This window comes from Nannobrachium achirus (assembly GCF_963921795.1).
Source record: "Nannobrachium achirus genome assembly, chromosome: 11".
In the NCBI taxonomy this organism is placed as follows: Eukaryota; Metazoa; Chordata; class Actinopteri; order Myctophiformes; family Myctophidae; genus Nannobrachium; species Nannobrachium achirus.
In genome coordinates this window covers 58,671,592-58,743,680 of record NC_137820.1, presented here as the reverse complement: position 1 = coordinate 58,743,680, position 72,089 = coordinate 58,671,592, and the positions used below count along the sequence as shown (strand labels likewise).

General features: G+C 41.8%; 2 protein-coding genes across 3 annotated transcripts; both read right to left on the bottom strand.

Annotated features, from left to right (window-relative positions):
- Window positions 1-16,293: 16,293 nt before the first annotated feature.
- plcg2 (phospholipase C, gamma 2) lies at window positions 16,294-50,793 on the bottom strand. The gene is made up of 33 exons (XM_080736417.1): window positions 50,657-50,793; window positions 45,785-45,973; window positions 43,437-43,586; window positions 43,199-43,292; window positions 43,056-43,103; window positions 41,484-41,568; window positions 40,642-40,722; window positions 40,497-40,540; window positions 40,166-40,238; window positions 39,861-39,962; window positions 39,399-39,517; window positions 38,918-39,003; window positions 38,691-38,808; window positions 37,859-38,027; window positions 37,260-37,355; window positions 36,213-36,299; window positions 34,803-34,972; window positions 34,129-34,329; window positions 33,015-33,137; window positions 32,151-32,331; window positions 31,455-31,523; window positions 30,721-30,830; window positions 29,056-29,152; window positions 28,556-28,637; window positions 27,122-27,282; window positions 26,488-26,590; window positions 25,495-25,698; window positions 24,056-24,195; window positions 23,751-23,862; window positions 20,799-20,966; window positions 18,441-18,529; window positions 17,818-17,981; window positions 16,294-17,304 (listed from the first exon to the last, which is right to left on the bottom strand). The coding sequence occupies exons 2-33, from the start codon at window positions 45,966-45,968 to the stop codon at window positions 17,262-17,264; spliced, it is 3,753 nt and encodes a 1,250-aa protein (XP_080592543.1). The 5' UTR covers window positions 45,969-45,973; window positions 50,657-50,793; the 3' UTR covers window positions 16,294-17,261.
- A 1,975-nt stretch (window positions 50,794-52,768) lies between these two features.
- meak7 (MTOR associated protein, eak-7 homolog) lies at window positions 52,769-59,570 on the bottom strand. 2 transcript variants are annotated; one of them, XM_080736418.1, is made up of 11 exons: window positions 59,529-59,570; window positions 58,451-58,539; window positions 58,129-58,320; window positions 57,252-57,527; window positions 56,624-56,768; window positions 56,303-56,514; window positions 55,474-55,672; window positions 55,034-55,152; window positions 54,764-54,943; window positions 53,894-53,962; window positions 52,769-53,509 (listed from the first exon to the last, which is right to left on the bottom strand). In XM_080736418.1, the coding sequence occupies exons 3-11, from the start codon at window positions 58,294-58,296 to the stop codon at window positions 53,390-53,392; spliced, it is 1,488 nt and encodes a 495-aa protein (XP_080592544.1). In that variant the 5' UTR covers window positions 58,297-58,320; window positions 58,451-58,539; window positions 59,529-59,570; the 3' UTR covers window positions 52,769-53,389. The 2 variants fall into 2 exon arrangements, with proteins under 2 accessions (XP_080592544.1, XP_080592545.1); XM_080736419.1 differs by lacking the exon at window positions 53,894-53,962.
- Window positions 59,571-72,089: the final 12,519 nt, after the last annotated feature.

Genomic DNA, 72,089 nt, shown 5'->3' with positions numbered 1-72,089 from the left:
TTTCTATTTTAATGGCCATATGAAAGGGAGAGATAAATAAGCACTGGGGAAAACTCACCCACGAGCCATGCATCCCCAGCGGCCTCCTGTTCCAGGCGCATGCCGACGCTGCTGTTCTGCAGAATGAAACTGTCGTGGCTGCCACCTGGCCAACGGGTCACTGCATTTAAAATGTTCATATTGGCGTCACATATGAGCTGGATGTTTATGGAATGGTAGCCTTTTCTATTTAAATATGGATATGGTTCTGGTGATGGTGATCTGATCCGGATATGGGTACAGTCTATTGCGCCGATGGTGTTTGGGAATCCTGCCATATGGAAAAAGTCCTGTTTTATAGGGAGTTGCTCTTGTGGGGTATATGGGAATCTGATGTGATTTGGAGCCAGGCGAATGATGCCATTCAGAACGGTGGGAAGGAAGCGTGAGACTGAAGGCTGGGAAACACCGAACAGGTCTCCCAGCACCCACTGAAACGACCCCGTGGCCAAGACGCCCAGGCTGCACAGCACCTGCACATGGGCAGGGATGGGATGTGTCCTGTAATAAATAATAGGATAATGATTATAATATGCTTCACGTTTCCTATATGCAGTGCACTTCTCAAATTGCTGCATGGCATAAAATAGCTCAAAATAATATGATAAGAACATAAATTAAATTCCAAACATGTTTAAATTGAACCTGTTTGTTTGTCTGGTGAGATGTGGCTCCAGGGCCTCGCAGAGCTCCATCAAACTTTAACTCGGCAGCCGAAAACGGCTCCGAAGCCACTCGTCGTCCTCCTCAAAGACGTTGCGGTGGTCCCGAAAAACTCGGAGACCTCTCCTTCTGGCTTGTTGGGCCAATGCTTCCAGTAACAGTAAGTCTGCCATTGTTTTGCACAGGTCGGAAAGCCTTAATATAGCACCGTCAATCAGTTTGAACAAGCTGGTCATGATTAGGCTATTTTATTTTTTTATTTAAAATAAATAAGAGACTAATATATTTCAAATTTCATTTTATATTTTACTACATGGGCCATTGATATTTTTAATGGGTATATTTATAAGGGCAGTTTACACACTATTCCATGCACACTAAAGGATTTAGCATGAAGAAAAATATACTCCATGGTCTGACATGGCTTATTTCCCAACTAAAAAAGCATCCTAAATATAAGCACGATTTACACCATGGTCGGAGGTGGCGTATTTTCCGACTTATTTCCAGCACGAATCCAAGACCAAAATACAATGATGAATTTGACCCCCAACTTGAGAATCATCCTAAATGCCGGTAAGAACAAAATATGATCGTATTTTTGGTCTTAAGTGCTTGATGAATGAGGCCCAATTGTCTCTGTGCAAAACTGTAATCCCGGGTTTCCCAAAGTTTGCGTACCAGCTGGGTAATGTATTCATAGCTTCATAAGATTTTCTTGGCAGCAGCAGATTTAAAGGTGCCATGTGTTTCAAGTTAAAATCTGCTACCGAGCCAATCGAATAGCTATAGCTGGAAACTGACTCGGTTATGCACAAAGCGTATTAACCATTAACCATTGCTCAATAGTTTATTGCCTACTGTATATGCTCAAACCGTTTTTCGGCAGAACTTAAAAGAAAATTAACAACAGAATTGTATTCAATCATGCATGCCTCATTTTGCTGCAATAACTTAATAACAAAAGAATCTCTTAAGGTAAACATAACTTAAATCATTTTCCAGAACGTGTGATTGGTGTCCTAAAAGGCCGGTTCAGGATCCTTGATGGCCCCCTTTCGCTGCGCACCGTGAAGACCCTGAAAGAGGAGAAGGAGGGACAGGTCATCATGGTCGACAAAATAGTCCATGTCTGTGCGGCTTTGGTGAACATGAGTGGTAGTGTGGTGCACTCATATTCATTTAAGACATTCAGGGCAGGAACACATAAAGGTGTTTTGAGTTGAGGTTTACAATTACATAGTTGTTGAGTTGAGGTAAGCTTATTTCTGTTGCTTGCTACTACCAGGTTACTAATTGATGTAAAGACTTCTAAATACCTGTGTCCGCTTCACTGCCTGAGTGCTGTCTGTCCTATGAAGGGAAAGATGTAGCATGTATTTATTTCACACACAGCCCAACTGAAATGTTAAACATCATTCTGTTCAATAAAGATTTCCTTTGAACAAAAATGCAAAAATTTGTCATTTAGAAGTCTTTTTTTCTTTTTAATGGATTACACATTAAAGTAATTCTATTGTTCCTACTTTTCCCCTTTTCCTCCCGACATCTCGTCCTAAGTTCAGGATAGATATGCTTTCCCCAAAATGTTTCTAGTCTGCTCATCGCTAGTTGTGAGGAAGCCCTCGTCTCTCTTCACATGGAAGATTACTGCGATGTGGGGAGTCCAGGTGACAAAGTCACAGTAGTTTGTCTGACAGACAAACATCTGCATCTGGGTCTTTTTGTGAAAAGAAAACATTTCAAATGCATTATTAGTTGTCGTTCTGATGACAGCATTTACATAAATGCATACTTTATGGCCTACAGTATGCATTTATGTAAATGCTGTCATGTAGGCTACATTATGATTTATTTGTAAAGCCAATAATCACCCCTGACCATGCACACTTTAGCAGAATTTACCTGTGTATAATAAGAATGAGTGACCTTCAATGATGTTTGACCTGCCAGATGTCCCTTCTGATCTTTGAGCCAGTCACTCTGTGTCAGGTTTGTGGCCTGTCCCCAGTTATAGGGGCATTTTACCTCTAATAGACATCTTTCCCACAACAATCACAATGTACGTAGCCATCACAGGAGACCCAAAGGTAGGGTAGGTTTTTACAAATGCGAAAACCTATCAATAAAAAGTTAATCACAACAAGAAGGGGAATAGAAAGTATTAATCTGAAGAAAAAAGAAAACATGAGAAAACCTGCTCTCTCCACTCTGAGATTTGTATGACCTCTGACATCCTCAGAAACGTACACCTTCCGTGATGTTCTCTCTGTGTGGCTACCAAGTCCTTGAGCATACTTGTAAGTCTGGAGGGCATGCTGCTCATTATTTCTTCCCCATTGCAGATATACATTACGAAGCTGTGTTGATGCAGGCTTACAGATTTTTAGAATGGTTGAATTGGCTAGTTTGTCTATATTGGTTCTCAATGCAGCATGTGCTGTCGAGCCAGTGATGCGGCCTGCCCTCTGAAGATGCCAGGTGTCAGATGATCCAGAAGCCTGGTCTAGAGTCCTTTCCTCCACCAAAGCAATCTGCTCTTCAGTGATCGCAGGAACATGTGCAATAGTGATCTCAGAGCCAAAGAGTGACCAGAGTGTAGGGGGTAGAATGATTTAGGGGGTGTCTACAGGGGCCACCTCAGGCTGAGTAAAAGCAGTAGAAAACCTGGCAAAGGTACTCAGACTTACTGGTTTCTCAGTGTTTTTTTTAGCAGTTCTAAAAGGATATTCTCTTCCCCCACAGTGGCATTTGGGGGCATGATTTTATGTTTTCCTTTAAGTTTTTCTTTTGCGTTGGTGGAGTAAATGAGGATGTCTTTCATTTGGGCAGGCTCTACATTTTTTACAGACACGTTATTCCACTCACAAGCAATGCTGGTGCTTGCCACCTCTGTAATTCCCAGACGCACTGATGCCTCCATCTTAAAAATACAATATGGGAGCAGGACTCGCCAAGACTGAAATTCAAGGGAAATATTGCTTTAGGAACCAACCACAGGTTAAGAATGTAGGTTAAATGTTACCTTTGTTTAATGAACACATACCCTGCTGTGCAGTCACAATGAGCAGTAATTATACTCCCATCCATTCTGACTGCAACCCAGGCATTGTGATAAGCCTCGGTTACCTTCCAAGAAGGCTTAACCTTTTGATTGATTGAAGAATTTATTAGAAGGTTGCATTGGAAAAACTACAGTTTCATGACAGTACAAATCACTGGTACAAGGTCAACTAAAAGGAGCTCCTAGTAAGCTTTTCTGCTTATTTACACAGGAACCACTTCATGTATCTCATATAACATTGAAAGACAGACCTTGGCCTTAAAAAGTATGTCCTTCATCCCCTTTCCTTGAAAATGAAGGATTGGCTGCACCCATCCACTTGTAAAAAATATGTGAGCCTCCAGGGATTTGTGGTTTTTCATGGTGTGGGTGGTATAGACCCCTGAAACCATGCAGAAGAGGTTTGTGAACGCCACAAGTGGTGGAAAAACTATTCAAATGTTAAAGGTATAACACAGTGGAAATACTGCAAGTGGACTTATGTCAGTTTAGATTTACAATATCAAGAAGTCAGACACAATCACTTGAAGAGCACACAAAGCTACATAATTACAGGCCTACACTCAATTTATTATATTATTCTTATTAATGCAGCTCCCCATCCCCGTTAAACAAATAGGCCTGCACAGTATTAAAACGGCAATAAATGATATGTGAATAGCACTGCTAGCATTGCATATCCATGACAGTCTCAATATCGCTGGAAATCAGGCTATAAAGCTTGTACCTAGATAGATGCTTTATTTGTCCTTGCGGAAATTCTTTTTGCACCAAGCAGTCATCAGGACACAAAATCACAACACATAATACACGATACATGAATGACAAGACAAAACTCATAATTCACTGACAACATGGTACACACCACAATACATGAATAACAAGACAAACTCACAGTTCACTAACAACCTCTCAGCTCATAGTACAAATGCAAAATATAAGATGTTCACTCACTATTCGGATTCTGTATGCACAGTATTAGTCCGCATTTTTCAATAAGTATGTGTTATAATCGCATCTGGGCCAGTGTCACTGTTGTATTTCCTCTTATTGCGACCGTAGGTCGCACTTTACTATCAAAACCACCACAAAGTGTCAGTAACTCCCTCCGTCTGTCTGTCACACCTCACACGTCACACTCTTGCCCTGCTCATATCTCCGCAACCGTTGCCCCGATCCATGCCAAATTTTGCGCACACGTTCCTTGCCTGCCAAACTACAACCTCCAAGGACCCCCGGAGCTCCAGGGACCCCCAGGTCCCTGAGGGACCCCCAGATGTAAAAAATGACCAAATGTGCTAAACTGACCAAATGACCACCCCAACGGGGCTGCTCACGGGGAATTCCCGGGGACCACCGACTCCTGGTGCTCCAGAACGGATGCAAAAGTGGTGGCGCCCCCAGTGGAGGACCCCCTACACTGCAGCTCACATAAAATGCCGTAACTCCGGCTAGGAGCGACCGGGACAGCCGGGGCCGGTACCTATTCGTCCGCCTTGCCGGCGCGGAGACCCCACCCCTCATTTCTCACATGGCCCTCTTCTAGCCCCACCATGAGGCCGATTCTTGCAAAACACATTTTTGGACACTGCTCCTACAATATTTGCCCTAAAATCACGCAAATCGGTACACAGTATGTCTACACTCATCCCATCAACATGAATCTCTCCCATATAGCGCCACCTCCAGGCCGATTTTTAAAAACACATTTTTGGACACTGCTCCTACAGATTTTGCCCTAAAATCACGAAAATCACTACACAGTATGTCTACACTCATGTCATCAACATGGATCAGGAAGATTTTGGCAAAACACATTTTTGCCCTATTTGTGGAGATAAGTGACCTACAGTCGCTTATCTCCCGATTAGGGAGCCTTACTGGTATGAGTGTAATATCGGTTTTCACCTGATGCGCTCCGCCACTACACCCATTGCGGACTACAGGGAACTTCGGACACAGACGGGAAACACATATTTATTGAAAGATCTGGACTAATAGAGTGCACACAGGTTCCGAATGGTGAGTGAACATCCATGGCTACCTGGCTCTTTATCCAATAGGCTATTTAAAGTGTCTATTACTTACTAACCTGGAGAATCTACAAGCTAGTTCACGATGTCAGGGTATGTCACTCCTGGCCATTTTGGGTCCCATCCTATTTTACAGTACACTTTAAGACATAATAAGACAAAATAAAGCCATAATAAGAAATAATGTGTTGGTTGCGACCGTTAGGTCGCACTTACTATCAAAACCTCCACAAACTGTGAGTCCGTCCGTCAGTCAGTCTGTCTGTCATACCTCACACGTCACACTTTTGCCCTGCTCATATCTTTGCAACCGTTGCCCCGATCCATGCCAGATTTGGCACACACACTCCTTGCCTGCCAAACTACAACCTCCAAGGACCGCCGGAGCTCCAGGGACCCCCAGGTCCCTGGGGGACCCCCAGATGTAAAAAATGACCAAATGTGCAAAAATGACCAAATGAGCAACCCAACGGGGCTGCTCACGGGGAATTCCCGGGGACCACCGACTCCTGGTACTCCAGAACGGATGCAAAAGTGGTGGCGCCCCCACTGGAGGACCCCCTCCACTGCAGCTCACATAAAATGCCGTAACTCGGGCTAGGAGCGTCCGGGAGAGCCGGGGCCGGTACCTATTCGTCCGCCAAGGCAACGCGGAGACCCCACCCCTCATTTCTCACATGGCCCTCTTCTAGCGCCACCATGAGGCCGATTCTTGCAAAACACATTTTTGGACACTGCTCCTACAGATTTTGCCCTAAAATCACACAAATCGGTACACACTATGTCTACACTCATGTCATCAACATGGATCTGTCCCATATAGCGCCACATGCCACTTATAGCCCTCTTTGTGTATACATGTGACCTGACGGTCGCTTATCTCCCGATTAGGGAGTCTTACTGGTAATTAGAGCTAATATATTTTATTAGACAGAAACAAAGACAGAATAGTAGAAAGAGTGAATACATTCTCTGGCACCGGCACCTGCCTCAGAACTGCAGCGGCAGACACTGCCGCACGAACGGCAGTTCGACCAGCAGTCGCACTGCATCGCCGGCGATAGGACCAGCAGTCCCGCCGCACGGACCAGCAGGTCCCGTAACGGTAAACTGCCCGTCCGTGCGGTGGTGGCTGCCGCGGCCGTTACCAGCGATGCCGGTCCTACCTACCGACGGCTACCCTTCCGTGCAGCGGCTGCCGGTCCTACTGCCGGGACAGCTTTATTATCTAATAAAATAATATTAGTTCTAATTACCAACACATTATTTCTTATTATGGCTTTATTCTGTCTTATTCTGTCTTATTATGTCTTAAAGTGTACTGTAAAATAGGATGGGACCCCATTTTGTTGGGTCATTTCCCCAACTACAATTAGGCAACTGATATGGACAGCACACTAATCCAACAAGTTTTAATTTCTCTTTGTACCGTCGGAGCTCCACGGCAGGCAAAGAATTTATATACGCCGACATGTTCACATCTGACAGACTGACACGGCGCACACACAGAGAATTTGTCTCTTCAAAACCGGCGCTTTTAACGACAGCCACGTCACTGAAAAGCGACAGATTCTCGGTCTGTCATCTTCCCTCTGCTCAGGGTAACCCATTCGAGTGGCAAATTAAATGTGAAACACCTCATCTATTGAGAAAACAAGAATATATGTTGACAAAGAAATTCCAATCATTTGAAAACAGATTTTTATTTAAATCAATACAGTCTTCAGTTCGTGTAGCATTATTTTAATATTAGGCTAAGCACAGTTGAATTGCAATGACTTTCTATGGGCTGGCTTGCAGTACACCGTTCTCCCTTACCCGAAGTGGGGCCGCTGTCACAATAGGGGGCGTGAATTTGTAGGCGGTGTGTCTCTATTCATTTTGTTGGCAGCCTACCATGTGTCTTCCGAAACAGTAGGGGGCAGTGTTAGACAGTGGTTTGCCAGGACAGTGCTTGAATACAGGGGGGCTGACATTTTACCTTCATTGTTGTCAAGCACTGAATGAAACAACAACAACGTCTCTCTGTCTCATGTTATTGTTTCAGAGAGTACAGAGAGTATCCAATCGAAAATATATCTGTATACATGGTCACCGACCTCCTCTTCGTCAATCCACCACGCACCTTTCCACTGATCAGATCTTGGAGGTTGCAAGAGTCCTCCCAGCATCATCTCAAGAAGAACAAGCTAAGTGGGGTGAGCTTGATGAAGGAGATTGTTGTCTCCACCAGCCGAAGGCAGGGGGAGAGTATGTTTTCGCCCCTGTCCGTGCGTCCGTCCGTGCGTCCGTCTTCCGAGTTTGTTACCAGCTAATCTCCGGCGCCGTTGGCCCGGACGCAGCCAAAATGAGCACACACACCCCCTGGATGCCATTCAGAACCTCTGCCCCACATTTTTCAAATGGCCCTGTTCTAGCGCCACCATGAGGCCCATGTTTGCAAAACACATTTCTGGATTTCTGTACACTACTACACGCAAATCGGTAGACAGCATCTCTACAGTCATGTAATCGACACAGATCTGACTGATTGTCAATATTCCATCCTGATTGGCTGATATTGGCCTTCAAAGTTTGTAAGATTGGTCCATTTTGGACAAAATGCCTCAAATCACAAATGCAGAGTGCAATTAACATGAAATCGTGCACACAGGTTACCACTAGGCAGAGGAAGAAATGCCACTTAAAATTTTTAAAATCAGCCTCATGGTGGCGCTATAACAGGCCGATTCGTGGTTTAACCTATAACTCCACCGATCAACTTTGTAAGCGCACTCCCTATAGGTCAAGGAAAAAACCTTTCCTTGCATTTTTCACATCAGCCTTTTATAGCGCCACCTGGAGGCCGACTTATGCAAGACACATTTTTGGATATTACTCCTTCAGATTTTACCCAAAATGAACACAAATCAGTACACAGTATCTCTACAGTCATATGATCAAGACGGATCTGTCCTATATTAAATATTCCATCCTGATTGGCTAAGATTGGCCTCCAAACTTTGCAGGACACGTGGCTGGTGGAGACCTGTGCTCGGAAGAGCACTTCTTCTAGTTTTGATTATGTTTGTTCATATATGTCCTCCACACCCCTACTTAATTTAGAGGAAGAGGGGATGTCCAAATTATACATGTTGAACGATGTGATTCAGAAGATTATGAGAGGTCATTCCGACCATGTTCAAATAGTAGAGGAAGGGGCAACATGTACAATGGCTCATTCACAAACAAAACCAACTGACATACTCAACACTGGCAAAATACCCCCTGATTTTTTTGAAAGTGGCCATAGTACCTCACCCTCTTTGCCTACCGGTGACTGTGTTGATTATCAGTCCACTTACACACATACCACCAAGCCAGTCCACTCAGCCGTTGAACAGCCACCTTCTCATAGAGGTGAGAGTTTAGTGACTCTCGGAGATTTAGCACTGTTCCACCGAAAAGAGTTTAAAGTGCATGGTGGTCAGATAGGTGACACCACCACAGATATTAGCTACAGTAACATCTGCAAACAGATAAATGAGGGTTTAAAGGAACAACACACAGAGAGCGAGGTCATTCGAGCAGTCATGCGGGTCATTAAAGGAGAATTCCTCCCTAAAAGGGTTTCTTACCTTTTTTTGATATAATTTTGTAATTAAAAAACGGGTCCAGGTGTTGTTTACATCCATTACTGCATTGTTGTGATTTTCGGCCGGACCGCATAGATAGACGATTTTCACCTAAAACGGCATATCTGCGGTCATAGGCAAATCCGTTTATATAAACTTGATAAGCCCGTCTCCCCTGGTCTTACAGTGTGTTCCTGGGTAAACATTGATGACGTCATGACGCCAGCCTCCTAGAACCAGGCGTACATGAGTGTGGTTGTGAAAGTTCTACTTTCCAACACTAGGGGCGTAGTTTTTCAGTTTCTGAGGCAACTATAAACAGCGTATTGGATCGTCTCTTCATTCTCCAAGGATTTTCATCGCTTCTACATCTTCCCTTCCACCTCTATTCTTTTCTTAAACATTTGAGCAGTAATGGAGGATAATTATGAAGATTCTGTCGCCATGTCTGAGGGAATGGATTACGGTAGCGCTCCTTACATGTTTGAACCGGAGTGGACGAATGCGGAGTTGCTCGAGATGGAACAACAAGCCTTGTTATTACAAGCACAGGCTGAAGTTGCTTATGGCGTTCCCCAACCACGGCAGAGACATTTTGAAGAGCCTCATTTATGGTGTAAATACTCCAACTGCACCAAAATGAACGCAGATGAGGAATGCACGTGCTGTGCAGAGTTTTATTTGTGGCAGCCAGATTACGAGGATGAAGATGACCGACCTTGTATCACCACATCGGAAGATTTCGCACCCATGATAAACAAAGGGCTTCTTGAAACTTTTTTTCTCACAAAGAGAATAAACTGGAAAGAAAGACCTGATCCGGAGGGAGAAAATGGCCACTTATCAAATGAGTAAGTGTTGCATTATCCTTTATTCCCCTTCTGATTCGAAGCATTTGCCTACTTTTCTGTAAACATAGTTACAATCATGCCTTGCGTTGACTATCTATTTATAGTGTGTGCCAGCGGCTACGTCATTGTAGTCCTTAGCGGCCATTTCTTGGGTCAAAACACAGGTGTTTCAATTGTTTGATTGCATAGAACCAATGCTTTACTCCAATCAGAACACCTGTGTAAGGCTGTGTTTACCCAAGAAATGGCCGCTCTTAGAACTACATTTGGCACACCCTATAGAGAGAGTATTTGAAAGCTAATACCTATACATGTATTTGACAAACAGCAAAGACGCTGTTATCATTAAGTTTAGTACTTGTTCTAACACAGTATGTATGTGCGTCTTTTTCAACAGTCAGTGCAGGCTGGCTGCATACAGACACGTTCTCGAATGGCAGCTGAAAGGAGAAAGGCTCGGAGTCTGCAATAGAGTTGTGTTACCGAGCTGCGTCATATCGGCCGTGAGACGGCGATATCCACCCTAACCCTAACCCTATATATATATATATATTGTAATCATCCGGAAATTATATAGGCTACAATCCATTATATGTGCTACTACAATAATATTCATTTGGACTCTGAAGGTAATGATTATCAACAACCTTTACTTCAACTTCTGAGAATATGGTAACATCTGCTTCTATGAGGAAGAGTATTTCTGAATAACAGATAGAAGTCAGACAGAATGTCACAGTATGCCTATACAATGAACTCCCTGGTTTGGCCATGAACAGGAAATGCCTTTCTTTGATTGAAAATCACAACAATGCAGTAATGGATGTAAACAACACCTGGACCCGTTTTTTAATTACAAAATGATATCAAAAAAAGGTAAGAAACCCTTTTAGGGAGGAATTCTCCTTTAAGTAAATGTAACTTAGTTCCTTTCCAACAGTGTGGATAGGAGAGGTTGAGCACCAGAAGTATTTACTGACTCTGTAGTCGCTAATGTCAGCTGTTATGGTGGAAACACTGAGTGAAGGTTTAAGTGGGTTCCAGACGATAAGCGGTCACCACCTCTTAGTAATTCATGTTCAATGAGAGGCGGGCGGCTATTTCGGCCGCTATCTATCTATCTATCTAGGTCGTCCTCAGACGAGCCCTCCATCGTTGTTTCCAGTCATCTCGGTTCTCCATACATCTGGCCAGCTCATTGGTGTTCTGTGTCCCTACGTCTTCCTTGAGTACGTCCACGTATGTTTTTGTGGGACGTCCTCGCGACCGGTGCCCATGTGTTGGCTCCCACAGTACCAATTTGCTGGCTGGAAGCTCCTGGTGTCTTTGGCAGTGTCCTGCTAGTCTCATTCTTCTGGTGGCAATTTTCTCGCTTACCTTTGGTATTCCCTCATACAGGCTCCTGTTGGTAACATGTGCACTCCTGTTGATGTTGAGTACTGCACGCAACATTCTAGTGTAGCACCCGTCTAGAGACTTCTGCAGGGTTGGCTTCAGGGTCCAGCATTCACTGCCATAGAGGAGAACAGACTCCACCGTTGCAAAGAAGAAGCTAAGTTTGATTTGGCGGGGGAGGTTAGAGTTCCATACACTGTTCATGCCGTTCAGGGCCCTCCACGCGAGTGCCTTCCTTACTTTAAGGTCTTTCTCAGTTGAGTCGACCCATGCGCCCAGGTACTTGAAGTCCTTGACTTCCTTCAACACAGCTCCTTCTGTTGTTGTCAGAGGTGAGTGATCAGGTAGGTTATAGGTGATAACCTCAGTTTTCTTAGCATTTAGCCTGAGACCAACTTTGGCACACTCTATCTCCACCCTGTTCAGGAGTTCTTGTGCTTGTTCCATGCTGTCGGAGAGCAGGCTGATGTCGTCCGCATAGTCCAGGTCTGTCAGAACTACTGCGGGATGCCGCCTTGACCTCCTTGGTGTTAGCGTGAAGCCAAGCTCTTGTTCTCGTCCCCCTATGGCTTTCCTGAGCGCATAATCTAGAACTATGATGAAGAGGTAGGAGGCTAGGGTGTCTCCTTGCATTACACCAGCTCGGATGTCAAACACCTCACTGCTGCCATCCGGGGTCACCACTTTGGCCCTTGTTTTTGCGTACATGGTCTCGATAGCCCGGAGAATGTTGGGAGGGACATTGTAGGCCTCAAGGATCTTCACCATCTTGCTTCTGTGGATAGAATCAAAAGCTTTTTTGAAGTCAATGAAGCACAGTACAGCTGCTAGGTTGTCCTTTTTCACCTCCTCTATTAATCTCCTTAATGCCAGGATCTGTGCTACGGTTGTTCTCTCCTCTCGAAAACCATTTTGGTTCTCTCTCAGGTGAGGGTCGATGGCATGCCGTATCCTGTTCAGTATCATTCGGTTGAAGACCTTAGCAGTGATACATGTCAGGCTGATGCAGGTTTCGGCCGCGCAGCGAAGTTTAGAGGCGGCGAGGCGAGCGGGCGCAGTCCCGTGAAAATCCCAGTGAGCGTGCTTGTTTGTGCATGCGCACGCGGGCGGTGAGAGATGGATTGTGTTCATCTTTGTGAAATACCGGGCAGCGTTTACTCGCAGAGTGAGGGTGTTTGTGTATCACCGCGGCGCGGCCCCCGCAGATCTAAGCGGGAGCCCCCATGGCAACCGCTGCCCGTCTGTAGAGCGCCCTACAGGGAGAGTGAAGTGTTACAGGCTGAGGCTGAGTCTGGAGTCTTCAGATTACGATGGAAAGGAGTGATTCTGCAGTTCGAACTGCAATGGGGAGTTACTGTAGTTCCACAGTTTGTGAGCCAGGACAGGGAGAAGAGTCTGGGACGTGTGGAGCATTGTCCTGGACCTGGATGTTGTCCCGGAGTGAAAACCTTGGCTGGTTGAAGACCAGGCATGCTGCATTTGCTGGGGTTTCAGTGCACAAACATGCTGGGATGGCCAGTGAGGAGAGAGTTACTCTAGCAGTAGTTTTGATAAGACTGAGGTCTGGATAAGGTGCTGGTCAGCTGGGCTGACTCCTGGGTGAGGAAGGGTCTGAACCTTACAATGTTACCGAGCTGTGGTTCCCAAACTGGGTGTCGGGACCGCCAGGCGGGCCCCCAAATGTTGTTTTCTCACTCAACAGTAAACAAACCAACATAAAAAGTGTATACAGTGGTATCTGCACATTACTTAATTTAAAATGTAATTACTTTTAAGGCCTTTTAAATACCAAATTGCCCAAATATTACACATGAAAGAGGCAACCATCCACCACCACGGAGGTTGTGGGTTTGAATCCACAGCGGTGCATCTTCATTTGCAGAGCGTCTGCATGAACACACCTGTCAGCATGGAGTATTAGGCGGGAGGAGTAGGACGAAAGCTCTGCCTCTAGTTATCAACTGGCATAATACAAGTGAGCTTGTAGATCGGCTATTTTCACAATATTTATCTGTGGAACCGAGTCAAACTAAATGTAATGCCTGCAATTCCAAGTGCTTGTCATGGTGGTGGGGCCCTGGTTGATTATTTGAGGTTTCCAGCCTGAAAAGTTAGGGAACCCTTGATTTCGAGTCTGCGATGTGTGCCTTGAATGTTGTTGGAACGAAGTCAGAGATGGAAACAGAGAGATCCTGTATGGGGCAGGACTTACCTGGGAAGAAGAGAAGCTCAGTCTTGTCTGGGTTCAGCTTGAGGTGGCGAGAAGAAAACATCCACTGTGAGATGTCAGCCAGACATGCAGCCCTCTTCAACCTGAGTGGTAGAGGAGCGAAAACTTTAATATTAAGTCCATATATGTATAAAGTATATATATTAATAAAGGATAACATAAATAAAATGTCCATATACAGTATGGGCATTCCCAGATGATGCCCTGTTAGGGTATCCCCTTATGCCAATATGGAGATCTCCAGGCATCAAACCCAGACCCTGCTTGGCTTTACTAATTAACATACATTTTATGCCCATATATGGAGATCCCTGTCCCAATGTCGTCAATATTAAGGAAATATCTGGGAATGCCCATATTTGGTAATGCCCATATATGGGCATTTTTGACATAACATTGTTGACTATCATGCAGGGGTCTCCATGTATGGGTAACGGGTCCGATATACATCACTGGCCAGATGGCCAAGAATTGGCGTGACCTTGAGGTTGCATATCGGCCTGAGGCGTCTTACTAGTATGAAAACCTGCAGATCATGTGAGTGCGTGCATGACAGTCCCTTTTATGCCCATATATGGAGGTCCCTGATGTCATCAAAATTAAGCCCATATCTGGGAATGCCCATATATGGACATATTGTGTCAGTCTCTGTTGTTTCAGCACAACTTCACTTCTCGCCCTTAGGGCTTCTTACTGGTAATAAGGAGTATAATAAATATCAGATCCTAGATCAGTGTCACCATCATGACACTTCACTTGATGATTGATTGTCATACAAATAATTACACAATTTAATTTAATTTGTCCTTTGAACATTGGAAGGAATATATCAATTATAGGCCATAATTAATAATGTTATAGTCAAAGTCCAAGTAGTGGAAATAGCTGATCTACAAGCTCACAACGTGTCGCATTGCGATGCATTGTGAGTCAACCAACCAATAGAATAGTAACAAAACAATAACATCTAACTGACTGATTTACCTATCATTAAAGCAGCATCATACATGTAAGAAAGAAGTAGTGGATCACTCTGCTTTCATTTCAAAAAATGATTCTAACATGGACACATCCAGTCCAAAGGAACATTTATTTGGATTTAGTTGGATTTTTAATCCTCAATGAAAGTATTGTCTGTGCTCATAGTTCCTCTGAACTGAAAACTTTAGACAGACTGCCTGCAAGCAGTACCCCAACAAGATGAGTTTGGGTGAGCTGGAGAACACGATACTGACTGACTGACTGACTGTCTGTCTGTCTGTCTGTCTGTCTGTCTGTCTGTCTGTCTGTCTGTCTGTCTGTCTGTCTGTCTGTCTGTCTGTCTGTTTAAGCAAAATGTTGGGGTATTTGTACTTTACTAGTTACTTTGCAGATAATCTACAATGCAGTATTGCTACTTTTAGTAAAGAATGTGAGTACTTTTTCCACCACTGCTGGTGTGCAGTAACCACTGATCACCTCTACTGCACAGCTTTGGTGGCAGGTCCTATAAGCACACTATTCAAATCACCACAACACTGTTAAAGGTCCCACTGTAGTCCTAGATTGGCTGTGATATTCCTTTAATGTATGTATTTCATATACAGTATAAAGCCATAGATTACTCATTATGCCCTCCTGTGTCGGTGACATTGTGAAATGTAAGTAATATCACAGCCATTCTATAGCTGAAGTTGTCTGATAGCGTCCATACTCACTCAGAAACCTGTTGAAATGTCTCCCACACTCTCTTCTCCTCCAGGCTAGTGTGTTAGTTGACCCAGCCACAGTCCATCTGGTAGTTCTTAATGTCAGCTGGTTATGGTAGAAATACTGAGTGAAAACCCAGCTCCAAACACACAGACATGCTGATACATCCACGTCCACACTGATATATCCCGGACTCTTCATTTGATGACAACATTTATCAGATTATTTAATTCATAAACATCTCTGTTTTCACTTGTTTCTCTCACTCACACTGTTTTCCTTCCTGGTTCTTTCAGCCCCACCCCCTCTTGTACCTGCTAGGTTGTCTCTAGAGTTGATTGACACCTGGATACCCAATGACATTGCTACCATGATCTTGGTATAAATGTAACATAAACGATATCTGACCAAGTAGCTGCATGTCTGCCCCCTAGTGGACATGGTGCTTTAGACAACTGGTTAGTGCAGCTGTCAGTGAAATGACAAACCTCTTGTCTTTGATGTTTGATGATCTCAAGGTTAAGAGATCAAACACTCTGACAACATTTAAAGTGTCATTAATATGAAAATAATAATACTAGTAGATTGGAATGTAACAGGGAGGCTAAAATATCCTGCACTCCATATGCTAGCACTTTTGACTCACTGATGAAGTATATTAAAGTATAGTGTAAACACAATTAGATAATGAAACAATGCAACACAAACGTTATCACAAGCATACAGTACTTTATTGACTCAATTCATAAAATAAAAAGATAATAAAGAAAACATGGCAGGTTAAACATCATAACAACAATCATTATTATCACTGCAGATTCAATGAAATAACTTACAAACTCTGACATTGTTGTATAGCCTACAGCTGATAAACATAATTGATAAAAACTTCATTTGATGAAATGCAATAACAGTTTGATAACTTTTCTTCCCTTTCACTGTGTACTTTGCAGCCATGTTTCAATCAATATTTGCATGTTTCCGTCTGTACCTCCAAATACCAATTTTTATATTCTCTGTAGACAAGAATCAAACATTGATTGACAGTCAGCAAGTGACAGTGGCTTACTTGAAATGTGCTCAGCAAAACCATGAGTGTTAGCCTACTGTATAGCTACACTACACTATATGACCTTTTCTTGCGAATAACCTTTTATATTGACCAATCTTGTACAGTATGTTAGATTATGTTAATTACAATATAGCCTAATAACTTACACACTTCATTCATTAATTCATTCATCCATCCATTCATTCATTCATTCATTCATTCATTCATTCATACACAATTGGGGTGATGGTATTTGGTCTCTGCATACTTTTCTTTTGATAAATGTATCCTGTGGTCTAGTTTCACCATTACTGGTTGACATTACATTTGTCCTCTGAGCAAGCAGTCACGCTCTATTAGCACAGTGGTAAAAATGTCAGCACTTGTGTGGGAGTCCTGGGGTTCCAAATCTGGCGTTGTACATGAAAGTCACATGATGTAGCTTTAACTCTGAGAGTGTAATGCTGTTGTCTTTTAATACTCTGAGTTAAATGAATACTCTGGGATTCTGCAAAGTGGTTCTCCTACAGTACGTCAAATGTTTTGATGAGGAGCAATACAGTAACCAGAGCGTTTCCCCATCATGCACGCGAGGAGGGCCTCAGATGGTGTCGGACGTGGGTAGGTGATTCTCATGGATAGAATTTACTGTTGTTTATTTTCTTCTCTTTCATTCTAAAACACAAGTGGAGGAGAACACATTATTATGTTGAAAGACTCAAACATACTCAGAGATAGGATGCTTATTATTTCTTTGTTTCGTTGGTGCGCCAGAAGATTCAGGTTTTCTGCATCGACCCCTTTACTTTTTCATAGATTCCATATAGACAGCACAATCATCATTGTATTTTGGATTCATGTCAATTTGTGTTTTCAGATACGTATTTAACCACTTGAACCGTACTTAGTCTGCTCTTTTTCCCCTCAACGTCAAACGTCTTTGCCGAAAATAGCCGATCTACAAGCTCACAACGCCTCGCGTAGATCTGCTATTTTTGGCTAAAGTTCTCAGAATATGGACACTAGGGTTCAAGTGGTTAGTATAAAAAAGGAGACAAAAGTTTCTATCAATCAAAGATTTGGAGGACCCCCTGTAGTAACTCTGAGGACCCCCTGTTGAAGACCCCTGATCTACAATGTGCTAAGAACTGTTGAAGACCCCTGATCTACAATGTGCTAAGAACTTACCTCTGCTTCTCACTGGTGCTGGGCTCTCTAGTGAGGTCATTGCGCTGGTGAGGAGGGACAGAGCGCTGGGTCTTGGTGTTGGTGCCGTACAGGAAAGGTTCGTTAGGCTCCGTTTGCCTTTTCCGCAGTTGGCTAGAAGACGAGTACAGTTCCTCCTCCTCTTTCTGAGTGAATTGATTGATTGATTGAAGAATGTATTAGAAGTTTGCAATAGAAAAAAGTACAGTTTCATGACAGTACAAATCACTGGTACAAGGTCAACTAAAATGAGATCCTAGAAAGCCGAGGCTTATTTCCACAGGAACCACACTTTAAGTATCTCATATAACATTGAAAGACAGACGGATAGAACATAGTACTTTATCTAGGATAATAAAGCAGCGAAAGCAGCGAGCTAGTTTATTTAGTTAGAAAGTTAGAATTTTTTTTTAACGTTTTTTCCCACATTCAAACTCCCATCAACCTTTTTAAAGATCACATAATAAAACAAACAAATCGGATCCAGCGTTTCCTACTCATATGATTATGAAGCATCAACCGACAATGAAAAATAACTATCCAAAGAGTACGACAATAAAAGGCAGCTTAAAAAAATTTCAGGCTTGACACATGTTGTTCCTCACCTGCACTTGCTCAATGCTGATGTAGACCAAGAGAGAGGCGAGCTCTAAGTTCTCACTGTAGCCATTCTTCAGCGGTACTGAACGATAACCTGTCAAAACATGCAAAACACTAAACAACCTGTACACTGTGTAACTATGCACACATGCAAACACCAAAGTGAATATCATCACTGCTGGGCAGAAACCTTGTATCCGCTTCATATTTTTACTTTTATACTATTATACAATGATGCGACGCGTTGTGAACTTTTAGATGATTTCTGAAAGTGAAAGTTAAAGTGGTTGAATGTGTCTGCGGTTTTAAAAAACATTGAACCAATAAAAAGTATTATTACCCGGCCTGTTTGGATTCTTGATTCTGATTGGTCGAGCGCTGAAATCAGAGGTCTGTTATCACCCGATAACAGACCGCTCCGCTCTATAACAGACCGCTGCCTAATCAAAGACTCAGAGCACCTGCTGCAGTAAAGTTGCACTGCGTGAACCTTGTGCTGTAGCCAACATGTCAGCCATGTAAACAACCACACAGCGACATTTACAACTAAACGTTGATCTCAAGAATGTTTTTAAAAATATTTTAAGCGAGAAATAGAGGACGTAGTATCAGAAAATGGATTCTATCTAATCAGCACTTCCTTGTTTTCCAAGGCGACCGTGTCGCGCTGGGAGGACGCCCAGCGCAACACTTGTGGAACAATTCCAGCCGTCTGTAAACAAGGAAATACTTTGTTTTGTTTTTAGTTTTGAGTCAAATTATTACTTTTATTTAGTAGCCGGGTAATAAGCGGGATAATGAATGGCTCCTTGGTGAATGACGACAGATAACTTCCCTTCGGACTGATAACTCCCCTCGGCTAGCGCCTCGGGGAGTTATCAGTCCGTCGGTCAGTTATCTGTCGTCATTCACCGCGGAGCCATTCATTATCCCTTACTTAACAAGAGCTTGTGACAAAATAATAACTACAGTACATTTGATTCATGTTCATTTCCTGAAAGGTTAGGTTGTTGGACATACAGGGTTTCCCACCTGACAGAAACCATATACATATTGGCGATCGGGTGGAAACCTTGCATACATGCAAATGGTTGAAAAAGTACTCAAATCTTTTACTTGCCCTCACACCAAAGTACCTATGAGAGTGGAATCCGTGTTCCGCCAATGCATTTCAATGATAAGGGAGTGTTTTTTGCAGAAATCCTCTGCTGGCATGAAACCGCTTCACTCTCATTGAAATGTATTGGCGGAACGCGGATTCCACTCTCATAGGTATTTTGGTGTGAGGGCACCCTAACAAGTAAAAGTCTGGAATTCAAAAGAGTCTAGAATTCAAAATATACTTGAGTAAAAGTACAAAAGTATTCGCATCAAAATGTTATGTCGCATTAAAGTACCAAAAGTAAAAGTACTTGTTATACAGAACGTGCCATTTCAAGCTTTCAAATGTATGAGAATCTTTTGAAAATAGCCGGCTATTTTGAAATAGCTGGCATGTATATAGGATTGAAGTGGTTAATGTATGTTTTATAATAATTATCAATCTACAAAGTAACTAGTGGAGTAAAAGTACAATATTTGGATCCGAGATGTAAAAGTATTGGAAATGGGAAATACTCGAGTAAGGCACAAATACCTCAAAATTGTGCTTGAGTACAGTACTAAAGTAAATGTACTTAGCTACAGTACTTTCCACCACTGTATACCTGCACTGCCTATACATTTAAGTCTAGTGTGTGCGTGCGTGCCATAGACTGTAAAAAAAATATGGATGGTGGTTTCTATACTGCGCAAATTAAGCTTTTTTGGACATTGTATGGGTTTGTATGGGTTTGTTTAAATGGTACCAAAGGAATGCTATTGGCTGCCAACGGTCACGTACAACCGCAGGGATACATGGGACATTGTCTTGAGCTCCCGAAAATAAAGCACACGAAGATGAACCATCACAAGCCCCTCCTACAGCATACCCTGCTATAACATCAAATATAACATAAATTGGACCATATTTCCACAAAACGCATATCATGGTGATTGAAACGAGGCTTTAAACTAGCGACAGGAACCATAAAGTATTTATGACAATGTTTATTAAGGTAAGAAAATCAAATGTAAAAGTTTGGGGGAAATGAATGGAATCCTATGGAGAACATGTTGCTTCTGGTGCCAGAACAGCGCAACTAGCGGCCAATCATAGGGACTTTCAGTTCCGTGTTTGTTTCATTTTAAATTGGGACAACTACCGGTACACCCCTGGTGTGTGCATGTGCGTGTGTGTGTGTGTGTGTGTGTGTGTGTGTGTGTGTGTGTGTGTGTGTGTGTGTGTGTGTGCGCGCGCGCGCGCGCGCGTGTGTGTTTTCTACCTTTGCGGATGCCTTTAAAAGGAAACGTGGCCTGAGCCAGGAAGTTGGGGTCTGAGAACATGTCCTCTTCACTGACCACAAAGCGTAGGTAGGTCAGCTCTGGTTCATACACTGGAAAGGTTACTGGTGCTGTGGGGGCCCTCCACAGTGGGTTCAGACCGTTGTCACCTGGGGAAACACCATCAGTCAAACATCTGGTTGTCACTTTTGTGGCGGAGGACAGTATGAAGATGCTGTGCAGCAAGTGAGGTTTAACCCATTCAGAACGGGTACACATTTTGTGTATCGTTATTTTATGCTTTAACTATTGAAAAATAGCAGATATACAAGCTCACAGCGCGGCACCGAGTGCCGCGCTGCGAGCTTGTAGATCTGCTATTTTTAGAAAGATCATGACAATTTGAATTTTGACCTGATTCTATAAGTGTCTTTTGAATCCTTCTTAAGGTTTTTGGAAAAACCTATGTTTCTATGTCAGCAATCTGGCCAGCCATCGTCAAAGAAAAGGTCCTTTTCACTTAAATGGAGCTCAGTTAGTCTGTTCTTGAGAGACTACAATGTCAGTGGTTCTCAAACTTTTTCATGCGAAGGACCCCCAAAATGATATGTATTTGGCTACGGACCCCCATCTCAAAATATCTAGTTCCAGGGACCACCCAGAAGCAAACTTTGAGTTACAAACGTTGGCTTTGAAAATACATATAATTCAAAGATTTGCACACATTTTCACGACTTTTTCCAAAAATAGCAGATCTACAAGCTCGCATATATATGTGAGCTTGTATATCTGCTATTTTTCACTGGTTAAAGCATTCAATAATCCTAGGCCTAAATGGGTTAATTAGTTCTACAGCAGGGTTGGGCAACTTTGATGATAGCGGGGGCCACTGTATTTCCACACTCACTCCAGGGGGCCACATTGCATACTGTTGCTGTCAACAGAAACCTCTTATCTCCATATTTGAACGTAACTTATTTCGTAAATTGAAGTCCCACTCCGCCATTCTGCTGTCACGAATAAGTAGCTAAAAATAGCTAGTCTACAAGCGCTAAACGTCTCACAATGTGGCGTGTTCTTTATTTAGTTATACTTACAATATGTTGTTACAAATAAGTTGTACATAAAAAAGGAGTAAAATGTTAATACTAGTCATCAAATACTACTAATATGGACTGAAGTAATTAAAGGAGGTCCTGTTTTTCATGATTGGAATTAATATATATAAATAATGTATCAGTATTACGATATTAACCTGTGGGCCGCATTAAGTGAAGGTGGGGGCTGCATGTGGCCCCCGGGCCGCCAGTTGCCCAATGTATGTTCTACAGTATGTGGGACTTGTTACAGAGTGATAGCATGTACACAGGGGCGTCACAAGGGGGAAAAAGTGGGACTGAGTTACCAGGGCCCAAAGTGGAGGGGGCCTTAATTATTTTATACTTTAGTTATTGAACAATAGCAGATATACAAGCTCACAGTGCGACAAATTATGAGTGGTCCAAATAAAGAAATAAAAAGGTTTTGAGAACCACTGGTCAACTGTATTGCTATCCCACGGTTAGCTTTATTCCATTCTCTTACTTAGTGCAACATTCCATTAAACTCCTGTATACTGATTTGACGTTATTGTAACCTATAGATTATGTATGAGTGAGCAGACACATGACAATCAGGCAATCCGGTACACTTCCCCAAGTCCAGATTCTCACTATGGGGCTGTTAAGTATGACATCATTTTGTAGGCAGAGGAGAATTTCTGCCCCCAGTTTCCGTGAATCTTTTTACTATTTTTACTATTTACACATTTTTCTTCTCTTTGTTGTTGAAAGGAAAGTGTTAGAATTATACTTTAGTCGTTATTTTTTAGTCGTTGTTTTTTGAAATAGCGAGGGACAGAAAATGCTCTGGGGGCAGATTCTCCTCTGCCTACAAAATGATGTCACGGCTTAAAAGCCCCATACCTTTTCTGTGGAATTTCATGACCTATGACTTCACAGTATCTTGCAATATGTACATGTCAGTTATGTAATATATCCAGTAAGTTGTCTATTTTTTATGTAAGATTGAGCAGACACATGACTCAATCAGGCAATCCCCTTCTTCAGATTTTAACTACCCTTTCTGTGGAGGTTCTTGACTTGACTCCAACTTCACAGTAACTGGCAATAGGCCTACGTACGTATTGTACATGTATGTCAGTTATGTCATCATATATCCAGTAAATTGAGTACCTGAGACGAAAAACAGTCTAAGTCCACATTTAAACATTTTGAATATATGCTTTCCCCCAGAAAGCATGGTGAGGCAAGGTTATCAGTCCACACAATGCCAGTTTAGGACGCTTGGCAAACGACTGGACCAGAGTTAATTTTGTCCATTTCCATTACTGGGAACGCAGATTCATAATAATAATAATAACAATAATAAGGAGAAGAAGAATCATAGAAATACAAGGGTGACTATTGGTGGTGCAGTAGATTAGAGTTTATCATGATTGATTATGTATGACGTTATAGAGTAGATCATGTATTCATTGATTATATTAATATCGAGGTCTGTACAGTATGATGATACTAATACTTGATAGTTAGGAGTCGAGAGGTCTTCAGAAGGCCTCAGTAACTATTGTTTAGATAAAGCCTATCTTGTTATGGTACAGCTTGTTCCAGAGGCCTTGAAGCCACAGTATAATTCTAGTGTTTGACCATTCTTCTGGGCAGAACTCTTTTACCACTGCCCAGAGTGTTAATTGTACTTCTGTCCATGATATCATGTTTACATAAACTTGACCACCACCACCTAATATAATTGTCTTGTCTCCTCATTCTCTCATGATTATTGATTGATCTGAATTCCACCACAGTGGCAACAGAGCTGCCACCAATAGCCCAAATATGCCTCTCTTTTCTTCCCCATTAATACCCCATTCATCCAACATCCCTTCAACTCACGGAAGACAACAGTCTTGAACTTGCACTCCTCGGTGTGTCCACACAATTCAATCTCTACAAAAGGGCTGGCGATGTTGCGGCCTGGCTTAGGAAGGTGCCTGGCTCCTATCACCTGCAGGGGGCAGCAGAGAGCAAACACAATGGCTGTCACAGAATATTCACCAAGGTAATCATGACCATGACATTCCCAACCAGAAAAATACACTGCAAAAGGTAACTCTGATGTTACTGAGTTCAGTCACTTAACTTGTACAAGGACAAATGGATGAAAGAAGAGGAGGAAATGTGTTTCTGTGGGTACCTACCCTGACACTAATGTTGTACTTGATCTTCTTCTTGTCCAGCTGAGGGTCGTAGCCGTCCGTACGCAACAATTCCGGCTGCAGAACGTATCCTGTACGTCCATTCAAACTGAAGAGGGCGCTGTTCAGCTGGGTGTACTTGTCTATGCAAACAATAAATCATCCAGTATTAGGAATCTATTACGCACATTTAAACTTAACGCAGTCAATTCACACACTGGAGACAAATTCTGCAATTATTGGAGGCTAATGAATTGGTGAAATTGTAGTATTTGTATTCAGCTTTGAATGTCCTGGCCAAGTCATAATAAAGACTATAAATGTGACCCTGCTTGGCACTTAGCATCAAGGGTTGAAGGGTTGTTGTGACATACTAGTGTCATGTCCAGGGTATGTACTTGTACCGCCTCACGCTACAGAAACCAGAGATATGCTCCTGCCCTATGGCCGGGCAACATGGCTTGGCAAGGCTTTGAATTGAGTTGGGTGCAGCTTTTCACCTCCTGATCCTACTTACTAAATAAGAAAACAAGTCAAATAGAGGTAAATAAAAGTTTGTATGGACCTGTTGGTTCATATTTTGTAACCATGTTGTCCATCCACCCCTCCAATGTAAAGTGGGCCTGTGTGCTTGATCTGTGTGCTATTAGGCTGCGGCTGTACCCATGGCTAAACTCAAATTGGTTTGTCTCTTGCATAGCAAACATTGTTTTGGTCGCTACACAGTACACCACGGCGTTCCCACAGTATTCTTTTTTTCTCGCTACAGGTTTACCAGTTTAGTGTCCTCAAGGATGCAGCACGGTAACTGCAGCCATTATTGATATATCAAAGCGACCAGTCAACCTGAGGTATTATGACAGTATTATGACCAGTGTGGTCATCCGTGTTTGTAATAAGTAAACATAGATAACTTGGAACATGCGGAACAAGGAAGTGAAGTGTTTTATGACTTCCTTGTGAGCCTTGTTTTACTGCTCGCTAGCTTTACTTTCTGCCGCTGAAGTTCATAGTCTGCGTGTTCAGCTCAGCCCATGGACCAGTCCAGAGCAGAGGCCCAATTCAGAAATAAATAAACATAGTAGATCTACGAGCTCTCAACCTGTCGCTTGGTGACGTGTTGAGAGCTTGTAGATCCAATATTTTCACTATTTTTTGGGGGGGAGAAAAGAGAAAATGTTTGCCAATAATGACATTCCCAAAATTGGGATGCCATGTTGAAAGTGGTTAATACATGAATGGTTGCATACAATGTACAAGTTTATCTAAATGATATGTATGTAGGAGCGGGCAATGATGCAATGAAATCAGATTAATCTGCCAAAACAATGCAGAGTTGGGGACAATATGCATGAAATAACTATATTTAAGGTTAAATATGAACACTAGGGGGTGGCAATTGCCATCACCCTGATGACCCAAATGACGCCCTTGCCACTGACCTGGAGTCTGGAAGTTCAGTGCCGCCATGTGACAGCCAACGGCCCACAGAGGGTAAGGGTCATAGTTGGAGGATTCCACGCGTTGGCCTTTAGGGTAGATCCGACTCAGAGCCTTGCGGTTGTACTCTAAGAACTCTGGGGTCCGGCTCTTCTCTGGGATCTTGTTCTCCACGAAGGAGCGGACCTCCTTGTACGTGACGTTGTCTGTGTGTACAGGGATGAGACATTCACAAGAAGGCAGGCAGATGTTAGGGCTGTATGCGTACACAGGGGCGTCACAAGGGAAGGGAAAGTGGGCCCAAGGTGGAGGGGCCTTAATTATTGTATACTTTAGCTATTGAAAAATAGCAGATATTCAAGCTCACAGCGCGGCACCGAGTGCCACACTGCGAGCTTGTAGATCTGCTATTTTGGAAAAGTCGTGAAAATGTGTGCAAATCTTTCAATATATGTACTTTTTAAGCAAACATTTGTAACTCAAATTGAGCTTCTGGGGGGTCCCTGGAACTAAATATTTTGAGATGGGGATCCGTGGCCAAATATGTATTATTTTGGGGGTCCTTCACATGAAAAGGTTTGAGCATCACTGACATGGAAACGTAGGTTTTTAAAAAAATATTCAAAGACTTTTTCATGATTTTTCAAAAATAGCAGATCTACAAGCTCGCAGCGCGGCACTTGTGCCTGCGCTGTTAGCTTGTATATCTGCAATAGTTAAAGCACAAAATGTGAGTGAATCCTTGTACCCAGGGCCCAGAATGTGGTGTGACACCCCTGGAGGGCTATATGCATACAGTGTACATGTGAATATGTGAATAGTGTTTGTATGAAACCCTTCGATGATTTGGATGACGCCATTTGTGAGTATATTTCCGTCGTTCCGTAGTTAGGCTTTGTGTATTTTGTGCATGCATGTTTCTTTTCTGGTGGCAGTGGTGTACGTGTTTGTATGTGTATACTGTATGTGTCTGTGCGTGCATGCATGAGCTATACCAAAGTTCTCTTTGTCCTTGCTGCGAGGCTGACAATAGACCACCAGGTCCGACATCTCCATGGCAACCTCAGGCCGCTTCTTCACTTCTTCTTGCAACTTGGCCTGAAATTAGACAGTATAAAAGTTTAACACCTCAGTGTTTTTCTGGTTGACGTTCTTATAACGTTTTTCATGAATTTATACATTATTCAAGTTTTAGGGGAACTTGAATCCTAGATCGATAAATATTTTGACACATGGGAAAATAAAAAGCCTGCATTTAAATAAGAATATGAGAACATTACAATTTTTTTTTTTAAAGAAATCGACTAAATTACAGATTACAAATAATTGCAGAGACGGCCAAGACAGTGATGTGTCAGGGGAACCACAGTGTCAGGCCTTATCCTTCCAGGCACGGGCAAGCTATGCCGGTTCTGACAGTAAACTGCGACCTACAGTCGCAATAACTAGAGATAAATGGCAGATTAGTGTTCATCGTTAATCTATTTCACCAGCTCAAATCCCTGCATCTGTTGGTATGAAAGTAAAGAAGAAAAAGAAGAAAAAAAAAACATTCGGCCCCCCCATTACTTAAAAGAAGTTTGACAAACGTAGGTGAATTGTTATTGTTGCACACCATTAGATACTAGCCTCATTTTCACGTATCTGTGTGGTGTAGGAATGGGACCAGGCCACCTGGTACCATTCATAAAGTTCCTCCACAGATTCTGCTGCCAAGTCAAACTGCAGACTCTCGTTATCCACGTCCTGCAGAGTCATCACGTGGGGTTTCCCGTTCTTACCGTTCTTCACTGGAGAGAAAGAAAGATAGGGGGAGCGAGAGAGACAGAGAGAGAGAGACAGAGAGGTCAGGCAGGAAGGAAGCAGTAAAGAGGGAAACAGGATAAGTTAGGGAGTTATGGGGGGGGGGGACGACGACAATACTGCATAAGGTGGCAACCATAATCTAACATTTCAAGGGCAGCAGGTTCAAAGTGCTTCATAGAGCTTCCATATGCAGTGATCAGACACCTGACCTGGTAGCTTTTACCACATTCAGGAATCTAAGTTGGGGGTGGCAGTGTGGCTCAGGGGTAGAGTGGCTGATAGAGTGGCAACCGGGAGGTTCTGAGTTTGATCCCAGGCTCCCCCGATAAGCAGGTTGGTGGTTTTCTCCGACCATCGGTGTATGAATGTGTGTGTGTGTCTATGTAAAACGCTTTGGATAAAAAGCGCTAAATGAATACACCATTTATTTGACCATTTAAGAGACAAACCCAGAGTAAAGTTCAAACTTCTATACTGTACCTGGCCAAGCTATGAGCTAAGCTGATGCAAAACAGAACCGAAATGTCCCTTACTGATAGGCCTCTATTCACAGAGTCCCTCTGCAGACAGAGAGGGAACTGGCTGTTTTCCCACAAAGACACATTCACACGCTATTGTGTGCGCCCTCAGACAAATACACACATAAGCACAGCATACATCACACACGTCGGGTTACACATCCGAGTATGGATTCGACTGACACTTTGCTATCTGTTTTGGTGTTACATATATTTCTAATGGTTTGATTTCTTGATTCTTGTATTTTTCTTTTGTTGGTGATTGTATGTTCTTTTTGAGCGGTGGTCAACCGCTCCTCAGAATGGCTTTGTCCGTGTCTATGTGGCTTTGTTGGTCCCTAGCATGAAATGCAATACCGCTGGGGACCAAGGGGTGGTGTCACACACACAGAGACACACATGCACGCGCACGCACACAGCTAACACCACCGCTCAGTTCACACGTGTGTGATTTTTCATTTATTTTCAAGAAAATTTAAGAAAAAACAGAATCATGTGATATGAAAGTCCTTCAGGGGGAAAAACACCCATTTTCACCACCCCAAAATCAATCCTCAAGTTCTAGGCAACACAGAAGGAGGGGGGGATTGTTTTGTACAATATTTCCACACAACTCCTCTAAGGTATATTAATGACATAGTTCAATATTGAAAATGGGTGGTTTTCCCCTTAACAATGTTTCTGTGATGCTTCACAATAAACCTATTTAAAATAGAATTGAATTAATCAATATACTCACAGCTGGGTGTCACATGTTGGATGGTACACTTAGGGATGTCCACCACACCTTTACACAGCTCACCCAAGGGGTTGTCTTCTTCCTGTTTCACAGCACAAACACAGGGTTGCAGTGATCGATGCTATTCCACTAAACTTCTATATTAGTCTTAATCAGGGGTCTTCAACAGGGGTAAAAAGGGGAAAAAAGGGAAAAAGAGCAGACTAAGTACTAAGGTCTAAGTGAAAGGTCAACTTTATTAAGTATTGACGGTTCAAGTGGTTAAATATCTGAAAACACAAATTGACATGCATCCAAAATACACTGATGATTGTGCTGTCAAACAACGCTATATGGAATCTATGAAAATGTTGTGGGGGTCCCTGCTTCATCTCTCTCTCAGCTAAGGGGTCCTTGGCCTGAAAACGTTGAAGACCCCTGGTCTTAATGATTGTGTGGAAGCTAACTTCTATCAATATATCAATGAAGCTCTTTTAACTTTGAACTAAAATACTGCATACCTTCTGTTTTGTCTCAGGACTGGCACTGTTGGACAGTTCCTCAACATAATTCGACGGGAAAAACAGCTGCTGCTTTCCACCATAGTCCCCTTTCCACCTGCAGTCAGAGAATAGAGAGCAATGTGATGAATCCAGTGTTGAGCAGTGGATTTCAAGTGGCTAAGAAATGTTTCAAAAGACCCAGACAAGTATTTTGCTGATGATGTATTGCACACACAAAATGGAAAACAAAGGCCCAGTCCCGCAAACGATGGAAGCCAATCGGAAGGGAAAATGAAAAATCTACAGATATGTCTTGAGATTCACTAAGCAATTTACACCCATATTTTTTACGTACCAGCATTTCCTTCCCATTTAGGCCTAAAACTATTAAACGCTTTAACCAGTGAAAAATAGCAGATATACAAGCTCACAGCGTGTGCCGCGCTGCGAGCTTGTAGATCTGCTATTTTTGAAAGTCGTGAAAATGTGTGCAAATCTTTGAATATACGTATTTTCAAAGCGAACGTTTGTAACTCAAAATATAAATATTTTCAGATGGGGGTCCGTGGCCAAATAAATATCATTTTGGGGGTCCTTCACATGAAAAAGTTTGAGAACCACTGACATAGTAGTCTCTCAAGAACAGATTAACTGAGATCCATTTAAGTGAAAAGGACCTTTTCTTTGACGATGGCTGGCCAGATTGCTGACATAGAAACATTGTTTTTTCAAAAAACCTTAGAAGGATTCAAAAGACACTTATAGAATCGGGTCAAAATTCAAATTTTCACGATTAGAGCTTGTATATCTGCTATTTTTCAATTGTTAAAGCATAAAATAATGATACACAATAATGTGTACCCGTTCTTAAAATAAGTGTCTGATTAACTAATGTTTGTCTGGGAATGTTGCGGGAGGTCCACTCTTTGTCACGTCTGCTCGGAGGCTGATGGGATGCTTGGATGCATATTATAGACATGGTGCAAATTTCGATCAATTTTTAATTATTTCCAGTTGACGCATTTAGAGCTGAATTATTAGGCGTGTTTGCCGTTTTTGCAAGTGTGGCCACAGTTTTGCCTATTGGACTTACATGCCAACTCCATATGTCACTCTATTCATTTATAATATTGACTACATCGCAAGAACGCAGTCTTCCCTTAAGAGGATACAGTAAACAGTATAGATGAAAGCTGCTGTGTCCATAACTCCATTTTTAATTCCGATATGAGTCGGACAGTGGAGGATATATTCATCTTAAGGACAGATTCCCCTCAGTAGGCCAATCAATAAATTCTGATAAAAATTGGTGTTTAGCGACGCGTTGTCAGCTTGTAGATCTCCATCGCGATAAGTGTGATGACGTTACGCGTTACTAACGTGAGACCATAAACATCATCACGTTAAGAGTTTCCGGTTTCCTATTACGGAAGCGCACGTGTGACTGTCAGTCAAACATTTGCTCCACCGCGATTGTGCTTATCGAAAATATGCTCCCCTTTAGCAACTTTATTTACACGTTATTTACGGCCAGCTTAGTGAATCGGGCCCAATGTGTATCAAGAGTTGTGGACCAAATCCGTAGGAGTAGTAGCAACAAAATATTATAATCTGCCTGCTTTAGTGTATAAGGGCGTGTGTGTGTGTGTGTGTGTGTGTGTGTGTGTGTGTGTGCGGCCTCACCATCCGTCAATCTCTTTAACCACATTGTGTATCAGTGCTCCTTTACAGAAGCTGAGCTCATCCGGCCTCATGGCCTGGTAGACATACAGGGCTCTGACTGTACTCTGAGGCTAGAACACACACACGCGCGCGCACACACACGCGCGCGCACACACACACACACACACACACACACACACACACACACACACACACACACACACACACACACACACACACACACACACACACACACACACACACGCACAAAACATTAGGGAAAGCATAGAGTAGAACCTACATTATAATTTTCACTCCCAGCACCTTATATTTATAGCATATCATCGTTGTCGGGTGGAAACCTTGTATTCCAAAACCGTTTGTTTTGTATTTATCATCTATAAAATGTACAAAACTAGTGAAAACAGCCGATCTACAAGCACACAACGCCTCGCGACAGAGGTTTCTGCCTGACAGCGACGATATTTTAGTGATATGTTGCGAGAAAAACGTTGAGATAATAGCCATGTTGGTTAGAACTTTGTACTTCAAGTTTAAAATGATACTAAACATTTCTTCAAGTGTCCAAATAAATTCCAAAAATTATCAAATGATCTCGCGGCACCTCTGGACTGCCGTCGCGGCACCCCAGGGTGCCCCGTCACCCACTTTGAAAACCCCTGGAGCAGAATACACATGCATGGCTGAGTGAACGGTACAGTACAATCAGTCTAGCTACAGTGCTGTATACATACCATTGTTGGCTCAATCTCGTTGGGTTCCACGTACGTTTTGATGTCATAGTGGGAACCAGTGTCTTTCTCCTGCAGAAACAGAGGTAAGCCAAAAAAGGGTCAGTCTTTACACTCCCAGTAATATTAAACACATATTGTGTAACGTTCCTTTTAGTAGTCTTTTTGGTGACACCTCCGGTTGTCATTGCAGTCTGTCTATGGTCTGTCAGAACTGCGATTCCCAGAATTCATTACAAAACAAAACCATGTATTGCTCCAAAACCACCATGCCCTAGCACTAGCACTGAGGATACTTTGGAAAGTAACAACAACTTTGTATTCACTTTATACATTAATACATTAACAGGTATTAACTTTGCACCTAAAATATATTTTACAAAAAAATAAACACATTTAGGGGACGTGCCTGATAAAATGAATATCAAATATCTAAATACTAAACAAAGCAACTGTTTGGGGTAAACTCGTTTATGGCACTTCCGTGACCGTGGAGAACACGGAAGAACCATAAACAAAATATCCCTTCATGGATTTTACTGTGGGGCTCGAGCGGCCACACAGAGATCCACAGCACCAACAAATTGAAGGCTTTCTCACATTTGCTCAGTGTCTCTCTCTCTCTCTCTCCCTCTCTCTCTTCCTCTCTCTCCCTGGTACATGCACCCTCGTTCCCTGCAGACCCGCGTCGTCACTCACCATGCTGAAGCGGTCCACCAACTCCGGGGTGACTGGGTAACGTAGTTTGATTTTGCGGTACAGCGGCTTTTTCCTGAAGTAGTTTACGAGCTCCACCAGACTTTCGAACTCTGTGGTGGTGCCCAGGAGGAACATGCTGCCCTCCTTCTGGATGCGACAGTGCTTCACCTTGCCGTCTCCTCTGAGGGACAACAATCAAGAAGGAAAAGAATCAGAGGTGGAAAAATGTACTGTTTTACTTTAAGTAAAAGTGATCAATAGCGCAAAGTAGAAATAGTCTGTTACAAGTAAAAGGCCGGAATTCAAAATGTACTTGAGTAAAAGTATTGGCATCAAAATGTACTTAAAGTACCAAAGGTAAAAGTACCTATTATGCAGAATGTCCCATTTCAAGTTTTAAAATGAATAAAATCTTTTGAAAATAGCAGATCTACAAGCTCACAATGCATCGCATCACGACGCATTGTGAGCTTTGAAATGTAGGGTTGAAGTGGTTTAGTTATGTCTTGTAATAATAATCAATCTACAAAGTAACTAGTAACTAAAGTTTTCAAATACATGTAGTGGAGTAAAAGTACAATATTTGGATCCAAGATGTAGTCGAGTAGAAATAAAGTACAAATACCTCAAAATTAGTACAGTACAGTATTGGATGGATGGATACTTAGTTACTGTACACCATTGGTAAAAATACAACAAAACTTGTGGTCTAAATCTAATGGCCATATTTAAAAAAGATTAAAAGAGTTCGGCTTTGCAGGCAGTGGGAAGTAGTTGAGTTACACATGTGTGTTGTCTAATGCCAAACTCAAATGATGAATGGATTGTGTCATTCTACTGTGTGTAAAGTTAATGTCACTGTACCTGAACGTGATAGCGAAGGAGTCTGGCTCTCCCTCCCTCTGTCTGATGAGGAAAGCTCCATCTCTGGGGATTCTCATTAAGTAGTCCTCTGCCTGTCCTCGGCTCAGGTTACTGTAGAACCAACTAACAAACAACACACGCAAGTCTGATTTTAGGGTTTGTGGGTGTGTATACTATGTGCGTAAACTATATGTGTGTTTCTGATGACTAAGAGTGCATGTGTTGGTGTCATTGGTGGGCACTTTGTGCGGGCAAATGTCTATTCTCTCTTTTGGGTCTTGACCTGAAAGGTTTGGGAACCACTGGTGTAGAGGTTGTGTATTAGAGAGAGTCGTGCCACTCCCGTTCACTTCATGGGGCCAGGTCTACATACACATCTATTGGCGAATAGTGACAAAGCGCGAACCGAAGGTTTACAGAATGCATTTGAGTCTATGAGGGAAAAGTGACATTTCGAGTTGCATGAACCATGTGACCGGCGCTGTTTCTGACTCCGCACTGGTGGGAACTCTCTATTCAAAGCTCTGGTGCATCTGCAAAGACAATAATACAGGGTTCCCACACATCTTTACCAATTAATTTCCAAAACTTTTCCAGAATATTTAACCCCATTTCCAGGACTATATAACAATAATTCAGCTCAATAACGAGTCGCTTACTCCTATGCGCAATGCCCAAAGACAGGTAGTGTATGGCAGTGGTTCTCAACCTTTTCTGGCCGTGACCCACAAAATAATCATATTTGAACTGCACCCTGACGAGCACTAAGAGTAGAGGAATTTTGTATAACACGGTTTTATTGTGAAAATAGCCGATCTACATGCTCACATGTGAGCATGTAGATCTGCTATTTTCACAATTTCTGCCTCTAATTTTGACAATTTGGCCAATGTTTAATTTGTCATTTCAGAGGTACTGTATCAACAAAATCAATAACCAAAGACAATGCATAGCTATTTTCCATGACCTTCCAGGACCCTTGATCAATTCCAAAACTTTTCCAGTACTGGAAAAATATTTTTCTAATTTAAAATATTTCCAGGAATTTCATTGTGGGACTGTGGGAACCCTGTATTGAGTCCATGTGCATGATGTGGGACAACATAAGACGTACCCCTGCTGGAGGTGTGGATCGGGCTGCGGCACGGCGTCCGTGAGACGTAGTTCAAACTCTTGGCAGCGTAGAGGGCTGTCTCGATAGTGCTGGATCAGAGTGTAGACGTTGGGGAAGTGGAGTTGAGGCGTCAGGTAGTAGTAATTGTGTCCTCCCTCTGTACCGGAGCGAACGCGACAGTGTTGGACTCGTCCACTGCGCCTGTAGGTACACATATAAGAGTTATAATTCAAAGCTGTAATAATAATAATATCTCAAATGTATATAGCGCTTTTCTAAGTACCCGAAGACGCTTTACATGGGGGAGGAGATATTTTCTGTTAATTCTAAGCCACAGGTTTTCAAAGTGGGGGTTGTACGGGGGGAGCCAGAGTGGCCGATTGGAAAGCAGAAGAGAAAAATATATATAAAATGAAATTAATTTACATGTACATTTTCATGAAGATTTTCAAAAATGGCAGATCTACAAGCTGATATCACGTATTATGAAGTACAGACGTTGTTTTAGCCATTTCCTTTCTTCAGGCAACGGCTATATATCCTTGGCATTGAAAGGTTTGGCAAACCCAAAGCAGTTTCATGCTATGGATTCGTCATTTTTATAAACATTTTGCTCATATCGATCACTCAAATGTTCATGTGGAGTTGTAGCATGAATCAACTGGACATAGTACCAGAAGGAGAGAGTGTAGTCTGTGACAAACGTGTCACTCTCCCGGACCAAGAAGGTACCATCTCTGCCCCCAGACTCGGCACAGAACTCCTGAAGCAGCCTCTCCGCCATCTGCCTGCCCTCTGGCATGCGACCGTGGAACCACGGCTCCGAACTGTGGAGCTCCGGGCACTGAAATTATTAAAAGACACAAAGGATGGAGGGAGGGAGGCAGAGAGGAGGGAGAAAGAGGGAGACAAGTTAGAGTGTGTGACTGTGAGTGACAGATATTGAGTCAAATTGGAGGGCGGGAGGGAGAATGGTAGGGTGAGTGAACAGCAGAGGGTGTGAAGAGAAGGAAAGTGTGAGGAAGAGAAGCAGTGAAACGTAATGAGAAGTGAAACAGGTTTGGGAAAGAGATATGGAACAGATGCGTGGACAGAAGAGTTTAGTAAAGTACAGATCATTTGTGACTGGAGAGAAAGTGGAACACAAAGAGTTACTTAAAAGGTCTTATGACATCAAATAAAATAAAATAAAAATATATATATATATTATTAGGCTTTTTTTTCATGTTTCCTGACCTCAATTACACCAAAAAAACTGACCTTTCAACATAAAGTGTTTTTTCTGTAATCTGTAGTTTTTTTTTATAATTAGGCACAGAAAGGTGAGTTCATTTGTCTCTGGACATACGCATCATCATCCAGGGGAGGGTGTGGTTGTATCATCTTTGCTGTTACTTTACATTGTGTTTGCATCGGTCCAATGCACCATTTACCATTCATCACTTTGGTGACCTTGTACCAGTGAACTGTACCGTCATCAAACTGTACCTTTTCCTATGCAAACTTCTAATAAAGTCTTCAATCAATAAAAGAGTTCACCCTCCTCTACAACCACATTCTCCTCTGGATTATGATGCATAAATCCAGAGGCAAATGAACTCACTTTTCTGAGCTTAGTAATTGAAAAAACTACAGATAACAGAAGAACCACTAAATGTTGAAGGTTATTTTTTGTTTCTTTTGTTTTCTCGTGTAATTAAGGTCAGGAAACATGACAAAAACCCTCAAAATAAAAATAAAAATATTACATTTGATGTCATAAGACCTTTAAATCAAAGTATAGGCCCATTCCCACTGGGCCAGATAACAGATAAAAAAATCTCTTTCTCCAGATATTTTTCCATTCAAAGTGGATGGTAGATACAGATAAAAATAAATATCGGTCATAGATAAAGCAAATATTTGTGACAGATTTTTTTTATTATCTGTATCTACCATCCACTTTGAATGGAAAAATATCTGGAGAAAGAGATTTTTTTTATCTGTTATCTGGCTAAACGAATACTTATGATTATTTCTGTGAGCAAAAAAAATCACAGATAACTGATCCCATGTGATGCATGCACTTCTCGTCACTGATTTACCTCTCCGGGGTCTTCCTCTTCGTCCTCATATTCCTCTGCATAATACAGTTTTCCATTTGAGATTACACAGTAGTGCTTATTCCACCGCTGGGGAGAAGATCCACCAGAGATTAAAATACAGAAAATCCACTTGTTTCATTCCTCTAGTCTAAAGCAATGATTGTACAATCAACATTTTCAACAAATTGACCCTTTCAATAAGGTGCTACAATTGTTTCGGCTCCTGACACTACTCCTAGAAAAGACTTTGTGTTTCTAAAACATTGGGAAAAAACTAACATCCTGGTTCAAATGTGTGAGTTTAGAGCATACATGGGCAACTGGCGGCCCCCATCTTCACTTAATGCGGCCCTCAGGTTAATATTGGAATACTGACATAATATTGATTTCAGCTGTTACAATTCCAAACATGCAAACACTTTAATTACTTCAGTCTAAATTAGTAGCTTAATGACTAGTACAAGTATTTTTTTTAATGTCCAATGTATTTCATATATAAGTTTATAGAGTTAACATAAGAATATATAAAAAACAAATTGAAATTGCATAAAGATTTTACTTTTCAGGATTCCAATTCAAAAATAGCTAAAAAATAATTCAGGATTCCAATTCAAAAATATCAAAAATATCAGATCTACAAGCTCAAAACGTGTCTTATAGATCTATAGATATTATTATTTTTAGCTTATAGATCTATAGACTTTTGACTGCATATGCATTGTGGTCCTCTGGAGTGAGTGTGACAACCCCTCTCCATCATCACAGTTGCCCACCCCTGGTTTAGAGGGATCCATACAGTGCTAAAACAAGACGCTAAAAACAGAAAAATCTTCATTTGGATAAGGACAAATTATATAGTTTGATAAACTGTCATTTGAGAGTCTTGCGCCAAATGCAGAATATATCTAGGAATCCAACTGTAAAACATGTAGACCCCCCTTTTCTACAGGAGTCTATTCCCGTTTCACAATGCCTTGCTACTCAAGGACTTTATTAGGAGTAGGACTTGGGGTTCAGAGGTTGTTAAAGATCACTATTTTACAGTACCTGGTCTACGGGATCCCAGATCTGCAAGTCTCCCATTTTGTCTCCCTTCTTGAATTCCTTCCGTACTAGCCCAGTCTCCATGGATAGTGTCTTGTGCTGCAAGAGGACAACAGGTCAGTGTCTCCCTTGACCGCCCTGCAGTTTGCTTTATCTAGGCAAATATTGGTGAGGATGATGCCTTGATCTACCTGCTCCACAGAGCCCACACACACACGAGATACTCAGTCAATCCCAAGACCACTTTTGCACATTGACTACTGGGATGTACAGGTCTACCAATATACCAAAGAACCAAACCCTGTTTAGAATTTGTTTCACTGTTGATATATTGAATTAATATTCAATAATAGTTCAGCAAATGCTCATTAGTAATATACAGTACTATTGTACTACTGTTGTAGGCTGACCGAGACAGCATAATCTAACTGCATAATCGTCCTCATACAGTATTCAGTGTTGATAACCTCCATTATGGACATACAGTATATATCCAGTTTATCCATGTACATGTATATTTCCGGTGACAGATTGAATAGTGAAGTAAAGACAGTGAGAGACTGAGTAAGAGAGAGATAGAAAAAGAGAGAGAGACTTAATACCTTGAGTATAATCTTGCCCTTGAGTTGTGCTGGAGAGGGCAGTTGTTCAGCCATTTCTTCCACAGGTTCAGTCAGCAGTTTGTCTCCAAACACCTCCTTGAAGACACGAGCCATGTGACGCTGCTGCTCCAGTTTGCAGTGCTCCTCTATGGACAGGATCAGTGGGTAACTGGAATAACATGAGAATAGCAGCAATATGTTGTTAGTGTATTGTGTGTGTATGAGCGTGTGCATGTGTGCGTGTAGTAGGGCATTCACCAAATATTCGAATATTCGAATATCAAAGTCACTATTCGACGTTATTCACCGAAGTCGACTATTCGCTTATTCTTTTTTTTCTTTAAAAAATATATTATATAAAGCTATATATATATATTTATAAAGCTTATCGAGATAGGAAGTCATAAGAATGAGTTGTCAATGCCCTGGTGGATGAATTTGTTAATGCTCTATACCAGGGGTTCTCAAACCTTTTTAGGCCATGACCCCCAAAATAAACATATTTGATCTGGGGACCCCCACCCTGACAAGCACTTGGAATTGTAGTAATTACATTTAATGGGACTCGGTTCCGCAGATAAATATTGTGAAAATAGCAGATCTACATGTAGATCGGCTATCTTCACAATGTTCGCCTCTTGCTACCTTAAAATTTGACAGTTGGGCCAGTACTGTCGAATATTCGACTATTCGAATACTTTGAGGTCGAATAATTCAAATACTAAAAATCACTATTCGTGAATGCCCTAGCGTGTGCGTGTGTGTGTTTCCGAGGGTGATGATGGGTTGCTGCCAATAATGTGGATTTAGAGATGATGATTCTGACACTAACTCTGAGGTGACGAAGGCATGATCGTTGATGGCTTTGACCACATCGTCAAACTTGATTTTAGTTGTCCTGGTCCATCCATGGTAGATGATTGGCTCCCCGGGGCCATCCCAGCAATCCACTGGAAGTATACAACAGGTACTTGGTTAAATCATGCAATCTGACTGGTTGATAGCTGTTGTATAACCAACATTTGATATAAGGTAGTATATGTTAACCATTCCACTTACATTCAACACAGCGACATCCAAGACGCAGGCAGCGTATGTAGGCTTCTGGGGAAGACTCGCTACGAAGCTGGTCACCTGTCAGGTACCTTGAGGACAACATCCACAACCCAACACAGGGAACATGTGAAAATAAGATAGATTTCATAATAGGCATAATATATATATAGAATAGATATATCGTCACTCTCGGGCAGAAACCTTGTATGTTCAAGTTTCAAATGTGTATGTTTTTTTCATAGTAAAGCCCTACATCATCATACAAGACTATGCACAAAAGTAGTGAAAATAGCAGATCTACAAGCACACTACGTATCGCGGTGCAAGGTGTTGTGTGCTCGCAGATCGGCTATTTTCAATATTTTAAATCGTTTTTAAAGTGATAAATACAAAACGAACGGTTGTGGACATACAAGGTTTCCACCCTACAACGGCGATATATATATAGTGTGTGTGTGCATGCGTGCATGTGTGTGTTACTGACGTGTTGTGCGAAGAGTTGATCCAGTAATGAGACAGGGGGTTGTTCATGTCCAGGTTGGACACCTCTGAGAACTTCTCATCCCAGATTGAGTTCTCTTTAGAAAACAGGAAACCTAAAAACTGTGAATGATACAGAGAAGAGAAGACTGGTTTCAAACCTAAAAACTGTGAATGATACAGAGAAGAGAGAGAGAGAGAGAGAGAGAGAGAGAGAGAGAGGGACAGAGATGGAAACCCATTCACACGCATACATTGCTCAACTGCTCAATGACTCACTATGATTGACCTCTTGACTCTCCCTGAATGTGATACCGTCCCTTTCACACAGACCCATGAACACACACACACACACACACACACACACACACACACGCACACAAGCACACGCGCACACGCACACACGCGCACGCACACACCCACACATAAACTCTTTGACTTCGAGACAGAAAGAAAAAAGCAGCACCTCGCTGACAGTGAACTTGGGGTCATTGGTTTTCCTCATGGTGTCATCAATGAAGGTCGTCATCAGCTCTCTGACCTGGTTCTGATCAGTGGCCCACGACTCCTGAAGGATGGGAGAGGAAGGGAGACAGACAGAGAGAAAGAAAGAGACATTGAGACAGTGGGATGAAGAGATAAAGGACCGTAGTAAGTGAGTGACTGTTGTGATGGACATATAGACGAAAAGAACAATGGCAATCCAGACAGAAACGGAGAAAGATAAGCAGGCACCTACGAAAAATAATAATATTATAACCATGCATGTACCTGCTGCTGGTGCTGGAGGAATTGTTGGAAGTCATGGAGCAGAACCTCGGAGGAATCAGCCTTATCTGTGCAACTACAACACAGAAAAGAACCAATACACTGTCACACCACACTATTCTCACATTAACCTGTTTCGTTTGTCCTCCAATGCTAACAACCACGCAATGATACAGTGAAGGTCAATCACTTATCACTTACTAGCACTGTTTTACTTTTATTTTATGTTTTGCTTCTACATTTAGCATGCAGACAGACATGAAGCTGAGAGGACGGGGTCAATTCAAAGCCACAGGAGAAAACTGCAAATATCACACAAAAATAGGATGCTTACCCCATGATGAAAGCACAACTTTCTGTTTTAAACTCCTCGAGGATCTAATATTGAAGAACGATAGCATGAATTATACGATAACAATCACTAGAATGAATGTTCAGTGCTCTCTTAAAACAACAACATTAGGTAATTTCAGACTCACTTCTTTCTGTTCAAACATTATGAAGTTGTACAATTTATGAAACTGCTCGAAGTCCAACTTGTCTTTCTTTGCTCCCACTTCCTGTGAAAGCAACAGGAGGAAACAAAATGCGGTCATAAATCACAGCACATTCAGAGGCTAAATTCAGACAAGTTTACAATACACCTATACTTATACATTTATTTCACCGTATTATAATAAAGTGAGAAATCTGAAAGTCTTGCTATCTTTTAATTCACAGGTGCCTTCATTTTAATTGTTGTTCCTTCCACATGCAGACATAGTGTAATAGCTTGCCTCCTGTGCATGTAGGTAGTAGTGGCATTATAAAGGGCAGAATCTAACTGCATAACAAGGTGAGTAATGCTGGAAGTGAACGTGGGTGTCTGCACTATCGTTTTCAAAAGGTCTTCATACTTTGGTGCTGTGCTGGAGTTTTCACAACGAAACGTCTCCAGTTTAGGGAGCCAAATGTAGCCTTAGTTCAACAATAAGGTGAATGACAATACAGCACATGAATATTCTGAAGAGCTTTGATATTTGAATGCATCTCAACAACATTTCCCATTCACTGTATAGTAGTCTGGAAAGTCTCTCATCTCAATTTAAAGAAACATAAACATAATCAACGGGACATAATCATGATACATGACCACAGAATTTACCTAAAAATTGTCCAAGGACAGTCTATGACCCATTTCTAGCTTAATAGTTTTTCAAATATAATTATATTTTACAACCAGGAAATAAAGATAAAAATACACAGCTTCCCTGAATCCAAACTGCAATATTGTGCCATACATTCAGTGAGGACAATGTAAAGATAAAGGGAGACACTGTACCAAGAGTTTTTCTTTGAGGATTCGTGTGTTAGGGGCCTTGTAGTTAAGCTGAGGTAAGAGGGACTTCAGCTCCTTCAAGCTGATGCTGTGGACAGGAGAGAGAAAATCTTAAATTATAACTTGCAGCTCTAGTATGAATTAAAGGAAATTTAAACTAGGATAGGCTGAAGACTTGACTGACAAATGGCATAAGGTCTGATTCATGCTTGATCTGTATGGACGGTGTCTCTGGTTTCAGGTTTTCCAAATGTTCCAGTCCGTTTTCGACCGCAGCGCACAACTTTAGCTTAATTTCTGTTGTTGCTTTGTGTGCATTTAAAGCTGGATCATATGGCAATGATCAGTAAAGAGAACATCGTGGTTAAAATGTTTAAGTGACGCACAGAGTTTCCATAGAACTCCAGCAGAGCAGACCCTCTGCCAGCACTGGAGTCTCCAAAACTGCTGTCCCCTTCCTTGCTGGATCAAGCATGAATCACAGTGAGCCTTAAATAACCGTATCGGTCATCTGGCGTGTTTAGCACTGACTGGCATTGACTGCAACTCACAGTATACTGGACATCAGTGTCGACCATTTTCCAAAGCATATTGTGGTTTGTTTGATTTTCAAGGAAGGCACTGAATTCCAATCATTTCAGTCTGGTATTATGAAGATAAACTTACAGAGGGTTATTCCAACACACTAAATATTCTTTGTGTGTCCTGAAACTAACGCTAAAGCTTCAGATGTAATTTGTCCATGTGTGGTCCAGCCCTATGGAATTTATGGAATGCATGTGCTAATAAAAACAACTTTTTCTAAAACAAATACAATATTTAAGCAGTTTTCCATTTTAAATGGTAGTTATAGAGGGCAATTATTATGTATTAAACATGGGTTGATTGATACTACTCTCAGAGGCACTTAAACACAGGTAATGTTTTACTTGCTCAAACTAAAGGTCATGCCCACTTGGCCGAAAAGTAAATACAGCACATTATAGGTAAACAGTGCTTTTATTTTACATTCCACAGACCACAAGACAGAGCGCTTTGGCCACATTCAGGTATTTAGACAGATATCTCGTACGGTACTGTGCTTATAGACGATTGTGTCCCCTTTCAAACGACCACTTGCCCGGTCGGGCAACCTGAAGCATACTCCACCTGCCCCAAAGTTTTATTTACCTCCCAGGGGCAGGTGTGCAACCCTTAGTGTCAAGGCCTGATTAAGGCATATACTGAGGCTTACTAGCCGGAGATCCTTTTAAAGCTCTATATTATGTCATTTTGTTTAGTGAATAAAATGTTTTATCCAATCTGTTATGTAAAGTATGTTAACACAATACAAGTAACAGTAACAGGTACAATTATCCAGTTACAGAAACACAGTAGTTTCTTTTAGCTTGGAAGCCCCATTGATGATGTCATTGGTAATGGTACTGTAGGCATGTTTCTGAACTGTTCATAGCCTACCAATGAGACTTAAAGTAATTGTGCATTATTGAGGACCAATTATATGAAGATGTGGTTGAAAATGGGTGACGTGATGAGACTTTAAGTCAGAGACAAACAAGAGGACTAATACTTTACCTGTTCTTTTTGGTCTGATTGATAGAATACATCTGTTTCCTCAACCAACTAGAAGTACAGAAATAACAAGTGTTTTCGTAAGATAACCATGACATTCACTGTATGTTCATATATCATTAGTATTAGCATGTGTATATGAGTACCTCTCTATGATGTCTGGAGTGGGGGCTACCAGTGTCTCTTGTCTCAGCAACTCCAGTCCTATCAGCCATTTTTCTGCATCCTCCACTGAATCAGCTGGGAAATCCACAGACATTTAACCAGCATTTCATCTCAAATTAATTTAGGAAAACTGTAATTTCTTTGCCAGGTAATAGAAGCCATTATTGTGAAGTGTCAAACAACATATTGTAACTGCGTCTGCACACATAACATACCCACCTCCAAGACTCAGTGTGCTCAGTACAAACTGGGAGCCGTAGAAGATTGTGAAACAGGTATTTTCATCATGTTTGTCCTTGCCGTCTTTGAAGCGCTCAAAATCCTTTGAGTTTCTACCTCGACGAATCTCTCTGATCTCAAACAGGTCCACTGAAAAAGATACATTTGTGATTGCATTTTTTTAAATGGAAGAAATACCCTAAAATTCAAGCACGCTGTTTGGGAAGTTATCTGAACAACTGAACAACTGTATGTGACAGTATCACACGACTCGACAGTACTTATCATTCTGTTTAAGTTAAAGGTTTAAATGTGTAGATGACAACACTGTGATGGGTCTGTTCTCCTGTGTTGCCTCACTAGTTGAGTGGTGTGTTCATAACACCTTAACTAAGCCTAAACATCTAAAACCAAGGAGACTGTCTGGACTTCTGCAAAATAAAAAAATTAGCTTCTGCCATTAGTCATCAGTTACCAGGCTGTCAACAGCTTCTAGAAGACCATCATTTCTTCTTGTCTTAATGGATTGTCAACCGTTACGAAACCTGCCCTACCAGTGACATCATCGGTAGGCAGGTTTGGTCATTTCAAAAATGTCTTCAATTACCAGGCTGTCAACAGCATAACACTTCTGGAAGACCATTTCTTCTTGTCTTAAATGGAATGTCAAGGTAGGGTAGAGGTATTGTGCAGAAATATCAACATGTTTTTCTTTCTGCAACAATCTAAGACGTTTAATGTGTCGAAGCAAGGCAGGGTTTACTAACTTTTACAGAGTGTTCTCACATTCTGTATCACAAGTGGCGAAGTATAATAATACTCTACAGTATACTGTATTACAGTATCACCTGGTTAGTGGCTTGTGCTTGAGGCTGGGAGGTCGGAGTTCAATCTGGCCGAGGCGAGTACAACATTTCCTGTAAAGGTTGTGTCTCTAAAGTGCTATCAAAATATTTGTAATGGCTTCATGTGAAATCTAGATGGATTAACTTGCTTTATACACACGTTCACACACTCAGCAATACATCAACAGAATTAAGTGTTTTCCTGTTCTTGCATAATGTATTATCTAGGTCTTTAAAAGACCCTCGCTTGTTTGCATTGTTTGTGGTTTGCAGTAACTGTTTTGTTGCAGTGATGACTGTGTGGTTTAGGTAGTGCAAGAGGTGAAATGCAATCTGAAATGTGAAATGTTGTGTTAAGTGCATCTGCAGTAGGTGTATGGGTATTTAAATAAATACACCTTTAGGTTAGTAAGATATGTGCTCCTGTATGCAATATAATTGTTTTGTAAACAATTATTTTTTGAAAATGCCGGTGCATGAACCTATGAGGAAGAGTCAGTGGGCTGAAGCTGTAAAGTTTCATCCCAGGGCACTTATGACAGGCTTCAAGCAACTGGTTGTATTTAAATCTGCAGCCTGAAGCTGAAACCACTGGTTTTGAGGGCGTTCAATATGAGTTCAGTGGCCATGAGCCTTGATGTTTTCTGGGACGCATGGTCTGACTCACCCGAGGGAGTCAGTTTGGGGGTTTAACAGTTATTTTCATTTTCACTTTGCATCTCACAGAGAGTAGATTTCAGTGGTTTCGTTTATCTTCAGCGCCTCGCTGAGCACATTTGAACTTTAGGGCCCCATTGATACATTTTTGTGTCTTTATGTGGTTTCTCGCAAGTTTATACCTGCAATTAGGACAATGCGATAATCCAACTAATAGTGAGTGAGTGAGTGAGTGAGTGAGTGAGTGAGTGAGTGAGTGTGTGTGTGTGTGTGTGTGTGTGTGTGTGTGTGTGTGTGTGTGTGTGTGTGTGTGTGTGTGTGTGTGTGTGTGTGAGAGAGCGGTTGACTTCTTCAAGTACATGATATGCATCGCACATCATTTAACCAGCACCAATTTAACACCAACCCAATGATTTTTTTACATTTTAAGAGAGAGTTAAATTGGACCTGGTATTAAATGAGAATGTGCTCATTTAGAGCTGTTTCTTTTCACTAGAGGTGTGGGCCGCACCGGTACGTCACACTGCCGATCCAACTGATATGCCCATATATGGAGATCTCTGCATCTGTCAGTTCTTGTCCCTTTTATACCCTTATGGAGATCAATGTATCTGTTCGTCCATGTCCCTTCCATACATGGAGATTCTGACTGATTTGTTTGCTCCTAATGCCATGAGACACACTGAAGTTTCAACACACTCCATAATTGGCCCTAGCTGCATTGGGAACTCCTTATATGGTTATTGGCTGAGTCATGGTGACATAAGCCTGATGACCGGGGTCAGCCCATCCGCTGGTCCTCCCTTAAGCCAATTTTAATATAGGATGTGTGAGCGTTTTACTCACTGACTCCATCGGTCTTGTCCGCGGTGCGTGTCCATGCCACCTGTCGTGTCTCCATGATGACCTGCACAGTGAGCCGCTCCACCTTCTGGAGGAACACAGTCATGACGATACCCATCTCCAGGTCCCGCTTGATCAGGCTCTTCTTGTACTCCGTCATCTCCCCTTGCTGGCCCCGACACGCCATCTCTGCTGCAGGAGGGAGGGACAGTATGAGAAGGAGGGAGACAAAAAAAAAGACAGTGTTGATGTTTTTTCAGTTCACATTCAGGCGGGAATCATTTAAATTTCATGTCAAGATTATCCTGGCCAAAATAAATGTGGCTCAAGGGTAGAGTGGCTGGTAGAGCGTCCGGATGGGAACTGCGAGGTTCCCAGTTCGATCCCGGGCTCCCCCACAGTTAGTGTCAAAGTGTCCTTGAGCAAGACTCTGAACCCCTAATTGCTCCTGATGTGCAGGTTGGTGCCTTGCATGGTTTCCTATGCCATCGGTGTATGAATGTGTGTGAATGGGTGAATGTAAAGCACAATCTATGTAAAGCCCTATGGCTAAAAAGCGATATATAAATGCACCATTTGCCATTCACATTATTATCCCAATGCCCATTACAATTTATAATTTAGGCAGACACTCTTAATCCAGAGCGACTTACAATAAGCAAGGTAATACATCAATACATCAACATCAATACATCAAATGCATAGAAATAGTCATCTAAGAAAAAAGAACGTAGGTAGAGCAAGCACCTATTCAGTAAAAAGCTTTATATAAAACCTAAAATATGTTATCTAACTTTCATGTATGGTCATTGAGGGTGGGCAAGTGCTAGGGTAAGTGCTATGGGCTAAGGTGGAGTCTGAAGAGGTGAGTCTTCAGACCACGGCGGAAGCTAGGGAGTGAATCTGTTGTTCTAAGTGCGACACAGCTTGGGGGCCAGGAGGGCGAATTGTCTAGGACGAGTGGATTTTCAGGTTCTGTCAGCATCCCTGTGTTGGTTGATCTGAGTGAAAGGGTGGGGTTGTAGGGGTCGATCACGCGGTGGCGGTACTGTATGGAGGCGCCATACCTTTGGCTGCTTTGAAGGCCAGCATCAGTGTTTTTTGTATTCTGTGCGGCCAGTGAGGAGAGAGTTACAGTAGTCAAGTTTTGATATGACTGATGTCTGGATGAGGAGCTGGGCTGACACCTGGGTGAGGAATGGTCTGATTCTACGGATGTTATAGAGTGTGAACCTACAGGACCAGGTGACCGATGCAATGTGTGCCTTGAATGATAGCTGGCTGTCCAGGACCACACCAACTTTCTTAGCAGTTGGAACCGAAGTCACCAATGTGTTGTCTATGTTAACCCTTGCATGGGGCAAGACTTGCATGGGGGAAGCTTGAGATGGTGCCCATTCTAGGCATGGCCGCTATTCGGAAAGTGTGGTCAGAGTTCTGGAGAACAGTTAACGTATCAAGTTCACACATGGCGGGTGTATTCAAGGGTTTCATTTGTAGTCCTACATGGCCATGTTGAGGACCAACACAGGTGTTTCAATTTGTCTGATTGGCATAGAAATAATGTTCTACGCCAATCAGAACACCTGTTTTGTTCCTCAACATGGCCGGTATAGGACTACAAATGAAACCCATGAATTGCTGAAGAGTCGAGTGTGAAGTCAATCGGATGAGCAGTTTGATCGGTCAGTTGAGTGGTTCACGGAATACATTTGTCCGCTTGGAACGAACCGGGCCGGTTCTGGAGAATCGCTAATTTGATCTACTTTACACTCAAAACGTCACTCTATTGGGTCCTCTGCAGTACACCAAGGCATGCAGGAAACAACACTGTGGTATTTTTCGGCAAAAAGTACTTATAGTCTTGTGGCTTAGAAAGTGAAACGTGTCAAATCACTGTCCGACGTGCAAAAAACGTCTGCATGTTTACTTCTGGCTTTAGTTGTGCTCCTAGAGGTGTGATAATGTGCCCTGGCACTGAACTTTTCAAGACACTGATTCACACACGTGGGTATTCACGATTATACAGTTGTGTTATCTTGAGTGTTTTCTATAGCGATAAAAGAAGTTACATCCTCCCATCCCTTGTAGTTCACATATCTATGCAAAAACAGGAAAATATGATGCTATTTATCATTCATCTGAATGTGAGACAAGGCAACCCGGCCTACAGTACATGACTCAAAAACACCATGATTTGCAAATGACTATTAAGACTGTCACGATCATGTAACCTTTTCTTTTTTGTTGTTGTTTAGTTATGTTTTGTCTTTTTCCTTTGTTTCGTCTTGTGGCATATTTTGTATCTGTTAATACTGTGCTGTTTTGATATAAACCACGAGCATGACACTTTACTTGACAATTGATTGTCATACAAATAATTGTGATTAATGTTTTAATTATGTTTTTGGCAATGAACATTGGAACATATTAACAACTCAAAGTTTAAGTTATATGTTCCAATGTTTTTTTGTTTTTGTTTTGACACAGTTCAATATTGAAAATGGGTGGTCTTCCCCTTTAAGGCTTAAACCCTCTATTTTTAGTTAAGAAAAATGTACCTGAGTTACAACTGGCAATCCAAAAGGCAATCTACAATCTCCCAACTGATCTGCTAGTTTTGGAGAATGTTCCCCCCAATATATGGATGCTGGGGTTCAAGTGGTTAAAAGAAATATATATTTAGGCTGAGTAAACAAAATACCTAATCATAATCTAATACAAATTATAATATGGCCAAAACAGGCCATATTTAATTGTATAGGCCTACACCACTCTACCCTCAAGCCACATTTATTTTGCCCCAGGATAGGCTAATCGTGAATGACATTTTTAAGATTCTCGCCTGAATGTTGATGAATTGAAAACATAGGACCACAATGGAAGCAAGTCCCTATGACCTTTTTGTGTTATCCTTTTAGCCCAAGTGTTACTGTACTTCCATGCGGTTACATCTTATATTAAGTATGCAATCAATCGAAAAGGATGTGACATTGTTATTGGCTGGGAAATTGTAAATGACCAGCAATGTTGAAACAGAGCAGTCTTATAAACCATAAACGGTGCATGCATGCTGTTGATGTTTTGGCCTGAGGTGGGGCTATGCATGATAGAAATATACCAGACTTATACTTACAGGTACATGCGTGTCAAACAGCAGTTCTACAAGCTGTCGCAGCAGTGCAAACATGCTTGTCTGTCTAGCTCTCTACATAGGCAGGAGGCACCTAGGGGTTAGGGGTTAGGGCCCAGGGCCCATTCCACCCCACGCTCCCCAGAATGGGCACAAACACATTACTAGAGTTACAAAGAGAAGTCTGTCCAACGTGCTTCAGACAAGTTGTGGGTAGAAGGGCTTGGTGCCCAACAGTGGGACAAAATGAAGATTACCTGGGCACTTTAAAAGAGACCCCCAAAGAAATACAGGAGTCTCTGAAGGAGACGCTGGTCGAAATCATCCCTGAAAATAAACATACAGACCCAGTTGAGAGTGCTCCAGAAGTCTTTTTTGAAGTGCTCAGGTAATTTTATTTTTATAATTGTATTCACTACTAGAGTTGTAAGGCATGTAGGAGTCAAGAGAGGACCTGCACAGAATTTACATTCTTTGATTTTCATGATAGTTAATGCATGTACAAAATTAAAATAAAGGTAAAAAGTGGATAGATAACAACAGGTAAAAAATATATATAATAATAGTAACAATATAGTTGGGGCCTGGTGCTGTAAAGGCTAAGCGACCCACATTTTTAGAAATTGTAGATGGGCCTTGTGGCTGAGGGACCCTGGGCACTGGACCCTTTGGCTCATTCAGTAATTCATCCCAAGCATGGAGGAGATAACAGCGGGGTGAATTGTTGTAGTTCAGTAACTACAGAAACTTGATGCTGTCAACAACACCGTATTGACTTAATTTACAGATGTTTTATTAGAAAAGAAATGTATTGTTCACAATTGTACATTTAAAAAAAGCCTTGTGTCTAAAGATTGAGAGATGAAATGGGTTGCCATCACTCTGAAGGTATTAAGTATAACTTACTTAGGCCTATATTATCACCAATCCAGTGTTTCTTGTGTGACCTGTACACTATACAGCTAGGCTAGCATGTAATTTATGCGGCTTCCTCATATACTGAGTGACAACTGAACTGACGCCCTGGGCACATGCACTTAGGAATGCAAGCAAACAAGTGCAAGACACACACGCGTTATGATATCCATTGTTTATATTAAACAAACAAAAAAATATCAAGCATTCTAATGCTTCCTATAAGATGCCCTGTTGTAGCCTATTTTTGGCATCAATAATCAAACCCTGTGCCTACCCTACCAGCATGTCCTATGACTTATTTCTTTTCTATGTAGTTTGTGGTACAGGTAGGTGGAACAGACTTTCTGCCCCCCTTCTTAAAGTCGTATAGATGACAAAAATATGTTGGGTAACTATGATCATTCTGTCACACAAACTATGCAAATGATGGCTTAGTCAATGTCAAATGGAAGATTACTGGAACTTATTAGATACACATAAAATCATCTCATTTCAAAGATTATTGCTGCAAGTGCAAATAGGTAACTTAACTGGAACTAAATAAGTCTATTTCCTACCATCTTGTGCAGGTTGATGTAGCCATCTGTCAATTATAACACATGGGTAAACATACAGCTGCATTGGACTACATAAACAATGGGATATTCAACACCATACTACTACTGACTCTCATCTGCTCTCTGCTGTAGCTCAACAGATAGCCTGCCAGCAAAAAGCGGATTTCCCCCGTTGTCACTTACATTGTCATGTGTAACAGACAGTAGTCATTACACATTTAAGACAATCAAACACAACTGACAGCCAAATATAAATAGGCTACTTACCCTGTTAAACGTAGCCTATATGTCAGCTGCTCAGGCTCCTCACAGGATGGCGTCAATGCATGATTGAAGAGTTTTCAAATAACACTAGTTCCAGTGTAGTTGGAGCAGCTATAGAGGCCAGCAGCAGCAGCCGCACAACGGTCAGTTCCTCTATTGGCGTGTACAAGGAAGTAAAAGTTCACTTGCATTATAGACTATAGAGGCATGGCAGTAATAAAAACACATCCGGAAGCGCGGATGTTATCTATGCAAAGTCCGCAAGAAGAGAGTTTGCCGGCTGAGCGCAGTTGCGTGCACTTACTTTATTGTCATTTGTCACCCCAATAGTTGCTTTATGATAAAACACACTTTATATATAGGCCTATCTCTGGTATTACTCTATGCCACGTACGGTCGGTATCGGTATTGCTTGCCGAAAATAACGGATATTTTAGCAAACGCATTGTGTCGTGAGCTTGTAAATCTGTTACAACATTGTTACAACACTGTTTCCCAAACAGTGGGGCACTGACACGTTTTTATGGGTCACGACTCATGACTCGACACTCGAGTAAAACATGTTTTTATTTTCCTACATTAATATTTAGGCCTATAACCTCCCCATATAGGCTACCGGTCTATATAGTCCTATATCCAAAATAAAGTAAAATAATAATAATAATTGTATATTTTCAGACATTTTTTAAAACAAACACATCTAAGAAATTACATAAATAAATAAAAAAAGATTACAAATTAAGAAGTGAAAATAGCCGATCAACAAGCTCTCAAGTTAAAATAGCCGATCAACAAGCTCTCAAGTTAACGCTAGACTCTAGACTGTCTAGACATAGATCAAAACTAGTGCACATAGATTCTATGTGCACTAGTTTGGGCCCCGAGGTGGCCAAACGTTTAATCCGCTTTTGGGTCTCTCAATCGAGCTGAAAGGTTTGGGAATCACTGAGGTCAAGTAGTAGGTCTAATTTAGTTACAGTATATGGCTTTAAGCAGAGGAGTCAGTCTTCCTGCCACAGTAAATTGTAATATGTAGGCCAGGATCAGTGGTTCCGCGTGCCGCAGCACCTGCTGCATGTGCTCAACTCGGAGGTGACGTGCGTGAGGAGTGGAGCAGAAAGATGTCTAAACAAGGAAATCCATTGTCGGCTGCTGCCTATTGTTACATTATGTAAAGCTTCTGATAGTCATTGTTTCAATGAACGGTATATTTATTCATATTTTGGGTAGGGGAACCGACACGGTTGGAAAATATAAGGACCCAAAATGTTTTACTATCCAAAAAAGGATAGTAGGTAGGCTATCCAGTAAAGTAACTACTTAAGTAGGCTACATTGTTGAGGTAGCCTATTTGTACTTTACTTGAGTATTTCCCATAAGTATTTCCCATTTCCAACACTTTACTCCACTACATCTCAGAGGCAAATATTATACTTTTACTCCAATACAATTATTTGAAAACTTGAATTAGTTACTTTGTAGCTAGATTATGATTACAAATATATACATTTATGCGAAGCATTGTGAGCTTGTGGATCTGCTATTTTCCAAAAATGTATACAAGTATACATTTTGAATTCTCGACTTTTACTAGCAACAGAGCATTTCTATATTGCAGTATTGATACTTTTACTTAAGTAAAAATATGTGAGTACTTTTTCCACCACTGGTAGCTAAGGTATAGGCCTATCTGCAATCAACTGAGGTCCTCATGGTGTTCGATATTTTCCCTACGCAAATATAAGACTGGGTAGCAGTGTTAGAAGAGTGCTGCCGTTGCTCTCTTCTTTTCCCTTTTCTATATGAAACAAGGTCCATGTTGATGGGAATCGCTGTAGGCCGACATACCATATTTGCATGTAACTTCACGTGCCCATGTAATTTACATAATGGAGAACAGAGGAGAAGTCTACACATCAGCTTGGCTTGATTCTAGGGGGGGGTGTTTTGATTAACTAAGTTCTAAATGTTGAGGTATATTGACATCGGTATTGACACTGACAACATCGGAAATTAATTACCGTACCGGAGTAGCCTACAACAGAATTGAAACCGTAATGAGTGGACACTCAGGTGCCCTCTTATTTTAAATACAACAAACGTCACACGTTCATATAGGCCTACAGGGCAGGCAAAGCTCTTTAATTGCTACCATACAGCAGATACAGAACATATTATGCAGATAAATCTGTGTGCGCACACAATCACGTTCTCCCTTTGAACTTTACTGTCCTGTACCTTTTCCAATGCAAACTTCTAATAAAGTATTGAAGCAATCAATTTAAATACTGGGGGGCGCTCTCCATTCCGACATGTCGCCACTCCGACAGTGACTTCTTATTGTCGGAGTGGCAACACGTCCATAGAGGTTAAGGTTTGGGTTAGGGTAAGAGGTAGGGTTAGTGTCGGAATGGAGACATGTTAGAAAGGAGACATGTCGGAATGGAGAGATGCACTCTTAAATACCATATGATAATTTAAAACACAACACATACATGTGTACATCAATAATACACATCTGAGAACAACTGTAAACAAGGCTGTCAACCCTCCTGGATCCAGCAGGAGTCTCCTGGATTTCGACCACATCTCTTGCTGGACTCCTGGATTGTCATTTCTCCTGGATTTCCCCTGGATTTGGTATCAAACTCCCAAAATTCCAGAACACAGGAAATTACACCTACTCCGTTAAAAGGTTTCTTGGGGAACAGATAATGCTTTGAGATGTGTACCCCCTCACTCCTGGTCTTCCTCTGGTTCCCTGAGCCCCTGGCTGTGGAGAGTCTTCCCTGCCATCTCCATCATGGACTGGAGCTCTTTATCATCCAAGACACTCCTCTTGTTCTCATCCTCGTCCTGTAAAAAAAGATAGACAAAAAGAGACAACTCAAATGAATGGGCTATAAACAGAAACAATAAATATGGTGCCATTTGTATTCTCAGACCCTGCTCAAAACAAGGCTAATAAGAGTCTAAAAAGCCCCATGAGACAGTGCTGCTCCTAACACCCAAATGGAAATGTTGGCTGAAACTGTAGCACTGGGGAAAGTGCTACATCCTGCAAACTGCCTAATATATTATGAGACAAATTGTGTGCAAGTGGAAGGTTTGGCATAAGGGTGATGCTACAGGAAAAGGCCACAAATCACCAAAATGTAGGGGAAAATAAGTTTTTATTATTCCCAAGAATTAAAAAATATCAAAGATACAAGCTCACAATTGCAGACTAGTCTAGAGTACCTTTCTACTTAGTCTCGCGTGGCCAGACTGTTGCCTCCGCGATTTGGTCAAATGCTCCCGACATACAGTCTGGTAAAGGGAAATAGAAACGATGAGTGCGAGGTGAAGCGGAAGTGAAGCCCCCTCGTCACTTCCGTTTCAGTCTCACATCGCACACATTTATCATTATATAAATAAAAATCATATAAGCATGTTTAGCTTGCTGCTTAGCAGAAATTACATTTTAAAATATATATTCTTTAACGGTAATGCCCGTTTCCATTACTCGCCGTTAGGGAGCTGCTGTTCCAGACTCTATATAGCATTCAGAGATTGTGGAATAGTTGTCTGGCTATGCCAGACTACTTTCTACTCAATGTGTTGTCTATGGCTTGGCTGCCACCTAGAGGCCAATAAGCTCATCCCTCTACACTGGAATGCAATGTATTTATTGATTCAAAAGAAATCATGTTGGCAAATAATGGTAAGTTATATGGAGGTTTGTTAAAAAGGGTCCTTTTGCACAACTGGGCAGCAGTCAATGCATGAGACCGGAAAAGGGGTGATCCTTCACTTAAAACAAGAAAGGTGTTTTATTGCAAATACAACGTTTCAGTAACTGACGTTCATCAGGTATCTCCTGTCACCAGATACCCAATGAAGTCATATGGAGGAAAAACAATCAAAACAAACTACACGAACTTTACAAAATCATTCCCTCAGCATCCTGCTGGCTCAGTTAAACTAAAATTCAAGCAATTTCAACTTCATTTTCCTGTAACATTTCATAACTTCTCTATCTTTCTAGGCATTGCCACCTCCCTATATTTCATATTAACTAATATATGAAAAAATAAAAATAAAACAAAAGAACAAAATATTTACACTGACCTCTTCTTTTTCTGGGGGTTTGCCAACCCCCCACACCTCCATAGAGTCTATAGTGAAGTCCTCATCTCCAGAGAGCTGGGGACTGCCATAAGTGGTGCATTTGGGTCGTGCTCGACTGTGGCCACGGCCAAAGTCACTATCCAGCCACAGGCCGAAGTAGCCGTGCTGTCCACCCATACCCTGATCCAGAGAATTGAAAAGTTAAGTCAACAAAAAGTTTGACAGTCGGCGTAGCAAGCAGCAGAGTCCTACATTGTCTAATAGTCTCACCAGTCCGTTGGGCATGGATCGCTGGTTGTGGTTGAGATACATGAAGTGTTGGTTGTATCCTGTACAGGTGTACACTCGCAGCCTGGGGAACACAGTGAATAGGAAGCATCTGTCGTCTCCTGTGTAGACACAGACATGCATCAGCATACAGACATAAATAAATGGCACTGCACAGTGCACACCCCTGGGTCATATGGGACACGCACGCCAAGTTTGAGTTTGAGGCTGCTCGGTCATGACTTGGGCGCCCCAAGTCATGTCCAAGACAGACAACAGGCAGACACAGCTTTCATGAATTAATAGATAGATGACATGCCTAAATTAGGGACACCAAGTTGAATGTGATTGTTAATCTGTATTAATCTCAGTCTTATGTCTACATATTACTCAGTCTTATGTCTACATATTACTCACTCTCCTGTGTTTTTTTTTGCTCTGACCTTGGAACTGTGGTTTGACCTCCCAGGCTCGGGAGGCGAAGCCGCCAAAGATGCTCCCCTTGGTGTCTTTGACCAGAAGAATGGTGGGCCCATGGCTGTGCCCGTGCTTCGTAAGCCCAGTCAACATCCTGCTGAAGCTCTCCCCGTGCAGTTTCGTGGAAAATAAAAGATTCCATGGGGCGCTGTAACGGTCTGGCAACTGGAGTGCCGGGGGAGAGAAGTAGAAGACAAGTAACTGAGTGTCAATAATTCACCTGAAATATCACCATGGGCATGAACTTTTAACAAGAGACTATACATGAGTGATAAACAGATTTGACATACTATTTATTCATAACCAAATGAATGCTGCAAAGTTTCACAGAACAAGCAGCCACAAATTATTATGACTTGCGCAAGCAGAACGTGCAAGTACTGTAATCGGTTTGGTATGTACTGTATGTAGGTGACTGGGATTTTTGAAGACCGTGGTCCTGAAACTGCTGGGATTCTGGGAATGTATGTATGTATGTAGGTGTCCCCCTACAGCCAATGAGGGACCAGCATTCCTGGTGATGATGTCAGCAGAGTTTGGTATTTAAGAGCACTCTTGGTAATGTCTTCATTAACGAGCGAAGACATTAGGGACATGAGGCCAGCAGCGCACACCTCGTGGCGTTCTCTGCTTGCGCTCAAGTAGGCAATGTGTGGCCTGCTTGAGCGTAAGGCGCTAGTTGGCACCTCGACAGAGAGCAGTTTGATTTTATTTCTGGTTTTAACAGTGAGTTTTAGTATGTTTCCTTGCTCCTTTCCATCCCTCCTTCAGATATTTACAGAGGAAACCCCTGACCTGTGGTGCCAAGAACATGAGGGTGGGCAGGTCCAGCAGACAGCTCAGCTCATTCCAGGGTTGCACCCAGCACGGGGGCAGCAGGGTAGGAGGTGGCCTGGAACTCAGGCCCACATTCAGGCCCTCGGCTCCCAGCATCTCCAGGTACACTCCTACCTGGGACGCCCGGAAGATCCAGTGCTCCAGACAGGGAACATCACAGCTTCCCTGGTCTATGATAGGAGAGCGGAGGAGACAAAGGAACAGAAAGGAAAGGTACAAAATGGCATACCGGTAGTCTCTAAATGTGCTCACAAACTTTCAAATAACCTCTCCTCTTACCTGAAGATTTAAGTTCAGAGCACATCTGCTCTGCCAGGAGTTTTACACCAAGGGACTGATCCCCCATTCTCTCTGGCTTCCAACCCTGCAGGCGCCCACTATGGGTCAGAATCTGAACTACAGCCGAGACCAGATCTTGTAAAAACTATGGTAAAAGAGAGGGAGAGAAAAGGAGAAAGGGAGGAAGGGTTACGGAGATTTTAAACATACGTTTCCAGTTCAAATCTGCTGCTGAGCCAATCAAATTAAGCTATGGGAAAGGGAAACTGCCACCTTCTCAAAAAAGAGAACTACAAATATGCACTCTTGTGCCATCTTATAATGAGCAATAGTGAGGACCAATTATATGAAGATAAGGTTGAAAATGGGTGACTGCTCCTTTAAGAAGTAAGGTGGATAAAATCTCTTCCCTCAAAATGCCTCTACTTAAAAATAGAAAATAAAAAAAATAGATTTTTGCAACTGTCACCACTGGGTACCTTGCTCTCTCTCCCTCCACTGTCTCTCTCCTTGGCCTGAAAAACGTTTATTGCGGATTTCGGTTTCCAAAGCGCAAAGAAAAAACACAGCAGTGTGCAACCAGCTTAACAGTGTGCAACCAGCTTAACAGTGTCTGCTCAGTGCTCACCTCAGCTACCTGGTCACGTGTAACACACTGTGACCCTCCTGCCCCCCGCTGGGCCATGGCCATGACAAGGGGTGCCCGTTCTTCTGCTGTACCCCGCAGGACATCTGCTAGGAAGATGATGAGTTGCTCACGACTCACGCCAGAACCGGCGGTGGTACCAGCTCTGACGCCGGTCTTCCCTGAGGGCGCAGGTGTTTCCACAGCAGGGTCAATGCTACACATGCCCTGGTAGAGCCTCCTTATCATAGAGTCTGACACCATGCTCCCCATAGAGACCTGAGAGAGACAAAGAGAGGGTGGCCTAGTAGTGTGACCTGAGCACATAGTACACATTCATAATTTTGTCCTGAAGAGAAGTATCTTTGAGTAATAATAATAATAATAATAAAACTTTATTTGTATAGCACCTTTCATGACATGAAATACAGCTCAAAGCGCTTTACAGAGCTTCTTTCTTAACAGAAAAAAATACACAATAAAGCAGAACATTTTAAACATAAAACGCTGAAGAACATTTAAAAAAAGTAAGGACTCTACCATAAAAAACATTTTCAGAACAGTACGGACTTCAATAGCAGCACATGGATTCAAAAATTCAGTTAAAAGCAAGAGTAAAGAAATAGGTCTTGAGCTGTGCTTTAAAGCTATCCACAGAGGCTGCCTGTTTTAGGTGTAGTGGGAGTTCATTCCAAGCTGTCGATCCGTAGAAGCAGAAAGCTGCTTCACCATATTTTGTATATGTAATTTTAGGCACATCAAGCAGGTCTGCACTAGAAGACCTGCGAGTATCTGTGTTGGGAATCCCAACAGAAACTCACTTTTCAATTTTTTTTTATTGGACATATTCATATCCTTTGGGGTTACTTGACTAAAGTACCTTCAACATCTCTAGAGTTAGAATCTTTCCGGAGGACCCTTTATCCGGGACACCTGCAGAGGCCCCGCCACCTTGGAGGCGGTCGAACACTGCCTCGATGGTGGGTCGTTCCTCCGGGCGGAACCGGGACAGCCGCTTCTGCGCAACGACGCTCTCTGTGTTGCCCATGTTTTATACACTGCACTGTTAGTACTGGGAGATAAATGTACAGTCAGTGGATAACACAACACATCATCACTCATCAGTATGTCGACATGTAGTATGTCGATAGTGTTAGGCTCTGATGCCCCCATACGAAAACTTACATTAATACGTTGCTAACCTGTATAGGAATAGTTGGCTAAGGCTTCCATTCCATGACCAGAGAGTGCAGTCCAGGGACAAGATGAAAACAGACTTCTTCCTGACTTCCTATAACAAATAATCGTAAACAGCTGTAACCCTAGCTTTCAGGTGACCAGCAGCCCCAGCAAGGTATCTGCATTGTTACTAATATATACCAGGGCAGGAAATACAGACAGTCCAATGGTGGTTGAGAGGCCAAGCAAACCCTAATTTCTTCTCATCTCCTTTGGAAACAATGGAAAGTTAGTTTCAAAGGCACTTGACCAAGTGTATTCAATAACTTCAGCTGCCTCTTTACATACATTAACCACTATAACCAGTAACTGGTTAGCCACTCACTTTGTTACACTATGCAGACTGTCATCCTGTGCAACAAGAGTCATGTGACATGAGTGCTGCAAGGAGTTCTCTGGACCACTTCACCTCTGGGACAACCAGATCTTATTTTATTGTTGTTTGGGACACGATCAACACAATCCTGAGTTATTTTTTTTTGTGTTCAATCTGTGTTTTTAGATATTTTAGTATTTCAGCATGCTACACAGCTTTGTAGCATGATATTACATCATCTAATGCATCACATGATGCAAACCCCATTCCCACTGGGCCAGATAAACAGATAAAAAAATATCTTTCTCCATTCAAGTGGATGGTAAGATACATTTAAAAATATCTGTCACAGATATGTTTTCATCAGTATCGTTATTTTCTTTTCAGTATCTTACCATCCCCTTGAATGGAGAAATATATTTTTATATCTGTTTATCTGGCCCAGTGGCAATGGGCCTTAAGGGTTAAGTTTTAGTGGTCGGTCGGAAAATTGGTGCTGTGAGCTCAAGTGCATGGAGCAGAGCTAGATGTGTACTGTATTAGCTCAGTTAACCATTAGCATGAACAATGATGAACATCAAAACAACAATCAAATGTACAGAGAAACAGTAAGCAAACAGGAAAGTCCTTAACACAACACACGACTCTTATAACAAACATGCTGTGCAATGTTTTAATATAAACTCAAGACTTTGATATTAATATTTTAATATCCTTATCCTTACCTTTTGGAAGCAAAGGAAAGACTATAAGCCCATGGTGGCTGCGGAGGGACAAAACGGCAAAACACAGCAGCATACACAATACAGCAAATGTGCGCCATCTGCTGGCAAACATATGTCACTCCCTTACACAGATAAACACCAATCAGATTAACAAGATCAGTACATGTTCTCTTCAATTTCGGTGATTGGTCCCTGTTGTCAAGGAAGGCGGGAGTTGCATTAGGGGTATGTTCAAGGTTATTCCATTTCCCAATTCAAGATGATAAAATATACCGAATATACCTATATTCTATTCTATTGCATTATTAATTATTATATTACGGACGGAAGATACAGGCTTCAGCAACCCATGTTCATTATACTTGAGACTGATGTGGAGGAGCAGAGACCAGAGGTATCATCAACAGACTGGTAATGACCTCAGCATTGATAAAAAAAAAAAAAAAAAGATAGATATTGTTAAACCTTTCACTCACATTATATGCACTCTATCATTAAACACCGGCACCATCCCAAATGCCATCCCAAATGAAAGTTCAAAATCAAATCCAGAAATAAACACCAATTCACCAACTACAGACCAATGTCCCTGCTAGCACAACTCTCAAAAATATTAGAAAAAATATTCATGGTCACAAAACACAAACTGTTGTAACTGTTCAAAAGTTCTGGAAAATAAATCGAACTGAACGGAACGGAACTGAAGTGAAAAGATATTCAGCATGGACAAACAATAGATTCACATCATTGCCCCACCACGTAAAAGCTCAAACTCAAAGCACAACTTCTATGCTATTACAACTTTCACCAGTAGAGTGTGCACAGGAGCAAACTGAGGGACCACTATGCAGCATGCTGTTTCTTTACCGAAACAGTAGGCGATGAAAAACGCCTTTTAAGGGCATGAGATGTTCTATGTGGGTGCGCTGGTGGGTGTGTTGCATTGTAATGGCCGTGGCACAAACACACAGACACACACAGCACCACCTGAAGGTGACGTCGGACCTGCTGGCCAGGTGGTGGCTGTTGCTGCACCAATCAATCCACTGAAAGTAAACAGGCGTCATGGCCATAACTGCAATAACCCAGGTTGTATCATTACGTCATCATGCTCATCTTTTATGGGCCTGTTATTTATTTATTTATAAAAGTAATTGTGGATTATTAGCCTATTTCATTCTCTGTGGTCATGAATGAACGAATGAATGGATGAAGGAATGAACTGTGAAGGTTATGAAAATAAGCACATAATTAAGCATGTATTCTTGTAAACCATATAGGCCTGGATATTTTAAGACAGCTCAGAGCAAGCTCTGAAACATTTAAATATCTCATGTCAAATACAGACAGCTATAACAAACCCACATTGATACTCATGACACATATGTCATAGTATTGCATCAAATCTAATAATATGCCTTGTTTGTGAGTGTTAATTTAACTGTGACAGAGTTAAATTAACAATCAGGAATTGACGTGTATAATTAATTACGTGTGTTTAGTGTGTGTGTGTGTGTGTGTGTGTGTGTGTGTGTGTCTTTTGTCCCTCTGTGTGTGTGTGTGTGTGTGTGTGTGTGTGTGTGTGTGTTTGTGTGTGTGTGTGTGTGTGTCTTTTGTCCCTGTGTGTGTGTGTGTGTGTGTGTGTGTGTGTGTGTGTGTGTGTGTGTGTGTGTGTGTGTGCGCGTGTGTGTGTGTGCGTGCGTGCGTGCGTGCGTGTGTGGATGCTCATGCATGCGTTCGTGACGATGTTGCTACATAATATTTTACAAAACAATAGTATTACTTCCTTGACTTAATTCTCTTTATTCCCTTTGGGGGCAAAGGGCATCCACCAGAGCTTACCATACCATCTCACTCTCTTTTGCTGCCAATTTGCTTCTATTTTTTCCAAGGCTTGAAGCATTAATGTCACCTGCTACTCATGCCTCTCTTGTTTCCCACTTTCCCGGTGTATTGCTGTGATGTTGTTTATGTCCTTCCCAAGGGTGTGACCAGTTCACTTCCACTTTATTATTATTATTTATTTATTTTAAAATGTGTTTTTTTGGGGGGGCTTTTATGCCTTTATTCGATAGGACATTTGGCTGACAGGAAATGGGGAGAGATGGGGAATGACATGCGGCAAAGGTCATCCAGATCGGGAATCGAACCGTCGACGCCGTCAGGCATCAATGCCTATGTGGCAATTCCTTACTGTGTGTGGTATGCACCTGGACCAGTAGGCCAGCGGGTGCCTGTTCCACATTATTATTTTGATTGTGGTAGCTATGTCTTCCTGTTTGGTATTAGAATACTCAAAAATTCCTGATTTGTGCTTTTATTTATGGGCCACCATCGCTTTAGGCTGTAATGTAGGGATGGGATTTGTTGACAAACACGTCTCTTCACGTTGGTACTGAAGATGCGTAGCTTTGTGTTGTGTGATGACCCTCTCTCACCCTGCCGGCTAATTGGCAGGGCACGATACCACTGTCTTTCTTCATTCATGCTGTCTCTCTTATCTTTTCCCCAGGTTGTTCTGTTTTTATGCCTTCCTGGTTTACACGTTAAAACAGTCATGTTGCACTCCCACCCACACAATTCTTTTACACTGTTCCTCACCTACAGAGATTGATGTTGGTTCTTTTTATTTACTTTTATACTTGAATAAATGTACATTTTATTACACCTTCCAATGTGTTTTTGCTATGAACTTGAGCCAGTTGTAACAGTGGAGATCTACTTTGTGATTGAATGCACACTTTACCAGTGCGTAATGCTCTGTGTCCTTGACAGGTTCCTCCATCCCTGCCGATGTTACTCCCTGGGTAGGTGAAAGTGTGATGAGATAGTATTTTTGGGTTTACTCTCATGGCCTTTTGATCATTAGTCTGAGCTACTCGCTGGTGTGCTGTCCTCCGCTGCATGTGGCAACTTGCAATGGGCCTGGTGAGAAGATACACTACACCACTATGATACCCAAGTACCTGTCAAAATACTTTATAAACGTTAAGGATGTCCATAATTACAACACCAGAGGCAGTGCCACAGATCACTTTCAACCCAGAGAGTCAAAACCAACAAAGGGTCAAACTCGTTCTTCTGCTATACCACCAAAATGTGGAAAGCCTTACCGAAGGCCATAAAGGAGTGTGGATCCCTAGCATCCTTTAAAATTGCCCTGAAAAACCACTTACAGGCAGCAGCCGTTCGCAACTGGTAAAAAAACAAACCTAGCCCAGCCCTACTCTCCCCAGCCCCTTACCGGTACTGTTTGTTTAGACTTACCGTTTTCTTTTTTTTTGGTTCTTTCATTTTATTTTATTTACATATCTAGTACTGTGTTCTATTCGTCTGTCATTCAATGTTATATGAGATACTTAAATGGTTTCCTGTGGAAATAAGCTTAGTCTTTTCTAGGATCTCCTTTTAGTAGACCTTGTACCAGTGAACTGTACCGTCATGAAACTGTACCTTTTCCTATGCAAACTTCTAATAAAGTCTTCAATCAATCAATCAATGTGTATGTGGTCTATGGAGACTAGTGCTTGGTCGCCTGCAAAATTGATCCTAAAATTATTATACAGGAAACTTCGCTGGAGATGGGCAGTATAGCACTATGCCTCTCCGGTTGCTTCATTGACAGAAAGAGTTCCCTGTTTTAGAAATAGTGACCAGCAACAATATTATATTACACAACAATGATTATTCACTGAAGCCCCATTGACTCTTTTGTCAGACAAGAAGACACACAAAGGCTTTTTTAAGCATGCATGGTCAGACATTTAACCACTTGAGCCCTATTTAAACATTAGAGGAAAAAGCTGGATGTATTGCATGGGGAAACCTCGATATTTCTACGTTTCATTATTTCAACTAAGGGCTAGGGTTAGTTTTTAGGGTTAGGTTTAGGCATAGTTTTACTGAGGTTAGGGTTTGGGTTAGGTTTAGGTATAGTGGTTAACATTCACCAGGTTAGCATTCACCAGCGTCGGCAGGTTAGCATTTCATCAGGTTAACATTCATCCGGGTTGAACGAATGGAACGTCGAACAAATGTTATGTCGCAATATCGACACGCATCATGACATTTTCTTAATTGAAATTTGTTGAAAAAATTACAATGACATGCCCAAAATAGGGGTGGCAGGTTGAAAGGGCTTAAGGCACAAATACAGTGACCTTCATCAAACAAATGATGCTTAGCTCCTAGAAAGGCCAGACATGTTCGCATGCATAATGCTTTTATGCTGTCATTGCTTCCTGTTTCGAATGTTTCAAATGCCAAAGTCCTTTGTGAAACAATAGCCCTACACATTACATGTAAATACAATTTTACTGTTCAAGAGACTTAAAGACACAGAGAACGTACAGCATCCAGAATCATTCTTAAATGATGACGAAACGGTTACGGAAGATTGTGTAATCTGTGATTACGGTAGTGAGGAACAGGGATGTTGAAGCATGAAAGAGTAAAACATTGAAAGTGTTGAAAGTAAAACTAAATCATACAGCACAGACAAAGAAGTTGTCCCATGTCTGAACCAGCTGGATGAATTTGGTTCCCAAGATTTGTGTCTGTATCTAGTTCTATTATGGTGCCAAAACCATTTCAACCGAATGTAGGTTTAAAAAAATAAAAATAATAATAGTATCTTTTTTTTTAAGTTAAAAATGTATTTCTGATTCTAGGATAATTTACAAAAGAATATCTTTTGCAATGTGGGTATTTCTGGGAAAAGTTGCGAAATGCACTAGTTTTTCAATCAGATTAATTAAATATGTCAACCATTTTCAACCTATCTTACGATCTACTCTCATAAACGTTCCTTCTTGTGGATGTTTCATGCAGGTAGAGACAGAACCTTGTGTTACACATGGTTCAATACCACAGTGTGTACATGTACTGTACACGTCCCAATAAAAAGAGATTCTTGGCTTGATTTTTATCTCTGGCAATCTCCACACTGTTACTCTCCTGCGGATCAGCTAACTACAAGTTGAGACAAGACACATTACTTGACTTTCTCCACCTCTCTCTCTCTCTCTCTCTCTCTCTCTCTCTCTCTCTCTCTCTCTCTCTCATTACTTCTTCTTTTCTCTTCCCTCACCCACCACCCCTCCTTACAATCACATCCTTATAAGGTAAACGTCTCACTGCTGACTGAGTGACTAAACAGGAAATGCATCACTTTGACGCCATGTGCAAAAACACACAGTCACAAACATACCGGTACATATCCTTGTTGTCGGGTGGAAACCCTGTATGTCCAAAACCGTTTGTTTTGTATGTATCATTTTAAAAATGATTTAATTTTTTTTTAAATAGCTGATCTACAAGCACACAACGCCTTGCACTGCTAGGCATTGTGTGCTTGTAGATCTGCTATTTTCACTAGTTTTGTGCAACATTCTTGTATGATGAAGCGGCTAGGGCTTTACTTTACGAAAAAACATTAAAATGATAAACTTGGAGGTACAAGGTTTCTGCCCGACATTGACGATATAAATGTATATACTGATAACGAGGTCGCCATTGCTTAACAATTCATAAAAGAAATACAAACATCATATACATACAGCATGCCGTTACTATAACCACATCTTTTGTCTATCTATGAACAGAAGCATTTCTTTTTCTCTTTAACCGCTTAGGATAGTCTTGAGAAATACATACAGCACATACAGAAAGAGAGTGTGACCTGCAGCAGAGGTAAAGACCCTGCTCTCTCTTTCCCATGTATTACGGTAAAACAAATCTAAAGACCAAGACGACACCCAGCACTTGAGAACCCATGGCAGATTGCCCCCATTTGCCTGAGCGCCTTTGCATTTTCATACTCAAGGATTTGAATCACAAAGAGGCGCACATTTGAATCTGTGTAGAGTACATGCCATGGTTTCTAAGACTGAAGAAAGTCACGCAGAAAGACTCTTCCTCTAGCTGTATGTGGTTGCTCCTGGACTTTGTTGAATGAGTCACGGATTCACAGCCACTGAAATTACAATAGAATACTTCCACAGCATTCAAAGAGAACTTCCTCATTTTGTGCAGTCACATCATAATGTTGGTGCCTCTGGCTGCTGATTTTGGACTCCTTTTTGTGGTCAAAATCATTGCTAACTCAGCTTGTGTTTCCTTCAGAAAAGGATATCTTGAATCCAGCTCTCTGTGGAAAAATCACACCCGTGTGAAGTGGAGCTGTGTGTGTGTGTGTGTGTGTGTGTGTGTGTGTGTGTGTGTGTGTGTGTGTGTGTGTGTGTGTGTGTGTGTGTGTGTGTGTGTGTGGATCATGTGTACCGATTTTTGTGACATTTGAAGAAAATATGTTTGAAAAGGAGCAAAAAGTGTGTTTTGGAGAAAATTCAAGATGGCGGAAAATCTATCATGGCGCAAATGGGCGTGGCCTATATGGGGAGATGCGTCATGACCCAAGGAATCCAGGGAAAAAATATTTTTAATTTTCTGACCTACGGTTCAAGAGTTACAGGCCAAAACGTAAAGTGGGGTGTTATGGCGCCACCATGCTGCCAAATGACACAATTCTTTTTTATGTAATCCTTGAAATCATTATGAACCTCCTCTCCAAGTCTTGAAACTCTAGCCCCTATGGTTTGCGAGAGACAAATAATTGAATGTGAGTTTTTGCGATTCCCATTATAAGTCAATGGGGAAAATTAATTCACTAATAAATTAATATCAATTAAACTATAGAACCTTTCTCTTAGAAAACTGTGGGACTAGTGGCATGGCGAAGTTTAGGAAGTTCAGGCTACATACACACACACAGACACACAGACAGACAGACAGACAGACCCACACGGCCACGTATAGGGAGCCTGTGCTTCACACAGCTCCAAAAATCTAACAGGCCTGACAAACAAATAAGAGATGGATTTCTGATGCCTTGGATTAAGATAACTCCCGAGCCAAGATTTGATTTAAGGTTATATTGAAAGAGAAATAAACACTCTAGTACGGGCTGTGCATAGAGGGGAATGACCTTTCATTGTAACCTCTTTGCCTCGAAAGATGGCACTCGAGAGCCTATCAGGCTGTGCGTGTATAAACCAGGATGATCAATAAATTACAAACTATTTTTACTGGGGTCACTGATCCATGTGAAGCATAGAGTTATAGTTTAATTAAATTGGGAATAGAGCATCCAATAGCAAGCGTAGGGATGTGTGTGTGTGTGTGTGTGTGTGTGTGTGTGTGTGTGTGTGTGTGTGTGTGTGTGCGCACGCCCGTGCGCGCATGTGTGTATGTGATGCTTAGAAAATGGCAGCGTAAAAAGCAGTGGCAAATGAATGGGGGAAAAGAAAAAAATAATTATAATGGTAGAAGGCAGGAGACAAAAGCTGAATTATGTAAGCCCTCGGCCTGGTGAATGAGAGAGCAGCAACAAGAGGAAAAAGGAAATAGGAGAGTAGGAAATAGAACATGTGTTGCCTTGAGGTATAAAAGCTCCACATCATCATCAGTGTAGCTGCTGTAGAGAGCTGTAGGAGAGAGACAGCACTGACATGTGACACTTGCAGGCGTTTCCAGAATTGCAACTTGCAAAGTCTTGAAGTAGGCCTGGTTATACTAGGTTTTTAATGTCAATCAGAAACTATGTAGGATAGGATTATAAGCAAAGATTATATAACACCATAAAGCACAATATGACTGATATGTGATATGTGTTATCAATGATATTATGCTGTATGCAACATAAATATATATTCATCATAACAGCATATATAACAGCCATTGCGCTTTCTCACCAAAGGCCACCCAGGCAGCCGATGATGCAGCCATACCTGAAGTTGGAGACCGAGGGTAATGACAAATTGTTTATCATATCACATACCCATACATTGACTCATTTATTCACAAAGACAATGAGAAATGATTTCTTTCAGGGAACTCAGTGTAGCGCTGGCGGACCATTGGTCGGTCTCAGTTCCATGCTTCTATTCTCAACCAATCTCATACTCACTTCATAATAGAGCACCCTATTTAAATGGGGAAGTTGCATTGCTCATTCCTTGCTTGCTGTTTGCTGCTGCTGCTTAAAACTGTCTGCTCACCCTCCACCACCCCAGCTATAATGTATTTTTGGACCTACTTTTATATACTGGGGGATTTGGAGTTCCTATCGTAATATGCTTTCTCAGAGTACCTAAAAAGTAGATCCAATTCATCGCCAAACCAAAATAAATATATTGTTCATTATTTCATAATGAAAAATATTGTATTCATGAGTTGTACTGACTTGACTGACACTTTAACCACGTGAACCATAGTGCAGTGGTTCTCAAACTTTTTCATGTCAAGGACCCCCAAATTGACATTTATGACATGACAAATGGGTCGGTCCCCCATTTGAAAATATATGCCAGGGGACTGCCATAAGAGAAGAGTTATATGGCTCTAGCAGTGATTCTCAATTATTTTAATTTCAGAGACCCCCAGTTTGACACGCATTAGGGCTACGGACCCCCATTTAATGGCATTCCTTTCTCTGAGACGCCAATTTATATTGTAAAATCAATGTTATTTAACTCTGAGAGTGTACAAATGGAACCTGAGTTTCATACCCATAAGGGTCCATTCTAAATATCAATCATTTAGTTGGGGACCCCCTGGAACTCCCTCAAGGACCCCTGGGGGTCCCCGGACCCCACTTTGAGAATAGTGTACCTATTCTGGTCATGTCATATTAGCCGGACAACATTCAACAAGCTCACAACAGTATGTGTCGCTTTGAGATGCACTGTGAGCTGGTAGAACGGCTATTTTCCCACTGGGTAACTTAGCTACACAACACCAATGTACAATGTATACTATACAATAGGACAAAATCTATGTTAATGTGTGCTGTGCATACATTCAAATTGCATGCACAGATTTACCATTTCTGTCAACATCGATCCAAAAGTCATCATAATACAGAAACTAAACATCATTAAAGACAAATATAAATATACTTAACTATATTTAACTATATATAGCTATTTTGAGACAGTGTAGACTGAAACATTTGACTCTTTGTATGTGTATGATCATTAATCATACACATATCATCAATAGCAATAAAGATGTAATCATACTGTACAGTGAACAACAAGACAACTGATTGTTTGTGTGTGTATAGAAAGCAGTTATACTAGACAGCAACTGTCTTTTCATTAAAAGCGCTATGAATAAAATCTCAAAGGACAAAAACATAACTTCACCCCGTATTGGTTTCTTTGCAAATATAAAATAAACTCTTCATTTAACTGAAACATGTTGGAGAAGGAAGTGAGTTGTTATTTTCCACTTCCTGAAACCTTGTAGAAGATAAGGACCCTTTCTTAGTTTAGCCCTAATTGTACAATGTCCTCAGCAGTGCTGTAAAGTAAAGTAACTAAGTACATGTACAGGAATTTTAATGTTACTGGAGTGTTCCCAATTTCCAGTACTTTTACTTCTTAGAGACAAGGTTTGCACATACAGTATAACTCTTTTAGTTACTAATTACTTTGTAGATTATGGCTTTTATTCAAAAACATACATCACCCACTATTCAGCCCTATATACATTTCTGCCATTTGAAAATAGCCGATCTACAAGCTCGCAATGCGCTGCAATGCGGCACATTTTGAGCTTGTAGATGTGCTATTTTCAAAAGACATTCTGCATGAGTAGCCTACTTTCTACTTTTGGTACTTTAAATGACCATACCACTGCCTGTACTTTCAATTTTCATACCATTTGTACTTTTACTCAAGTACATCTTTAATTCAGGACTTTTACTTGTAACCGAGTATTTCTACATAGCAGTATTGATACTTTTTTAGTATGTGAGTACTTCTTCCATCAATTTGCCCTAATTTTACAATGCCCTCAGCCAACCTCTTGAGAGGCCACCACAAGGTACTATTACATAATATTCCGGTATGAGATGTTTCTCCATTAGGGACAAAGTACAACTTAATAAAGTTGACACCTTTTGTTAATAGGGCTGTTACAGTTTTATGGACCATAGACACAGTAACATCATTCTTGTAAAATAACAGTCACAAGATGAAGAGAGAGAAACAAAAAGTTGGAAAGAGAGAACGAGATGTAGAGAAGCAACAGAGAAAGTGCAGAGAGAGAACTTGGATTAGATATTAAATTCAGAACAGATTTCTGTTCTACTGAGATAGGAGAGTGACCTGAGTGCTTCCATCAATCACACATTAGTCACGTGAACCATAGCAAGGGATCATATACTGTACAGTGTATGAGTGCAGCAGCCCCATGACACTCTTTGAGTGGGTTTACCCATACAAAGGGACACATCATTTTCGCAGTCCATTGTACGACGAAGTACAGTATTTTCTGGACTATAAGGCGCACCTGACTATAAGGCGCACTGTCAATGAATGGTCTATTTTCAAAATGTTTTCATATATAAGGCGCACCTGACTATAAGGCGCACAAAATAGACGCTACCGTTGCGTTATGCATCAAACAGATGGAGCTGTGCTAAAGGGAATGTCAATGTCAATGAATGATCCATATATAAGGCGCACTGGACTATAAGGCGCACTGTAGTTTTTTGAGAAAATTAAAGGCTTTTAAGTGCGCCTTATAGTCCGGAAAATACGGTATATATATATAGGGCTTAAGTAGTTAAAAAGTATCCATCCAGTAACTAATAATGAGTAACGGTAGACAGCTCATGAACAGTCATACTGTGTTTGAACTCTAATACTACAGTTACACACTACTAGGACTTTAGCCAGGACTGTCAGGACATCAGGTATTATGAAGAACACTGCACGCACACATCACATATACAACACAACACAACACTACGCAGTCAATGTACTTTGTATGACTTTATTTTGCTTGCCGAAAATAATATTTTTGGCAAGCACCAAAGTCGTACAATGAAGTAAAAATTAGGCTAAGCAATTTAAAGTAAACCAGGCTGAGGCAGTGAGTCACTCTGCACATACTTTGCTGACCAGGGTCGCCCAGGTTTCTACACTTGGTCCCCATCTTTTCTCCACCTACATCAAAACTCTTCAGAGAAAAGAACAGATCCACAAGCTCCACAACACGTGGAGTTGTGAGCCCCGTTGTGAGCTTGTAGATCTGCTATTTTCACGCAACGTTCACCTACTATGACGTGACCGGAACCGGGACGCAAGGGTTCAATAAGACAGACAGATGCACCCGTCTGGGCAGAGTGGATGGAGTGGCGCTCAGCTTGTTAGTTACTGACAATGGCATCTCTGTGCCAATGCTGGAGTGGCACACAGGAGCATTGAGAAGTGACCCATTCACACTCCCATTCTCTCAGTCTCCTATTCACACGGTCTGGAGGCTGAAAGCCCCCCCCCCCCCCCACACACACACTACCCTCCCCTCTGCTTTGCTCAGTTGCCCCAATTTCAATTCCCACCCCCTCACCTCTGCCCAGTCGTCCTCGTCAAACACACACACATCCCCCCCTCCTCTCTCTCTCTCTTTCTTACATCCCCCATTTGGTTCCCCCAAAACCATTGCTCACAGGCTGAGTGAGTCTTCTGACCTCTCCCCCTCTAGTCTGCACTTGTACTCTAAACACAACAGCCCTCCAGCTCTCTCTCTCTCTAGGAGTTGCTGTGGGTTAAAACGATGAGCTCAACGCCGGGCCAGCATGAGGTGGTTTCACCATCCCTGAAACAGATGACTCCGAACATAATGTTCTGTTTGGAACAAGACCAGACTGGGCTGTGACTAAGCCAAATGTTTAACTGATGAAACACTAGGGATGGGCCGCAAAATTGAAATGACCTGAACACTTCCCTATTTTGGGCCTGGACTAAATACTGGGGCGAGTTCTTTTTCAAACGCCACACGCCTTACATTCTAAAGTCCACATTAGCCTCCCAATAGAGGGTATGCGCGTGACATCATCATCATACCCGGAAGTTATGCGGGAACGCCTACTGGGTGAGAAGAAAAAAAAACTACTTTCGACCGTGACAGCCCATACATCCAGGACTGCATTAAATTATGTTAAACGATGTTAAACTCACTTTGCCACTCACTTTGCCAGTCGATTTTCCTTTGACTTTATGCATGCGCGTACCCTCTATTAATTCTACGAGGTTAAAACCTTCCCTGTTTCTCACACTCACCCGACCGCTCACACACAGACATGCACACGTGCGCGGACACATTACACATGCGACTTTGTTGCAGCATTGTGTGTGGGCTACGAAATATGCCGTGTTGGGGAGGTCTGTGGAATGCAGGAGGGATCTGAGTGGTGTCGCTCGCAGGAACCGCTCTGAGAATCCCTGTTTAAGCAACAATACTCGTGTATACTCGCACTCGTCCGATATGCTAGCCTCCCTGCCTCGATATGTTTCAAACACACACCAACGTCATGGCACACAAACAAACAGGATTCTCTGCATACGAAGACGGCACGCATGAATATATTCTTGTGTTCCACACACAGCTTGAGCAGTGGTGAGGAGCTGTGTGTCAGACCCTTGGTCTGGCTGACTGGAGCTGTCAGGACATGCAGGCCTTACTAAAAAGAGCAGTAAACAGAGAGAGAGAGAG

Coding starts and splice junctions, on each gene's coding strand:
- plcg2 (XM_080736417.1), bottom strand. CDS start 45,968: ATGGCGTGTCGGGGCCAGCAAGGGGAGATGACGGAGTACAAGAAGAGC. Junction 36,300..37,259: donor TCTGGGATCCCGTAGACCAG/GTACTGTAAAAT, acceptor TCTTCTCCCCAG/CGGTGGAATAAGCACTACTG. Junction 30,831..31,454: donor ACGAGATTGAGCCAACAATG/GTATGTATACAG, acceptor TGTGTGTTCTAG/CCTCAGAGTACAGTCAGAGC.
- meak7 (XM_080736418.1), bottom strand. CDS start 58,296: ATGGGCAACACAGAGAGCGTCGTTGCGCAGAAGCGGCTGTCCCGGTTC. Junction 57,528..58,128: donor TAACTCTAGAGATGTTGAAG/GTACTTTAGTCA, acceptor TGTCTCTCTCAG/GTCTCTATGGGGAGCATGGT. Junction 55,673..56,302: donor TCATGTTCTTGGCACCACAG/GTCAGGGGTTTC, acceptor CCGGCACTCCAG/TTGCCAGACCGTTACAGCGC.